This window comes from Lygodium microphyllum, chromosome 4 (genome assembly GCF_053477565.2).
Source record: "Lygodium microphyllum isolate KBCC chromosome 4, Lygodium_microphyllum_v1.1.10, whole genome shotgun sequence".
NCBI classification, from domain to species: domain Eukaryota; kingdom Viridiplantae; phylum Streptophyta; class Polypodiopsida; order Schizaeales; family Lygodiaceae; genus Lygodium; species Lygodium microphyllum.
In genome coordinates this window covers 138480906-138552994 of record NC_141138.1, presented here as the reverse complement: position 1 = coordinate 138552994, position 72089 = coordinate 138480906, and the positions used below count along the sequence as shown (strand labels likewise).

General features: G+C 39.2%; 1 protein-coding gene across 2 annotated transcripts; it reads right to left on the bottom strand.

Annotated features, from left to right (window-relative positions):
* Positions 1 to 20282: 20282 nt before the first annotated feature.
* ACS (acetyl-CoA synthetase) lies at positions 20283 to 60130 on the bottom strand. 2 transcript variants are annotated; one of them, XM_087676621.1, is made up of 18 exons: positions 59893 to 60130; positions 43373 to 43525; positions 43121 to 43276; positions 42920 to 43042; positions 42635 to 42803; positions 42339 to 42421; positions 42130 to 42231; positions 41868 to 41956; positions 39993 to 40083; positions 39721 to 39834; positions 39525 to 39601; positions 39320 to 39398; positions 21825 to 21893; positions 21564 to 21739; positions 21420 to 21476; positions 21131 to 21221; positions 20739 to 20837; positions 20283 to 20602 (listed from the first exon to the last, which is right to left on the bottom strand). In XM_087676621.1, exons 1-18 carry the CDS (start codon positions 60046 to 60048, stop codon positions 20417 to 20419), a joined length of 2070 nt encoding a protein of 689 aa, XP_087532747.1. In that variant the 5' UTR covers positions 60049 to 60130; the 3' UTR covers positions 20283 to 20416. The 2 variants fall into 2 exon arrangements, with proteins under 2 accessions (XP_087532747.1, XP_087532748.1); XM_087676622.1 differs by lacking the exon at positions 59893 to 60130 and adding an exon at positions 53390 to 53997.
* Positions 60131 to 72089: the final 11959 nt, after the last annotated feature.

Below are 72089 nucleotides of genomic sequence, written 5' to 3'. Positions count from 1 at the left end.
TGAAGCTTAAAGACACATTCCATAAACTGATCAACCACTTGCTTTGTTGTAAATTGAGCCTTGGTTGGGATAAAATGGGCTGATTTAGTGAATCAATCCACCACCACATAAATGATATTCCACTTGTGTTTTGTTATAGGAAATCCTGTTATGAAATCCATGCTAATATTAATCCACTTTCCATAAGGAATAGGTAGTGGTTGAAGCAATCCACTGGGTAGAAGAGCGAGGAATTCTTATTTTGTTGACATGGAAGACCTCTCTTGATATAGTCTTTACAAATGCCCTTCCAATAAAAGCTCTTATGGATATTATCAAATGTTTTGAACAAACCATGATGTCCTGCTAAAGGTGAAGAGTGCATCTCTCGCAAAATTCAATGTTTGAAAGATGATTGAGGATCCAGAAGACATGTCCTTGATAACATAAAAGAACATTGTGCCACTTATAAATTGGATACTCTTCTCCTTTGCCTTGCTGCAATTTCTTTATCATTTGGAGGCTTGCTCATCTAGCAAATACTTATCTTGAATGCCATGGATCCAATCCTTATGCAAGGTTGAAATGGTAGAAATGCAACATGCCCACATTCTTGATAAGGCATCTGCTACCACATTATTATTTTCAACCATATAGGATATCTCAAAGTCATATCCTTGAAGAGTAGCTAACCATATTTCTTGCTTAGGAGACAAATTTGGTTGTGAAAGGAAGTATTTCAGTATATGACGGTCACTTTTGACCTTGAAATGGTTGCCATAGATATGGTAATGCCACCTTTTGATAGAGTGCAATATTGCCAACATCTCTTGCTTATAAACATGTAGTTGACACTCCTTGTCATCAAGCTTTTGGCTTTCATAAGCTATGACTCCATGATCTTGACACAAAATAGCTCCAACTCCTCTTCCTCTAGCATTCATATATATGATAAACTCTTTAGAGAAATCTGGGTATACAAGGATGGGTGTTGGAATTAAAAGAGATTTTAGCTCATTGAAACATTTTTTGGCTATGAAGTCCCAAAAGAAAGCTTTTTTTTTAAGCCTATCAGTCAATGGAGCCACCACATGACCATAATTCTTGATGAACCTCCTATAGAAATATGATAATCCAAGGAAACCTTTCAAAGATGTCACATTTGTAGGAGTAGGCCTTTTTTTGACACATTTCACCTTGTTGGGATCCACTCTAATGCCTTGCTCTCCCACAATATGACCTAAGTATTTTACTTCATCTTCCATGAATGAACACTTTGTCATCTTGGAAAAGAGTGTGCATCTTCTTAATGTGTCACCACAGACCTCTTGTACTAGCTTCAAATGCTCATCCTTGGATTTGCTATAGATAAGGATATCATCAAAGAAAACAATGACTATTTTGAATAAGAAGGGCTGTAATATTTTATTCATAAGAGATTGAAAAGTAGTAGGTGCATTGGAAAGCCCAAATGGCATAACCAAGAATGTATAATCCCCTTTTAGTCCTAAATGCTATTTTGAACTCATCTTCTTTCTTCATTCGAATTTGATAGTAACCCGCATGAACATCTATTTTGGTAAAGACCTTTGTATCTTTAAGTTCGTCCATAAGATTTTCAATTCAAAGAATAGGATACCTATTCTTGACTGTTGACTTTTTCATATGCCTATAATCAATGTACATGCTAAAAGATCCATCCTTCTTCTTAACTAAGAGCATGGCAGAGGCAAATTGTAATTGACTTGGCTGAATTAATCCCATTTACAGCAACTCTTTAAGTCATTGCTTTACCTCTTTCCTCTCAAACTTGGGCAAGCAATAGGGAGGTTCATTGATGGGCTTTGTGTTGGGCAACAAGTCGACAGGATGGTCAACCTCTTGCTTTGGATGTAAGGATGATGGTGACTGAAACAAATCCTTGTATTCCCCCAATAGCTCTTGTAATTTTGAATCTCTTTTCTTTGGAGGAGAAGATGGCTGATTTGATGGCTTCTTTTCATATACTTTCGCAAGTAAAAGAGTTAAGATACATGATTTGAAAGTCACACGATTTCAACTCTTGTACTTATTCCCAAGTCCATCTAAACATGTTTTCACATCATCATCAATTGCTATACTAATAGATCCAAGAGCTTCCATAATACTATTGATGCATTAATGCATAGTTAACTTGATTTAGCTCTCTAACTTGAGCTGCAGCTTTCTAACCTTTATGTTTGCTGCAAACAACCTTGCCAAATTCTTTCAAGCAATAGCAAGGATTTCAGATTCCTACAAATATCCCATCATACTATGTGTGACACTCACAGATAGCCAATATATCACTTTTCATTGTGTCTATCCCCAATCTTTCTTAGCCTTTATTTGCTCTACAATAGCATTTTGCTAAGAGACTTTAGGTGTCACTACCATGTCTCCTTCAATGTAATTCCAAACACCTTTTTCTTTCACGAAATTTGTTATACTAGGCTTCCATGAAGGATAATTATTCTCATAAATCTTCTCACACTAACAATCTGGTTAAAATTGTCTAATATTTTGACAAGACATGTGACCTTACAAAACATGCAATCTATAACTAAACCAATACTAGGTGCACTACAACCAAAACATGCATCCTTTTTCATTGAGTACATAATAATAATTGCAATTTTCACGTAGATACATTCTATGTCTGTAACCTAGCCAACACTTGAAACCTTACAAAGCAAAAATCTACACCTATAAATGGTAGTTGAATTTGTAACATGACTATAATCCACTTTCAACCAACTTGCGAGACCACAATAGAGACCAAAAGGACCTTGGATGGCAAAAATCACTGTGGGAAAGCCCTAAAGTTCTCATTTGTAGTATACGCACTACTCTTTGTGCTCACCATGTTTTAATGTAATCGGAGACTACAACATTGCCAGTCTCAAGATCCTCCAACGGCTATATTCTAAGGCAAATCAAACAAGATGAAAGAGCTTCTTACCCATTGCTTTCTTTTTTACTTTTGTGCTCCTTCTCCTTTACCTCAACCTTTGATCGACCTCTACATAGCTAGGGACTGCTATGATACCATGTACGTAGAAAAGATGAGAGAGAGAGAGAGAGAGAGAGAGAGAGAGAGAGAGAGAGAGAGAGAGAGAGAGAGAGAGAGAGAGAGAGAGGGGAGGGGGGGGGGGGAAGAGAAGTGAAGCAACCAAGAGCATATAGACATGATGAAGACTTGAACACATAGAGAAGTAGGGTTGAAAACTTCTTCTTTTTATTTCTTCATATAGACATGATGGATATTTCTTCTTCCTCACAAAAAAACTTAGTCGACCACATGATAAAAGACTAATATGAAAGTACTAGAACATATATACATGTAGTTAGTAAGTGTGAACCCACTAAGGATAGATGAGGTGGCATAATAAATGTTCCATAACCAAGGGTGAACAATGTGGGTGTAGTCCACTAGCTGTAGAATCACCGGTATATCCTCCATGTTGGTCACCTACGGCACCAGTGGGTAAAGTCCTACCACATCACCAAGCATGTAGTGGATGCAACTTATGTGGAGCTCGAAATATCAAAAAAATGAATATATTTTGTGTGTGTGTGTGTGTGTGTGTGGAGAGAGAGAGAGAGAGGCACTTTAAAGACAAAGATGACCCACAATAAAAAGAGAGAGAGAAGTGGCTCTATCACCACTTTTTACATTCAAAATTATAACTAATATAGGATTTTATTTTCTTTTTTTAATTAAAATCTAATTTTCTATCCTAAGAGGAAAATAAAAAGCCACTACTAAGGACTTGTGAGCTGGACCAAAAAACAAGGTCAAATTGCATATGTTTAATCAAACACACTTACAACCAAAATGCATTTAGAGAAGTACTGCATTGTTTGTTTTATTGATGAGTCAATTCATTTCTTGAGTTTCCAATAAATCTACATAAAACCATGCATCTACTTCTTTTTTGTCATGAATTATTTCAAATATTTTAGGTTTCAAGAGATAGACATGAGCCCAATCATTTAATGTGTTGAGTTTCTCCAATTGAAATGGCAAAGTGCAAGGTATTCAAACTCTTAGATATCCCCATCATATAGGTAGATGGACTACAAGGAATCTCCTACTACCTAAAGAAGAGTGGAGAATTCTACTCCATAGGGAAATTAGAGACTTTAACCCAACTTTAATTGTCACTATGATCTTCTAGTAGACCAAAATTTTCCTTGAAAAATGTAGCACTTTAGACATGGACCTTTGGAAAGCATGGGATAAATACAAGGAACATGCACCATGCCAGCAAGACTCTTATTGGTTCAATTTTCACATTCTCCCTTGGACCCCTCCTCCATCAACAATGCACACAAAATCTTCAAGAAAGGAATTAGGACTTGGGGAGATGTATGGGACTTCTAGAGAAAACACTAGCTTCCACGAATCAAATTAAAAAAATTTGGACTAAAGAATGGGGAGATTATAGTGATGAACAAGTTTAATCCATCATTTGCATCCAAAAGTAGAGTAATTTTGGACCTTTCAATCATAGATTTTTTGGATGGGGAAAAGACTAACCCTTGCTCCCTCTACTTGACCTTCCCCCCAACAAAAATGGGAATAAAAAATTAAATGATAGATGGCACCTAATTTGGAATGAAACTCAATGGAGATTTAGGTTTTAAGAAATCTAACCAACTCAATTCAAGCTAAGAACCCAGCCCTCTTATGGTTAATTATTCACAAAGCTATTTAGACTAGGAAAAGGGCTACTAAACTTGGGTTTTAAAATGATATGCATGCTAGGTGGTAAAAGAAGTGGAAATTCTACCTCGCCTATGTTTATATTGCAATGACAATGATGTGGCCCTCTATTTGCTATAGTATATCATTCGATACTTTCATCCCCAAAAAAATATTGGAAAAAAATGCTCATAGGAGAATTGGATGGCCTACCAATAACCGTGTGGAATTGGCTAAGACCCAACTTCTTATAATTTATTGGCCCAAAATGAATTCGATGACTTTTAGTAGTAATAAAACCTTTCAATTACATGATCTCATTATTTCTATGGTATCAGAGATTCAATCTATAGCATGAAAGCCCTCATCAAACATTGCATCAAAATAAGGAGGGATAAATTATTAAAGGTCCCTTAAGTTAAGGAACTGAGAAATGACTACTAAAGAAGAAGTTGATGTTGTCCTAGTGGCAAGCACTAAGAACACTTGTACCTTCACATAAATTTGATCACGTGGCCTACATTAATATATCCCCTATGAAGTCAAACCCTTTGAAATGGATTTCATCAATATGTACACAACTCCAAAGTTTGCTAGGTTGGATTTTGCAAATGTGTACATTCCCCCAAAGCTATTTGATTAAGATTCCAAGGTAAAATGCTTGTGCTTTTTACTCTAAAATTTAAAAATTCTACATATTTGGAAGGAAAAAAAACCTCAAAGGGCCATGAAAGTATTATATTGGAAAAAATACAACAGATCCTCCATTGAAGATTACAATGATATGTAATAATAGAGAATAGTTTCTCATTGTATGGGTGTTGCATTATGAACAAAAGGCCTCACAAAGCCATTTATCAATTCAACTTGAAATGATTCAATTGGATAAAGATGTTCAAGCTTCTAATAGATGTCTTTAAAGTTGTTCTACACTTATTTATAAATAGACATGTTACAAAGTGTAAAGTATTTTATAATTAATGTTGATATTCTTTGTGTTTGCTAGTATCATCATTACATAGTCATCAACTCTTCTTGTTTTGGATGGACAAGTTAGCCATACTAAGTTTTGCAATAATAAATCATGGGAAGGAGATTCAATGACTCTACTAGGGTACACATTCCATTGAACTTAGCCATTGGATAACTCCATGTTAGAGTAGTTCAATACTTTTTTAAATAGAAATAAGAGTAGCTTGGAAATTATAAAAGAATGATTGTGTATAGCAAGTTCAATAACAACCTAATGTGTGCACCTTTAACGTATCACAAATCAACTATATTAATATAGCCCTTTGATGGCATGTTCTACTCCTCTCCCTTTGAAATGAAGTTAGCCACCAATGGAGAGAATACAATATTTTCAAGATGTTATCATCACTACTTTGATTCATACAAAACTTGCTTCATCTCAATCCAACAATGATAATTTCTATATGATATACTTAATCACTACTTATTTGAACCATGTTTCTATAGCACTCCCTTTTTTATCTTTTTTGCATGTATTCTTATTTGCAAGCTACTTTAGCTCTTGGTATAAAGATCCTTTATCTTTGTTGAGTTCAAGCAAGAAATAGCATCCTAAAAAAGTCCCATACAAAATGTAAAGCAAATCATTTCGTGCCACATAGAATTTGACTGCATAAACCTTAATACCATTGGCAATTGAACGGCCGCCCTACAAAACTAACCTACTATGATAATCCCATAGACCCCTAAAGAAAATAAGCAAACAAATACAATATACCCACATTTAAATATTCATTAATTTATCTTGTACATATAGCACTATAACTAATAAGTGAATATCACTAAAATTAATATGTGATTTTCATATTATTGAGATTCATTAAGTTATCTTGTACATATAGCACTATAACTAATAAGTGAATACCACTAAAATTAATATGTGATTTTCATTTATTATTGAGATTTCTTCTTACATGCACTCGAATAAAGATATCATAATGTTGACTCCTTACAAGTTCACTTATATTTCCACATAAATGATGTTAAATATTCATCACCTAAATATCTAACTAGTTTACATAAACAATATAGCACTATAACTAATAAGTGAATACCACTAAAATTAATATGTGATTTTCATTTATTATTGAGATTTCTTCTCACATGCACTCTAATAAAGATATCATAATGTTGATTCCTTACAAGTTCACTTATATTTCCACATAAATGATATTGAACATTCATCACCTAAATATCTAACTAATTTATAGAAACAATGAAACTCACAATTATGATGAAAACCACAAAAGTATATTTAAAAAAACTTACTTTCAATAAACCCCAACAACCTTCTATTTGCACTTTTGTAGTATTTATGCTTACTTTTGGCTCATGCATATCTATTCTCAAAGTAGTTACATCTATCACAACTTTTGTCTACATAGATTATCAAAAAAAGATAACTAAGTGAGAATTTTCATTAGATTGTCTTACTTAGATATCACTAAAACTAATAAGTGAAGTATATACATCATTGAGATTAATTAAAAATGGATTTCTATATGCACCTTTTATAGTATTCAAGCTTCATAATGTTAATTCCTCATAAGATCACTTGTATTTTTACACACTTCATACATGAAGAGAAGTAGCACCTACATATCTAACCATTTTACATGAATAATAAAACTTAAAGTTATTTCCAAAACCCTAAAAATATATATGATCAAACTTACATGCAATGTTGAAAACCCTAACAACATGTCAATATTATATGTTAGCAATGGAACTATTTGAAACATAAAGATTTAGAGATGGAGGAAATAAGCTAAGAAGTTAGATATTATTTATTAAACATGTCTTGAGAAGCAAAAAGCAAGAGTTCAAATATCTTGTTGAACATAATGATACTAAAAATCAAAGTGGGAATGCAACTCGTAATGGAGGAGCACTACAAAGCTTACAACTATATTATTAAAGATCATGAAAGAAGAATGAAAGATAAGCACACAACCTTAAACAAACAACAATAGTGTGTATAATCCCAAGGAAAAAGCCACTTAAAAGAAGGAAGAAAACTTGGATAATCCTCAGAGTGTTCAAAATATGACTATAATAGTATGTGCTACAATTCTCTTTGGGAGTGATCTTGTGAACAATGCGGATCAATTTAGTAAGGGAATATGTGCTAAAAAATTTTGAAAAGCTTCAAAGTTCACACGAGAGAGGGCATGGAGATGAAGATAGTATTTTACCCGGTCCTACTTGGACTCAAGAGTTGGTTTTTTGGTTCCTACCTTTGTGAGTAGTGCCTCCATTGGCATGGAGATGAAGATAGTTTTTTATCTCCTAATATTGGGCCTTGGGCATCCTTTTTCTCTTGGCATTCATATTTCTTTCCTTTTACTTGAGGTGTGTTTATCATTTAACCATAATTTACTATACTCCTAGTTTGTTTATTATTTCAGTCAGGTGGACTACTGCTACCTTGGTGATTATGCCTTCGCATTCTTGACTAGCACAAGGAGCCATCTCTCGAGATCAAGCTTCAGGCATGCCTATAATCCTTGGTCAACATTGGACCCATCTCCCGAGATCTCGACTATGGGCACATCCTAACTGCCTTGGTGGTTGACTCTTTCCCCACTCTTCCAATTCGGGAGTGCCAAGTCTTCCTTCTCCATCCATTTGCATGGTGAACCACCACATTGGTGATTCTTGACTTGCATTTGTGCCATCCCCTGAGGTTGAGATTCGAGCTTATGAGAGCTGACTTTAAGGCAAGAATTTAAAGCGTAAAAGTAGCCCAAGATCTATAAAAGGAGCATTTTTTGTGAAAAATAGAATTATCACGGATCAAGGAGCTAGAGTTTTTTAGATGCATTTTGATGCCAAGAATCCAACACATGTCCCTTCATCGATCGAAGTCCGTTTGACCCCCCATTTAATGGCTACAAGGTTTGGCATTTTGAAGCAACTACTCGATCTGGAAGTCAGAAAGCAACTAACGGAGGCTAGGAAATATATTTCGATGCCTAAAAGTCATCTGTCCAATCGGATTGTGAATCCGAGGTCGTTTGCCCCTCCATCTGGCCCTAAACCAGTTGCGAGTTAGTATGAACATGGAGTGAACCAGTTTTTTTGGAGGTTAAGAGATAATGATAATAAAAAGAAGCCAAAACTCAAAATCATCTCTGAGGAGAGAGGGGGCACAAAAAAAATTTGCCCCATTTTTAAATGAGAAATAGAGTTTTGTAACTTTATGTACCAACCTTCCTCCTTCGCGAAATGAGATGCCACAATTCTTCACTCCCAATCACTCCAAACCAAGCGCAATTCAACGCATCGAATGAAAAGATCATATTTTGGTCTTTTTCTCTCCTCTTTCTCTCTCGCCATAAATGTGGTTCAAATGGACTGAGAGGATGAGGAGGAATGGGTGTCGATTTGTGAGGAAATGTGAGAAATAGATTAACAAACCATAAAGAAGGCATCAGCAGCTATAAAAAAAGCATCAACAATTTTTCATTTTTGAAATACTATGTGTATGTATGCAAATTATAGCATAAGCGTCTTTTATTAAATTTTTATGATGAATCTTTCGTTCTTGTGATGAAAAATGATTGAAAATGGTTGAATATGCTTGAATATGTTTGAAATCATAAAATAATCAATAATTTTTTAGTAATTCATGTAATGGAAATCAAAACTGTAAAATCCATAATGCAAAAGTTAATAGAAAAATAATAATTTCATGGATTTTTATGGTTCGAATGGTGTTTCTATGGAGTTATATTGAATACAATATTGAATCACAATCCATATAAAATTCATGAATCTAAAAATTAGAAAAAACAACATTTAATATTAAAATAGATGATTAAAAATCATAAAAATAGGTTTTTCTATGAAAATTTTTAGTTGAAATGTGAGAAAAAATATTGAAAATTAGGGAAAGGTCCGTGAGTGTATAATAGTTGTAGAGAATGAGGGTTGCCTCAATCTACATCTATTTTTGTGTTAAAGTGATTATTTAGAGGGTGTTTTTATGACAAAAATATCATGAAACATAGAAAACATTCTACATAATAAATGGACACGTAAAGAAGTTGAAATGTCAAGAATTTTAAATAGAAATATAAGTGCTTGTGCATTGAAATGGAGCATATAGGATTCATTTAATATTTTTAAAGGGGCAATAGCACAAATTAGTCATGTATTGTTTCTAAGCAATAAAGCAATACATTAGAAATAAAATCATTGAAAGATTGTATTCACACGACATGTTGGGCTAATTTGTGGTTAATTGGTTTGAGCACTATATGGCATTACACCTTGTACTTGCATTTTTATACATGGTATCAAGAAAAAGGAAGTCTCTTAGATGCATTGCAATTAGTTGTTTAAACTACTGAGCAATGATAAGACTATGAGGATCCCTGAGCTATAGGATAGAATGATTTTCTTTGGGGACTCTTATGTAAGGAAACAAAATTATCTCCTAGAACACTCTATCAAAAGAGTGGACAACGTTATGATTGTGTTTTATGTTTAGATGGCACATCTTAGGGCCAATCCTGGAGGTATAGGAGAGCCATAGGAGCCACAAATCGGCTAGGGGATGCTCTATCTGTGTGTGCAATGAGGTTTTGATCACATATATGTGTGGTATACTCCCTTTGTTAGAGCTGGGATGATGGGAAGAATCATTGGACAACAAATTGATACAAACACATGATTTATTTAGAGCAGTGTGTAGCCTCCAGACGCTCCTGGCCATGAGGCCATGAGGGTGGTTTGAAGAGCATAGCTAGAGCCCTGCTAAAGCACTAGAGCCAGTGTTAGGCCCATTTTTGGTCCAGATAGCTTTCCTTTGCCACTTGGTCAATACAAGAACCCTCTCTCAAGATCAAGTACCGACATGTTCCATATACCAGATGGTTGATTCTCCTTTGGTCATTTCAACTAAGCAATGTCAAGTCTACCTTCATCATCATACACATCCTCTTTCATGATTCTCAACACCACAGAAAGACTAACATTACGCTCCTCTTCCTTCTTCAATATCAACATCCATGGTTAAGAGGGGATTCCTTATCCTTTATTGGTATTATACAAGTTTTGGATTTGTCTTTGACATCAGTCTCCCGTCCTTGCTTTGACATCAGCCTCCCTTCCTTGTTGTACCTACCCTTTGCATTGCATCATCATCATCATCACCTTTCTAAAAGGGTGGTTAGGCAAGTAAACATTTTTCCCATGACGATAGACACTGTCCAAGCAATACTTGTTGCATGTGCATTGTCATCATGTAGCATTACTCTTTGCATCTCATCATGAAAAGCACCCATGAGTGAATCTTGAGTTGTCTACATGTGCATTCTCATTCACTTCTATCAAGAGAAGTTAGGATCTTTATTAAGTCAATCATTATCATCTTTATGGCAGTCTACATTTCTACATTTGATGTAAGCCACGAGAATATTACGATAGAGACTTTTTAATGATTTTAGATATGTTTATTTATCAAAATATAAGCTTCTTTGAAAGCCCCAAAATTTAATTTAATCTTTTTAAAATACTTTCTCTCTCTAGGATCTCTTGTAAGGCATTTTCGAGACCTCAAATCTCCCCTAATGTGCTAAAACGAGGTCAAAGAAGGAATGGATTAAAGTAGAAGCCAAAATGAGGCAATCATAAGAAGAGTATGAAAAGGCCATGAGAGCATCTATAGAAGAGTCCATGTGCAACAAGAACCAGCATACCATCGCATATCAAATATCAAATCTTATAGCTCAAAAAGGAGAAAGTAGCTCTAGTAAAGGGAAGGAGAAGGTGACAAGGAGCCAACTGCCAACCCTATGACCCTCCGAAAGCTAATGGCTCAAATAGGAACCATGTAGGTGCAAATTACTTACTTGGAAAAAGCAAGAACTACACTTGAAATCACCATAACTAATCTAGAAGAGACCCCTTGTCCAATAGATACCACAAAAAATACACAAGAATCTCCTAATGGGTAGAGTGCAGCAAGAAGGATAGGAACTCTTGAGTGACTATGTGAAGAGCTTAAAGAAGACAAAGCCAACACACTCAAGGTCAACCAAGAACTCCAAGGCAGTTTGGAATGGACACGATATGAATACAAAAACTTCTTTATAGAATTTGAAAAGTAGGTTGAGGAGCTCCAAGCTCAATTGAAGGAATGCAATATGGCACTTAAGGAACTATAAGAGAAGAAAAAGCAAGAGTTCTAGAGTCAAATGAGGAGAGTGACTCAACACTCAAGGATCTCCAAAACTAGTTGAAGGAACATGACATGAGACTCAAATATCTTCAAGGAAAACAAGTGCAAGACATCCAAGATCAAGTGAAGGACCATAACTTAGCACTAAAAAGCTCTAAGATCAGCTTATAGAATAAGAGGCTACCATAAACAAGCTTCAAGATAGACTCAAGGACCAAGACTAAGCTTACAAGGGCTATAGAGCAAAAACTTGCCAAATTAACCACGTAGCTAATCCACACTAGTCTCACCAACCCGCCCTTATTACAATTCAACAAATATAGGGCCAATGGAGTGCCTCATATGTAGGCTTGCATGAGGCCATCTCCACTAGCTTGTCAAGGACTGTAAGTATGGTAGAGGATGATGCACAAAGATTCTACAAGACAACATGAATGAAGCTCTCAAATGACCTAGGAGCAGCCTTGTAGAGTGAGAATCAACAGAAAGTCTAGTTGGAGGTCTGCAAATTGATCATGGTTAAGCAATAATAGCTATTTAGGGAACCTACAATGTCGGCTTGTATACCCCAATCTAAAGATCTAGAAGTACTTAAAGCCCAACTAGGATTGCTCTCCAATACCCTTGAAAGCATGGAAAAGATTCAAGGGATCAATTTGATGACAAAAGGATTGGCCAAAGATCTAATCTGACAGCTAAGGTAGAAAGGCTATGTCAATCATGAACTCAAGGTAGTAGTTCTAATATAATGTGAAGTACATTAACCAACCTCTCCCATCACCTTAGAGCCACCCACGGTCATGTCACTGCCCTTAGACCTACTAGATTTTGACACAAGTGAGTGTAAAGGCAACCCAACAAATGAAGAGGAAGACCTAGAGCAAAAAGAGACATATACAACCATGATCCAAACTTTATGAGCTCAGCCCACAGAGTAATAGAGCATCATATTCCCCCTTAGCTCCTACCATAGGAAAAGGAAGAGAATCTAGAGAAGACATTACAAAAATACCAGGAGAAGTAAGAAACTAGTCCTTTTGTGAAGTTTGATTTCAAAGTCAATGAGGAGATAGGTTTAGGGAGCCACTTCCATTGTGCAATATACAGTTGCTCATACACAAACAAGTCAGAATATTGCTATGAAGTGGCTAGACCCTTTAGATATCGAAGCTTATTTAAAGTCTATAGAGTCCAAGGAAGCAAGGGGAGATACTTGGAACTAAAGCCTAGAAAAGTGTGGCCAAGACTACCAAAATGGTGTTACCCCATTCTAGAAGGCAAGAAGAGGGTCCTGGGAAGCCTTTATTTACTCTTGAAAAGAAGAGTGAGCAGATCCACTCTTGTGTCCCTATCAAAGAAGGCATGGCCAAGAGTATCAAGAAAAGGAAGCACGATAGGTACAACTTTCCAAAGATCCCCAATATCAGAGCAACCCATGCTAACAAGACCTATCTATTTCATCCCATTGATATGGTCCCTTCCTTTGCTCATTTCTTAAGATAACTTGCTACTTGCCTAGAACCGTCCTTCATCACCACCTACAACTATCTTTGCCTCCTCCTCAAGCCGCTCCAATGACCACTAACTCTTTATGAAGATGGGCTGCCTCCACTCTTTTTTGACATCAATGCTGGAATTTGTTGCAAAACATGGTTGAGTAAGAAGATCCAGCATTGTTGAAAAACATGGTTGAGTAAGAAGATAAGATGAGCTATGGGAAAAAAATAAGCACAAGTAGGGAATCATGTTGACATGAAATAAACTTGATTGATTTTAGTTTAGCACACATTTGTTTTATAGCTTTGTATCTTGAACACACTCTTCCCTCTTTGCTAATGGGATACAACTCCTTACATGTGATTATAGCATAGCCTTTAGCACCATACATTTTAACATGCTCCCTTAGTGCTAGCTCATCCTATAGACAAGTGCACCTATGAGTGTAGGTCACCCCCCTAAATGCCTATAGGGCCTCTAATCTATGTAGTGTCAAACAATAATGCATGCAAATTTACCACTTAGAATAGAGTTTTGGAACATTTTTCAAAGTTTTTTTATTTCAGTAAAGTTTCTTTATGGCTCCCACTTTGACTTTCCTTTGTTCCACCATTCTTGTTTCTTATGTCCACTTTTCTCACAAGTTATACAGATAATTCTTAAAGAAAAACCTTTACTGTAAAGTGTAGAGATTACGGGGTTCAATATAGTCTCTTGGGCCTTCTCTTTGATTTTCCTCTCTTGCTTATACAAGGCAGCTTCAATTGAGTTGAGTTTTCTATCTTACACATTCCTCAAAAAAGCTACAACCCTACTTATAACCTTTGTTAGGTTTATCTACACTATTCAGTAGCACAACAATGGCTTCATCTTCATGAATATATTTACCAATGGAAGATAGTTGCACTTTCAAGCTTTTGATTTTATTATCAGTGAGGTCAAGGAGTCATAATTGTTTAGAACTTGCCTTAAAATTTCCATTAGAAGATAAATCTTTGAGTTCTTTGCTTAGGAGCCAAAGGTTGTATCCAATTCTTCCCTGGCTTGTTTTTATTTTGTAATCCCAAATATGTGATGAAGAACACTGTCTAATAAGACCCATGCTATTATTCGGAGTGCTTTATTATTTTCCCTTTTTCAATTTAGATCATCATGCTCCTCATGTTCCTCAAATGTTTCCCAAATGTCTTTTCACATTAGGTGATACATGGTTTTCATTTTTCAAGTGTAAAAACCATTGCCATTGAATTTTTCCACTACTTTGATTTTAGAGCTTTTGTGGACAAAGAGGTTTTACTGATGATTCACAGAGTAGTTTCTAACTCCAATAATGACAATATATTTTGTGAGAGTTACAATAAGTTTTGGTAGATTTTAATTATGACTACTTACATACAATAACACTTTTGTGACCTTTTAGGGTGCTTATGAGTTTGAATTGCCTTTATGAGAAATGGATTTTTGAAATGACCTCGTGTGAATGCAAGCTGTAATGTGAATGAATTGCAGATGAACCAATTCACCAAAAGTAGTATGATTACAGCTTATTTCAACATGTGTGAACAGGCTTTAATATGAACCAATTTGAAAGAAGGGCAAGCGTGAAAGGGGGTTTTTAAACCTTACTTATAAGATTCAAAAGAAGAAAATAGGAGGAAATGGAGACATGGGAAGCCATCACTGATGAACAATGCAAACCTGGTGTGCCTTCTACGTGCTATGAGTTGATTGATCTGGAGCAGTAGCAAGTCAAGTGATTTGGCCACACAAAAGGGAAAAACTTCTTCTTCTTCTCTTCTTTGTCATTGTTTAACACAAAGAGAAGCCCCCTGCTTGAATGATAAGTAGCCCCTCAACTTGAAGCACAAGCAACCCCTCGGCTTAAGTTGGGTCTCTACTTAAGTTGCCCCCTTAACCAAACAATGCCAATCCAAAATCCCAACGGATTCAGGCTTGAAAAACCAGCCCTTAATGATTGCAAGGCTTTTCTCAAATGGCCTGTCACCTTGAGGATAACACTACATATTTTTTCACCAAATGGCTCCTCAAGTGTGGGAAAACATTCTAAGCATACTTGGAATCCAATCCATCTCCCAGTTGCACATGCATAAGCACACAACCACTACATGAGTAAGTTAGACACACCCCTTAGTAAGAACATAAGTGACGCAACAGGTACAATGGAGGTCCTTAAGACCTATCAACATCAGTGATTGATGCTCATCGTGATCCCTTCATCGTCAGCCATCACTTCTTCCTCCCTCTTTAAGCTAACCTAGCACTTCGAGTCTCTCAATCCCTCTATCTTGCCATTCACATCTCTTATGTTGCACCATACTATCCATCCTTTCCAAAACTCTCATCAAGTGTCCCAAAGCCCTTCACTAGTAGCACCACCATACATTTGGCAAAAGTGCCATGGGACTGGCACTTATCAAGAAGAGAGATGAATTTAATTGCAAGAAGGAGATTAAAAAAACAACCTACAAAATTTTAAAAATTTGTAATTTTTTTGACACTTTTATGTCGTTATTTTTATAAGAGCCGAGCTTCCTTCCTTGCCAATTGTATTTACAAGCTAGTATCTCAATTATAACTTATGTCTGGTTTATGTTTTCATTAGATCAAGGTTCGATTACATGTAAAAAGAGTCATGACTACTTGGAAGGACCACGAAAAGGACAAGATATTGAAGGGGGATGGGAAAACCAAAACCCTACTTTTTGTATATTTAAAGAATAAGAAAGAATAGAACAAGCTATTCGTATATATGCAAATTTTGTGCACTTGCCTTCTTGCTTTTCTTTTGAGAGAGAGAGAGAGAGAGAGAGAGAGAGAGAGAGAGAGAGAGAGAGAGAGAGAGAGAGAGAGAGAGAGAGAGAGAGAGAGAGAGAGAGAGAGAGAGTGTGTGTGTGTGTGTGTGTGTGTGTGTGTGTGTGTGTGGGAGCATGTGGGAGCATGTGGGTGAAGCCTCCTTTTTCTTTCTCTTGAGTACTCTCTCATGCCTACTCTGTAATCTATGATAGAGGAAAGAAATTAGAGGGTATTCAACACAAAGGGAAATATCTAATTGGCTAGGGTTTTATAAATGACTTGCTCATGTCATTGAAAGCCTAAAATGAAATTTTGGAGAGAGCCCTAGAGTTGTTGAGTTTGTATGAGCAAGAAATAGGATTTTCCACTAACTATAGGAAATCCAAGCTCATTATTATAACTAAAGAGAACTTATACAACATTCAATGGAAAGGGAGCTTGTGAATAGAATAACTCTATTCAAGTATTTGGGTCTACCCATAGAAGTTAGCACTCTAAAATGAAGCGATACCTCTTGTGTGCTAAATAAAATAAGAGAAAATAGAAACTACTAGTCCTTGACAAGCTAGCTATACATGTAAAACTAAAAATCTTGGATTTGTTCATTTTTTCCGTGCTCCTTTTTTACTTGCCATTTATTAGGTGGAGCAAGGGAGATAGAAAGAAATGGGATTAACTGTCGAAAAGTTTGTATTGGGAAAGTTTGGAAGTAGCAGACTTGCAGCACCTATTGTTATTTTACGTGGAATTTTTATTTTCTGTCAGTTTACCACATAACTATGACTTCTTGCACGCAAGATCGTATAGCATAATCGCATTGATTAGGAGGATTAATGTGTTTTGTGCTAATGACAAATATTTAGATCAAAGATTTGGAGAAAGACATGAAGCACTAGATGAGGCGATAATAATTAATCTTATTGTTTACGTATTGGAAGAGTCAAATATTTTATTGTATGCTTCCAAGTATTAGACATTCTATTATATGCTTGTAAGGTTGGGCAACATAAGTATTTTTTAGCCCAAGATATTCAAGATATTGTATAAACTTTTTGAATATTGATTAGATGTTAGAAAGAAGGGAGCAATTCACAAAAAGAGAGTAGGAATGCAAATTGTCATGTTGGATACAAGAGTAATGAAAAATCTATAAATACATGCATTGGGGAGAGCTCTCTCAGCGCATGGGGGAATGACTGCACCCAATTTGTGGTGTGCTCCTCTCTCTATTCTTCTTGTGTTTTATTCCAATTTTGTTTCGTCTATGAAATTGTGGATTAAGGTAATGCTACGAATGTTAATTTATTTATTTGACTTTTGACTTCAAGTGACCAAGATTTTTATGTGAAACTTTTATGTTCTATCAATTCACCACATAATTGTGACTTGTTACATGTAAGAACGTGTAGCACCGACCACATTGTGCAAGGTGGACATCAAGAGAATTAATTTTTTTTGTGTTAGCGATAGATATTTAGATCAAGGATTTAGAGAAAGATATGAAGCACTAGACAAAGCACTAATAATTAATTTTATTATTTATGCACTTGAAGTGCTAGATATTTTATTGTATGCTTCCAAGCTTTAAACATTTTATCATATACTTGTAAGATTGGGTAATATAATTATTTTTTGGCCCAAATATTCAAGATATTGTAAAAACTCCTTCGATATTGATTACATATTAGGGAGCCATTTTTTTTTTTAAAGCATAAATGCAATTTGTTATTTTGGGCACAAGAGTAATGAAAAATCTATAAATGCATGCATTGGAAAGAACCCTCTCATTGTATGGGAGGAATTATTACCCAATCTCTATCATACTCTTCTTGTGCTCTTATCTCTCTATTCTTCTTGTGTTCTATTCCAATTTCATTTATAGTTTATGAATTTGTGAATCAAATTGGATTATCAGCAACACCTACAACCATGGACGTACTCAAGGCTTCACTTTAAAATGGGGGTCGCAACCTCCCCAATCCCATGGAGGAAGCAACAACATTAAGAGCCAAGTTGCTTTAGAGGTACTGTCTGGAGGATATTGGGCCCATGGGATTGTATGTGTGTAGATTTATTGGCTTTGAATAACAAGAATTTTTGTGGTTTGGGGACTCTTTGGTTATGACCTGATACAAGCACATGCTACTACCAAGATTCAAATTCATAGATCCCTTGCTCAACTAATGACTTCACGGGCAAAAATCTTGGATCATTCTAGAAGCAATGACTCTTCATTGGCAATTTATGGCAAGGAGAATATTATTTGGTCAAAAACTTTGACCCCACAAATGCTTTGGCAATACAATCTATTAGATTAGCTATGCCCCAAGCTCTACAAGAAAATAGAAACAATATTGTCTTGTCAAGTTTTAGGAATCAAGTCGCTTGGAAAGAGAGGCTATAAGGATGTAAGACTATGGGAAAATAGAAATAATATTTACTTTTCTAGTTTTAGTAATCAAAGTCACTTGAAAAGAGAGCCTATAAGGCTCTAAGACTATTGGAACTTTATCCTATATTGGGATAATTGATGTGGCTAAAATTTCCTTTTTGTTAGGCCGTAATCTTTTCACATCTAGAGGTATATTTGATTAGTGTGATTTGAAAACATTTCAATTACTTTCCCTATCTTCTTACCTTATTGCCATGAGCTTCAATGATAAAGGAGTTGCTAAAGAAATGAGTAAGGCATTAGAAATCAATTGCTTGTATTGGAATGGTATTGTGAACCCCATTGTTGAGTGTGATTTCAAAGGAAGAAAAATATACTCTTAATGAAATTCCAAGGGAACATGTGTTAGTTTAAGTTTTGCACCACTCACCTAGTTCACCATCTACCTTCTTGGGTAGTAGTAGCTTACACATCCCCATCTTTGCAAGTACAAATGCACTTCCCCACTGTCGTACCCACTCAATGAGTTTCCTAACCCATTCATTAGAGTGGCTCAAAAAACATGTGTAAGTGAGTTTTGCAGGACTTACCTAGTTTGCCATCCACCTTCTTGGGTACTAACTTACACATCCCCATCTTTGCATGTACAAATCCACTTCTCCATAGCTGTACCCGCTCAAAAAGTTTCCTATACCATTGGTTAGGGTGGCTCAAAATTCTTTTAACCTTCTCGCTAGATACTCTAACGGTTAGGAGTCTTAACATGACGTGTATTTCAGTGGCAGTATTGCATATGTTGGTTGGGCTCAACACCAAGCTCCTCCCAAAGAAACTGCTTTGGCTACCATGCGATATTCCACTAGGCTTGCTCCCTAAGATGGGCAAATCAGTGTTAAAACATTTGTTAGTACTAAGATAATTCTACATTGCTCAACTTCCAGTCCCATGTTTACACGTGCTACAAGTTCTGTAGGTACTAGTCCACAAGCCCAACATGTGCATTCCCTTGTTCCATACAGAGTATTCTTGAAAAGCCCCGAGAGATGGTAGGTATTGGTTGCACAACCCTTGCTCAAAGGCAACAGAATATCAAACCTATGGAGACACATTGACAGGCACCTACTCCCAGGAAAGCGGCAACTAGTGCCAGTGTTGGCTCTTCAAACAAAACAGCCTCCTCTGCGCGTGTCAAATCGATAACTGTCCATGACAATATATGTGGCTATTTCGCTGCCGTTCACTGATCATATTGAAACCGTATCTAGTATTCTGTCCGCTTGGAAATAATGTTCTAGTAGTGTTATGGATGGAAAACCTGACATAAGCAGGTTAGCTGGCTGGCTCGCTGTTTTTAAAGGCAACTTTCAGTAATTCCTTGCTCCCATGGCCATGCACCTCCGCATTCATCCTATACATGTCTTGCTGTTTGCTTGCACTGGATTGCCAGTGAATCTAATCATAAACAGCCAAGTTTACTTGCCTTGATTCAAATGATCTTTAAGCCGGTACCCTTGTTGGTTCCGTTTCGTTAGTGGTAAGCAGTTATTCGATTCAATCCCTACGCATCTGGTGCCATGGCATGCATTCCAGCTTCTCAGGACTGAGTATAACTTTCAGATTTAGCACAAATAGAAAACATATCATACAAGAAAGAATAGGTACAACATTTCATCGCATCAATACTTCAAAGAGAATACAAATTGGATGATTGGAATGTGCCCCAACTGCCCTTGAGGGATTTAAATTTGATCTGTAAACCCCCAAAATACTGCATCCAGGCTTCAGTTTTTCACACATCAGTGAGATCAATAAGTTCTTGAACGACTCCAGGTTCAGCCAAAGTGCTGATATCACCGAGCTCGTCAAGTTGTTTTGAGGCAATCTTGCGGAGTATTCTTCGCATAATTTTTCCACTTCTTGTCTTTGGAAGAGATGGTGCCCAGTGAATCTTGTCAGGTGCTGCAAATCCTCCTATCTGTAGAAGTGCACGGTATGAAGTAAGTATCTTTTCACTACTGGACAAACTTGTGCACATGTGTCTCTGCACGCACACGTGCAAGCACACACACGGACGGGGAGAGAGAGAGAGAGAGAGAGAGAGAGAGAGAGACCTGTGTGCGCACTGCATGCTTGAGACTTGAACGGAGTTGCTCACTGTAACGAATGCCCTCTCTTAAAGTCACGAAGGCATAGATGGCCTGTCCTTTGACCTGCCATGTTCAAGACCAGAACACAGGTAAAGATCAGAATTCAAGTGATGACAGTCTCGTTCACACCCTTACAGCAAGGGCATGATTTGCAAACAACTTGAACATCATTTCATAACACACCATATTGATGCAGGTGACTCATTGCAGAGAGTAAACAGAGGATTTAGTGATCTCAAGAACACGTTAGACACTCTAGCAGCATATACATCTATGCACCCTTGTTCACTCCAGGCAAAGGCCCTGCAGAAATAGAAGCGGGGCAAGGGCAGAAAGAAATAAGGTAGTCAATTTACCTCATGTTCAACCCCCACAACTGCTGCTTCAGAGCAGTCTGGATGGGATACAAGAGCTGATTCAACTTCCGCAGTCCCAATACGATGTCCACTATTATTGAGAAAGAGACAATGGATGAGAGCAAATGTTGACTCACTCAAAAGAGTGATAAAAGACGGTATGCCACAACACACACTAATATTGGAAAAATTTAATCCAGTCATTATAATACTCAATACCTATCTATTTAGATTTAGCTAGTTTTATCGCATGTCAAGAACGAGCTGAACTCAAATGGACTATGCATACCTCACATTAATGACATCATCCACTCGGCCAGTTAGCCAATAATAACCATCCGCATCCCTTGTCAACATAAAAGCAATAAAGGTTATTAAAAGATGCTGACTACAATATTGATGTTACCCATCAAGCCATTGGAGAGTCAAGTACCTATGGCATCCATCTCCAGTAAAATAGTAGCCTTTAAAAGGTGCAAAGTATGTTGTCTCATATCTAGAATGATCTCCATAAAGTGTCCTAAATGTACTAGGCCAAGAGCTCTTTATGCAAAGGTAACCGTTGCATACACCAGAAAGCTCCTTGCCATTCTCATCGACAAGGACAGGCTGCCAAACAGAAGCTAGCAGCGGTCATCTCATTTAACAGAACGCCTGCAACAGCAATTGTTTGCTCAGAGTGTAGGGTTCATACCTGGACCCCAAAAAAGGGGAATGTGGCTGAACCAGGTTTGAGAGGCCATGCACCAGGCAGAGGAGTTATCTGTCCACCTAATCACGATTAGTCCTATGACCAGAATCAAGTCAAGCAACTAGAATATTTCACACACAAAAACATTGCACAATTTTTCCATTCAACACAACAATCTTCTGTGATGTAGTCATGTGCACCACAAGAAGTTTGAGCGAGTCAGTTTGTCTTTAGCAGAATCATACACGCTAATATGGCAATTAGAGACAGATGGACATGGAGACGGAGACCAGAGACATATGCACAAGTTTCAGGTATGAGCAATTTAGTTTAGGCATGAGGATACGGATCCATCACATCTTAAATGGGGAGGTTAACAACACAGATTGTGCATAAAAGAGGATACGGGTCCATCACATCTTAAATGGGGAGGTTAACAACACAAATTGTGCATAAAAGAGGGCATGATGTCACTCACTTGAGAAATTGAGAGAACATATGACAAATATGTTTCTAGCTAGCACATTTACAAATGATGTATGTTCAAAATTTAGCCATTGATAGACACCTTGCAGTTGGGGATACGCACAGAGAGACATGCTCACACACAAGTGTGAGCAGGCACGTGTGCACATATTCATTTTCTGCTAGTAGTCGGTGGCTGTTTTTGTTTTCTTTTTAGTTTTCCATATGGCTTTTTCATGCTGGCAAAACAGCCTCTTGTGCATCTGATATACATTAATTCATGAACCTTTGTTTAAAAAAATTGTTAGCTCTTAGTCTTGGCCCTTGACATGTTCAGAGCAGCAACAGCAAATATAGGAAACCTTCTAATGAAGAGGTGGGTGCTTTCCATCGCATTACATAGATCCAAGTCTCTTGGTGGAATTTTCTAGATGCTACTCACAGACTTAAAAAGTCAGCATTGATTTTCATTATCACACTTAACAACTACCTGAGGGCCTTATTGTTTGCATATTCATTGGCATCCATTGGGCCCTTGGATCCAAAAAATGATAATTATTTCTGAGCTCGAGTGTTGGCTAGCTCTAGAGTGATGCATTGGCCAGATAAACCTTGTCAAGAAAGAAACTAAGTAGAATGGCACATTGGCAAGGTTGGCTCTAAAGATGATGTAAGTTGAACCATTCCTTGACAAACAACAGTTACCCCTTCGGTCGTATTAACTTCCATATACAAAAATTACAACTTCTTCTGGTCTAGGCTAAAAGAGAAAATTACACTCCTTGATTTAAGAAATGAGCATCTTGGCAAGGCTGTCAATCCTGATGATTTTCTGCAGCTTTCATCAAATGAGATGTGTATCATAAGGTGGTTGAGGAAAAAAAATAGGTTTCAAAATGGCCAAACACATGTGCTCATGAGTGGTGTGTAGATGGCCATACAAAATTGCAGGATTGATTCTTATAGTATTGGGAATCTGAAATCCCACATTCGAGTGAGGTTTTTGTCCAGAATTGTTTTGTAGGAAATATCCCTACTAGTGATATGGTGTGGCTACATAAGATTACTCATAGCCATTGTCTCTTCAACTTTGGCTAGGAAAGTATGACATTTCATATCTAGAGTATGGAAATATACGACACTACAGGACTACTTGTCATGCTTGGGTTTGAAGAGTGCTTCAGGTTGACACACTTTAGCTGCAACATTCTTACTTATATCTTTCATTGGATTGGGCTTTGCCACATGTTAGTGTACTAGAGATGCCTTTTTATTAAATTTGGCCACTTGAATTCGTGGTAATATTAGTTGCATAACAGGCTTATTATCATGGTAGGCAACTTTTGTAATGTTTGCAATTGTTGTTATCTATTATGTGGCTACTCCATGACTTACACTCATTCAAAAAACATTTGTTACTGCTTGGTTTAATGCAGGACCATAGTCATTACATGATACACTTGTTTTATTTCCCTCTCTTCCTTGTCTTTCTATCTCCTCTCTCTTTTTTCCTTTCTTCCTTGCTTTTGATACCATGGAAGAAATCCTCGAACAGACATGCCACATGGCCACGGATACCCGAGGCTGAATCAAAGATCTCTCTCTCTCTCTCTCTCTCTCTCTCTCTCTCTCTCTCTCTCTCTCTCGTGGCTACCCTCGTTGTAAGCCACTTAATTTACTTACCCATTGACGTGGATTTAAATCTCCCTTTTTTCTACATCTATCCTAAATGGCCATGTTGAATGTAGGAGTTGAACCCAAGACCTTTTGGTCAACATGTGTTCAACTTAACCAACTAAGGTACACGCATTTGGTCTCTCTCTCTCTCTCCTTTTTTTGTGAAAAAGTGTAAATTGATGTATGGGAATATTTACATCAGGCCTTCCCGTCAACCAAGCTGAATGGCAACAACTCACATGCAGCCTATCAGAAGAACATACTACAGGAACAAAAACTCTATAAAAAGCTATCAAGCTTGCTCTCTCTCTCTCTCTCTCTCTCTCTCTCTCTCTCTCTCATAGGTACACAAGGTGAGCACTTCATTTATGCAATGGACATTTGGCTCCTCTCCTTGTTTTTATGTTCAACAAGGTTCTAGTGGAAGGCTTCCTAGACAAGTGGACCATGCATACCATCGTACCCATCCATAAGTTTGCAGATATCCTAGATCTTGGTAAATACATGACCATCATGGTGGGCCACACATTGGCTAAGATATATGGGGCAATGATGGAGGTAGAGCCCAATGCATATGCAAAGAGAGAGTGTGTGAGGGTAGCAAGTCAAGCTAGTTTCAAACGGGGATTCTCTACACTTGACCACATCTTCGCCCTCAGAGGCAAGATTGAGCACACGAAAGTAAGAAAGAAGAGAGGCTATTGCTGCTTTGTGGATTTCCAAAAAGCTTTTGATATAGTTCCACGACATAGACTACTAGAGAGGCTACAGGCACTAGGGATCCCATCGAGCATGATTTTGGGCATCTATACATTGTAGGAGAGGGTGGTAGGCCAAAAGAGCGAGGCGCCTAGGAGAACTTTCATGCATTGTCTCTACTAGCACCATTGGAGTGAAGCAAGAATATCCCCCTCTCCCCTACAATTTTGGACTCACATCGACAAGATAGAAGACCACATCACACAAAGAGGAGGTGATGGGGTGGAGATAGCAAGTATATTGGTCTCTATTATGCTTTATGTTGACCATATTATTCTCGTCTATAAGATGCCCTTCATGACTTCTCCACACACCGTAAATTGATGGTTAATCTAGGGAAAACAATAATCTTGATCTTTCACACATTGGTAAGAACGAATCAGTCTTCACCCTAGGACTTGTGGAGGTTGTGGACCCATGTGTGTACTTAGGGGTCACATTCACTACATCTACTTGGAGATTCATTGTGGCACGAGCAACCAAAGATCGACTCACACGAGGATAAGCAGCATTGGCGATGATGGAGAGACTATGCCACCAAGCACACTTCCAGGGCCTCACACACGGAAGTGCCTATTTGACACATTGGTCACACAAGCCAAGATATATAGCACCCCTATTTGGACCCCTAGCTTGGTTACATACCTATGGACACAGATTGAGAGACCACATATCATTGTGCTCTTGTGGATGATCTGCAACAGACCATCAATACCACATAAGATCATTAAAGCTAGGTTTGTTGCACCCTCATAATGATGGAGGCCCTTTTTCAGACCATTAGCTTCATACACAGAGTACATGACATGCACCTGGATAGACTACCTATGAGAGCTACGGAGGCCTCTAGGCAGCTAGCTCAAGCAAAACATGAGACTTCATGGTATGCATACTTTGACCAATGGCTCATACGATACGAGATCGACATAGACCACATCCCCTCCTTTTAGTATGACCCAAACTCTCACTTCATACACCTCTCCCACAATGAGAGGAACTGGGCACGCAACAAGACCTTTTCCACCTACACATACCGCATTTGTGGAGTTCATCCCGGCAGCCCCTTCCTACAAAGACATAATACTATAGGTGAAACCAGCCTTCCTCCTCAAGAAGGGTAGTAATTACTTGATTAATCAATAATTACAGGAAGCAATTAGAGCATATAAACTGAAATGCACAATTTACCACTTAATCTTGGGCAATGGACAATGTGTTGACCCCAAAACAAGCGCCCTTCGTGGTATTTATTTACCTTTTATTACAAATGGATGGAGTATACAGATTCTTCAATCTCCTTTGCTAATCCAAGTGCCTCTAGCTATCATAAATGACCAGCAAGTTCTCAAACCAATTTGCCCCTTGGCTTGCTCACGGATCAACTGTCAATTGTATTCCTTGAGTGACAAATTCAATGTCAAATGTTTGCTAGCTGAATGGCCACTTGAATCTCTTAAAATTGCCCCAATTTCAATGACTAAAATTCAAGACTTTAGGCCTTTAATTTCTAAACATACTTCTTGAGGTGGCTATCAAACCCTAATTTCTACTGTGTAAATTAGGGTTGACAAGAGAGATTCACCAAAATCTCCACCTTCAATGGCTGAATTTAATGAAAATTGCTAAGAAAATCTGAGATTGTGTTGGGCGATGAGAGAGAATGCTAAGGAGAGAGAAGATTCTAAGTTTTGTCAAAAGAACTAAGCAAAATTCAGTTTCTGCCTTGCAGGCTGCTGTACCAGCCCAAATAGCAATTGCCTACAGCCAAGGACCCTCTACATGCAGTCGCTTGCCATCATACCATCATTGCCTGGCTGCTGTTGCTTGGTTCCTAGCAGCTTCATATGGCTAAGAACTACTCCCTCAAGGTGGCTGGTGCCTACTACCACAACCTCCCACCCAATCCAGCTCAGAATGCCCTTCCTCTCTTTTATTTATCATGAGTAATTATATTGCAACAAAAGACTGAAAAAGTATGAAAGTCTCACAAGACAAGCACACAAAGGAGTATAAAAATTAGGGCAAGGTCATTGAAGAGACTGCCCGACACCAAAGTACTAAATCCTCTACAAACTAAGTATCAGCATGTTGATTAAGATCAAGCTGCCCCACTGAAGAAGTCCTTTAAGCTTCGCAACATGTCTCTCTCTCTCTCTCTCTCTCTCCAAACAACCTTTCCTCACTTGCATGGGCAAGTTTTGCCAAGTGGCACACTTCCAAATTCAATCTCCAACATTATTAAATTGAAGAATATTAATTCTAAAAAATAATTTAATAATTATTGTCAAGGCATTCTGAGTTGGATCGAGCTAGAAGGAAGCTGTAGCAACAAGCACCAGCCATCATGGAGCAGTTCTCAGCCATTTAGAGCTGCCATGAACCACACGACAACAGCTAGAGGGCTCCAACAACCAAGCGACAACAATAGACAGCAAGCAACAGTATCTTGAGGGTCCTCTGTAGGTGACTACTGTTTGGGTTGGTACAACAACTGAATTTTTGTTCTATCCTTGCAATAAAACTCAGAATCCTCTTTCTCCTCAACAGTTTCTCATCCCCAAACACAATCTTAGATTTTCTTAGCAATTTCCAACAGATTTGGTCATTGGAGGTGGACATTTCGGTTAATCTTTGCTGCAAACCCTAATTTAAACTAGAAATTAGGGTTTGACAACCACCTCGAGAAGTGTGCAATTTTAGGAGATTCAAGTGTCCATTCAGTAAAGTAAACATTTGGGACTAAATTTGTCACCCAAGGAGCACAATTGATGGCCAATCCCTGAGCAAACCAAGGGGCAAATTAGCTTGAGGGCTTCCTGGCCATTTTTGACAACAAGAGGCACTTGGATCAACAGAGGAGATTGGAGAAACTCAGTGTAGTCCATCCATTTGCAAGAAAAGATAAAGAAACATCGAGAGGGGCACCAATTTTAGGACCAACAAACCCATTGTCCAAGATTAAGTGGTAAATTGCACATTTCAATTTATGTGCTTTAATTGCTTGCTGCAATTATTAATTACTCAAATAATTACCACCCTTTCCAAGGAGGAAGGCTGGTTTCTTGGTTCCACTGCGAGAATACCATCAATTCCCTTGGACTTATTGGGTCCAAGACACTTGATTGAAGATCAAAAGCTTTACTTTAGTGCTGAAGTTGTGTTCAATCGAGCATTTACAGCAAGAATGTCTTCTTACAATAAGATGGGATCAACTAGTGATGATGCATCTCATTTTGAAACTACAGAAGATAATGAAGAAGAAAATGCAATGCCTAATCTTGAAACAGGCCTACATTATGGACAACAAAAAGAAAATGTGGTTATTGACCAAGAAGCACGTCCTTCTAGGCCACATGATATGGGTGACCAGTAAGGAAGTGAAGAATGTGATGACCAATTTAAGGTTTGGTTTTCACAAAGGATAAGGTTAATAATGAAAATGTTGGAAACATGTCTAAGTTAGAAAAGGATCACATGTCATTTCTGAAAGTGTACGTTGATTTCTTTTCTTAGTCACTTTCGAGGCAGCTACCACCTGAAACACCAGAAGATCATACCATAGATCTTATCCCTAGAAGTAGCCCTCCTAATAAGCCACCCTACAAGATAAGTGCAATTCAGCAAGAGGAGATAATGAGTTGGGTGAATGAGTTATCAGAAAAAGGGTTGATTTGTCCCAATTCATCTCCCTTTTTATCTCTAGTGCTTTTCATTCAGAAAAGGATGGACTGTGGCATATATGCATTGAATATTGTGCTTTGAATAAAATCATAATAAAGAATCTGTTTCTGACCCCCTCAAATCGATTATGTTATAGATAGATTGAGGAGGGCAGCTATATTCAATCGTATTGATTTAAAGCGGGTATCATCAAATTCGCATTAGACCAAAGGTTGTGTATAAGACAACTTTCAGGAAATCTTTTGGATTGTGTGAGTTTCTTGTCATGCCTTTTTGGCTTAAGAATGCTCCTGCCTTATTTAATCGGATAATGGATCGCATCTTCAAACCACATAGGGGATTTGTGGTCACTTTCTTTGATAGCATAGTTGTCTATTTAGAAAATGAGGCAAAGTATATGTAGCATTTGGACATTGTGTTCAATGAGTTACATAAGCATAGGCTAGTTATGAAAGACAAAAAGGGTGAGCTTTTCTTGCATGAGATCTACTTTTTGGGACACATTGTGTCAATTGATGGCATCCATATGGATCCTACAAAGATAAAGGCAATACGCTTATGGCCATCTTTGAAAAATGTGCATGAGATCCGCAATTCCTTGGGTCTATGCTCCTATTATAAGAGTATGTTTGCAGCTTTGCTGAAATTGCATCTCCACTATATACTTTGTAGAAGAAGAGGGGCCTTTTAAGTGGACAGTAGTTCAAAATTCCTACATTTGAGAAGTTTAAAGAAAATATGAATTTAGATATTATGCTTGCATTGCCTAATCTAAGGAAGTCATTTGTTCTTCAGTGTGATACATGTGGGAACAGTATAGAGGTTGTTTTAATGCAGGATGGCTGAGTTGTCACATTTGAGAGCCATGTTCTTCATGGCATAGAAAGGAATTTGCAGGTTTATGAGAAAGAGTTACTTGCTGTAATTTATACACTTTCAACATGGAAACACTATCTCTTAGGGGCTAATTTCACAGCACAAACAGACCACCAAATGAGGCTTTTCAATTAGAGCTGACTTTGGATCAAGCCCAATGAGGTTCAACTGAGCAAGGGTCTACATTGCCTGATGCTCAAGGGGAAGGTAGCACTTCCACTCCTCCAGTGATGGACAATTCTTGCATATAGTGGATCTCGGATGTATTCAGCATACATCCAAGGTACTGTACTGACAATATGTCTACCATAAGATCACTATTTAGTGTACGAGTCCACTCAGCTTTTGTAAGCACATTGGTATGGTTTTGACTGCAGCTTTGAAACTATATAATTACATTAATATACATCACTTTACATCAGTTTGCATCAGTGTATGATCATCAAAGATTGATTATCAATTACTAATTTTCAATGGATGATCAACAATTCTTAGATATGTATTCAACTTGTTTTGTGGACAGCAGCATGTTTAAAGAATGCCATTAATAGTTTAGCCATGATTTATGCTCAATTGATGCTTTACATTGGTTATTTGACCAAAATATTGAGACATGCTAATGAGAGATACATTCTATGGGTTTCCAACTGAAGTTTTGGAAGTGTTTAGCGTTAGCATGGATGAGTAATAGCAGTTGATATTATTTTGACTATGATACCTCTTGGAAAATTCCAACACAATACTCATTGCTTTGACACATTGCAATGCAATCAAAGACGATTGCAAAGATTCAAGGGGGAGGTCTGTTCTCACGAGGATGTGAAATTTTGATGCTTTGCTTAGCATTTGATTAAAGAGTTAATCAAATGTATAAACGTGTGTGAGATGCAAGTTAGTTATTTCACAATGTGAGACCAAGGACCCCAAGATATCACTTGGTGTCAAAGGCAAAAGGTGTACCTTGACAAATATTAGGTGGTACCTAGTGTCAAAATTTGGCCTAGAATAATTAATTAGTCATAAGTATCAGTGATGATACTAGGGAATTGGCATTAACCAATTAATTAATGTCAGTTTTGAGGCTATTGAGTACTCAGCATTACTTGGGTGATAAATTGGCCTAGCCAATTTAATTATTGACTCATTAGGTTATTTTTCTAAGCCATAAATAACTATTAAATTAATTTTTAAAAAATTATTGGATGATGGATACCATGGCATTGCTGCCAAAAATACCTATATATAGGGAGTAGTGGTCACTGAAGCCCCACTTAGGATGTGCTTCTAGATGTTACATGTAATTCCTTAGGCTCAGTGGTAAATCCTCATATGTGTAGCGTCATGAGGGTGTAGTCCTAAGATGTACCTCAATGTTATATCTTTCTATATCATGAATACAAAGGATTCCTTATTGATATATCTTGCGTGCCTTTCCACTAGGCCATTTCTATGTCTCGTGACAAGTTACGACTCAAAGTCCCGTGAAGGTTTGTTACACTTGATATTAGAGCAACTCTAACAAGGAGCATACTAGCTCGAGAGGGAAGCAAGCTCACAAATGTGAAGGAAATCCTACCATAACACGTCACGCAACACAACGTGATGAAAAATGGCACGATGCCCCACATCGCAAAACCCGCTCCCCCTCCCCCTCCCCCCCCCCTCCCCCGGGAACATATTACCTACTGAAAATTAGAAGAGAACCTATTGTGCCAACAAAGTTGAGAGGGAGTTGTGGCGTGATAGGGACACATGGCATACCATTCAAAAATGTCTTGGACAGAGCCGAAGCTATGGAAGGACACTTTCTCTGAAGAGGAGGAAAAGCTATGTCACTGGCTCAAAATCACATACAAAAAGAAAGAGTCGTGGCTCAAATTGATCGCGTAGACAAAGAAGACTAACAAAGCACTGGAGAAGACCCACAAAGAAACAGATATGCTGCGCAATCTCAAAGAGAAGGCTGAAGACTTGGATAAAGACCAGGAGAAGATCGACTACCAATTGATCATGGTACGAGAGAGCGCCAAGTTATGGCAAGTGAAGATGGCCCAAGACCTCGACATGGAGCTACAAGAAGAATCATCCCGAGGTGGGACTGGAAGACTGCCTCTGGATCTGAAGAAACCAAAGAGCAGGCCGAACCATACTTGAAGCAGATGAGAGCCAAAAGAGTCCAAGAGCTAAAGAATGGAGAGAAGCCAACCAAACAAAAACAAAAGAGCCAAAGAAAAGAAGAAACGAGTAATAGAAAAAGAAGAGTTTAGGGGCAGCCCACATCCCCAAAGCTAAGCAAATTTACAAACTATGCTAAGAGGAGGTAGAGAGTGAGAAGCGCTACATCTACAAATGCAAAGCCTACTCAATATTGCACAGTCATACCCCACCTTATCATTACTGCTTTGGCCAATTCCTAATCAAGATTCAAAGGCTCTGCACATCATTACTATAGATAGGCACTATACAGAGAGGGAGACATCAATCACAACTTACCAATTTCTTCTAGATAGTGGCCACACACACAACACCTACACAAAAAGGGGGAGACAATCAAGAGAACTAAGGAGATCATAACAACACACCGACCACAAATACATGGGTACCATATGTAGATGCTACACCAAAGAAAAATGGGGGAGATCCACCAACAACACATGTAGCACCTAACAAAGATAAGGGATTAGTCCAAATGCTACCCCCCTACTACCTCATCAAGGATGAATAACATACTCTACTTATCGACACAAATTGGGTTGAACTAGATATCTAAGTATTATTAAACCACACAACTAGACATGTACTGCTTCATCCTCCTACTGCATCCCTACATGGATACGATTTTTGTCTTGTACATCACCTTTGCTTATTTTCATAGCATATCACTAATTATCCTTTAGCACATCACACTTGGATATTTATGTTGGGTGTAAAGCCCCTTCGGGTATAAACTCCCGCGTGTATAAACTTACGGGTGTAAACACACCCTTTACTTGTATCCTAACATATGAATACATTTTTATTCTTTTTGTACCGTGCAACACACTAGTACACTTAAACACGATTCTCTAAGCTCTTTGCTCTATCGCTACTCACTCCGAGCTCGCATTCTTATCAGCACTCAAGTGCAACACACTGGTATCAGAGTTGACGGTGCAAAGCTGTAGCCACTACAAACAGCGCTCTCTCTTCATCATTGGGATCAATAGTCAACAACTGAGGTAACGCCTACTGTAGGCATAACAATATAACGGGCTGTTGAAGCGCAAGCGAGACGACTGCAGGTCAATCGATGCTTGCACGATAGGACAAGCACATGGGACTGGGTGACGAGCAGGTCAACAGCCCAATACCTTTTTTTTTTTAATCAGAAATTTTCAGTCTGATTTATTTCCCCTCATGCAAGTGTTCATGCGAGTAAGAACAAAGCACAGATTTGTGCCAATTTGCTCCATAAAATTTGGGGCTTTTTCCAGATTTGGTGCCTGACACATATATCAGTGATTCCTGACCCACAAATTGCAAACATTGAGTGCATGGGCCTTGGAAATTTTGATATTTTCAGATGCAAGTGAAATTTTTGCTTGACTGATCCAATTTCTTGAAAATTTGTGCACTCCTAGACCCCAAAATTTGGGGCTTTTGCAGAATTCGAGAAATTTCTGCAACATTTGCCCACAGTTGATGCTCGGGATGATATACTAATGCAATTGGTTCAGATTTGTCAGTAAATTTTTGGGGGTTTAGCTGAAATTTTAGAATTTTGGCAAAAATGACATCTGAAATGTACATTGGAAACACTGTTGACGCAATCTTGGTGTTGTAAGAAGTGAGATTCATTCCCACTTATGAAACATTGAAGAAATTGCAGAGCATATTGCAAAGAATCTTGGTTTCTTTTGTGTATCAGAAGTACTTGGTTACATATGTATGCAGTACATACATTGGGCAGCTTCCATTGAGCTGATGTATTGCTGAACAGTCATTTTGCAGCAGTCTTAGTGATCATTTGCAGATCTGGGATTATTGCAGATATACTTTTGGTGATACTGCTGAAGTGGGAGTCACCTCGCAGTGGTGTATGCTTTGAGCATGTGCTGAAATTTCAGTTATACTGCTGAAAGTCATCATTCCTACTGTTGTACATGTACTTGGACTAAACCTTGCACTCATTTTCTGAAAATTTGGGCTGAAATTAGATGAATGTTCAGCTCATGGTTTGCTGTCATAAATTGCAGTATTGATTTTTGGTGCATTGCTGAAAAATGGCTGCAAATGCTTCTAGCAGCAATGACACTAAATCCCTCTTTGAAATCAAGAGGTTTGATGGCATTGGCTTTGATTTGTGGAAGGACAGGACGCAGGGTATTTTGTTTCTCAAGGACTGTGAAGATGCTCTCTTGGAAACAAAGCTTGCAACTATGACAGATGTGGATTGGGCTAGACTCAACAAGAAGGCCATTGCATACATTAAGATGGCCGTGTCCGATGATGTACTTACAGACATTAAGCTTCTTGATACAGGTTATGCTATATGGAAAAAGTTAGAGGACACTTATGAAAATACAACTCCAGTGAATCAAGTGCATCTTATGCACAAGCTTACAAGACTCTGGTTTGCCAACCTTCGATGATAACTTAAAGGCTATTTTCTTGTTGATGACTTTGCCTGATAGCTAGGAGTCTTTGGTTGTTTCACTTAGCAACAACCCTGCTTTAACCTTTGATGGTGTTAGAGGCTCCATTCGCAATGAGGAGATCAGAAGAAAATCCAGTGGTGAAAGCAGTGGCTCAGTCTATCACCTTAGAGGCAGGCCAGAAAAGAGGGATAATGCAACAAATAAAGGCAAAAGTAGGAGTAAAAGCAAGGACAAACAGCAGGATGTTACTTGCTATCAGTGTGGGCGTAAAAGGCATAAAAAGCTTGATGAAACAACAGGGTAAGAAAAAGAAGGATGACAAGAAAGATGATGACAGCTCTTCCTCAAAAGAAGTAGCAAAGGCAAATGTTGTGTGAAGTGTGGTCATTGAAGAGCTTCCTAACACTAAAGAGATACTTGTTGTAGCCTCATGTAATGATGCAAATATTATGGCAGCAGCACGTGATATGGACATCACCAAAAAGAAGGTAATTGATACCTTACTTTCAACTCATGATGGGCTGTCACAATCATGGATAGTGAACAACAGTGCCTCTTTTCATATTACTCCCTCTTTGGAGTCATTTTCTGAATACACTATAGGTTGCCTATGCAAGGTTTACTTAAGCAGCAACTATGCGTGTAAGATAAGAGGTGTAGGTACCATTCACTTGGCTCTTGAAAATAGCCAAGAGCTGATTTTACATGACGTCAGATATATACCTGGTATAAAGAAAAGTCTACTGTTAGTTGGGCAACTTGATGCAAGAGGGTATTTTACTACCTTTGATGGTGGATCTTGGAAGGTTCACAAAGGCTCTATGCTGATTGTTAAAGGCAATAAAAGGGAGACTTTGTATTATTTGCATTGTAAAGCATTACTTGGCAAGTTCTTGGCTATGGCTGAAGTCCACTCACATATGAAACTTTGGCACAAAAGACTTGACCAGATGAGCCAAAAAGGCCTTCAGATTCTCTCCTCTTTAGGGAGATTTGATGTAAAAGGCTTTGGTCTCGAATTTTGTAATGCTTGCATATATGGAAAACATGTGAAGTCTCATTATTACTCAGGTGTCGTTAAGAAGTCCAATGCTCTTGATTTAGTACACTTTGAGCAATATGCCTATTAATTCATATGGGGATGCACGGTACTTTAATACTTTTATTGATGATTTTAGTAAAAAGTCATGGGTGTATGTGTTAAAGAGCAAAAAGGAAGTGTTGGATGCTTTTAAAAGGTTTCATGCTTTTGTTACCACACAAAAAGGGTTTAAGTTGAAAGCTATAAGAACGCATAATGGGGGTGAGTATGTCTCTAATGAGTTCAAAAAGTTTTGTGAGATGCATGGTATTAAGAGGGAGTTAACAACACATTATAATCCTGCATCAAATGGCGTGGCTGAAAGACTTAATCGCACACTTTGTGTAAGAGTTACATGCATGTTGTGGACAGCTAATCTTTCACAGCAGTTCTAGGGAGAGTCTCTTAAAACTGCAGTTCATGTATGCAATCGCTCTCCCAATCGTGCATTGGAAAATGGCATTCCTGAAGAGGTTTGGTCTGGAAAATCTACTTCATATGACCATTTGCGTGTCTTTGGTTGTGATGCCTTTGTGCATGTACCTATAGATCAAAGTACCAAACTAGACGTGAAATCCATTAAGATCATCTTCATGGGATATGGAGATGAGGGAGAGATGGGTTATAGAGTTTGGCTTCCTCAGGACAGGAAGATAGTACGCAGCCGAGACGTAGTATTTAATGAGGCAAAGTTGCTGAAAAATGCTACACATGGTGATCTTGACAAAAAGAAGGTCAAATTTCAGCATGAACAGTCAACCATTCAGCATCCATTAGCTGAAGATTCTGTTCCTTTTGATGTTGAAAATGGGCAACAACCTATTGTGCTACAGCCAAAAGATAATGAACAGCAAATAGATGCACAGAATGGAATAGGACAGCAAGCTTATATGGGCTGAAACAAGCCCCTAGCCAATTAATTTCTGGATGGGCAAGGTCAATTTTCTGGGCATGGATTAAGGGCTGAATTAATTTTCAGAATTAATTAATTCTGAAAATTAATTAAATGGGTGGAAATTGCTGAAAATGGATTAAGAAAGCTGCCACTTGGCAAAACTTTTCCATGCAAGTGGGGGAAAGGCTAAATAGGGCTGAAGGGAGAGAGAAATCTCGTTTTTTCATTTTGGAGCTGTTGGATAGAGATGTTGGACTATTGCTGCCAGCTTTTGGGGCCATTTCTCAGTCATTGGAGACCATTTTGGTGATGGAGATTGCATATTCTTGACCTTGGGAAGCTGGCAATTGCTGCTGATGCACTTTCTCCTGAAGATCACAGTCTTTGAGGCTCCTACTGTTGTTGGTGCATCCATTTGGGGCTGGTACAGCAGGGCAGCTGCTGATTTGATCAGTTCTTCGCAACAAATCTCAGAATTTTCTCTCTCTACAGCATTCTCTCATCTCCTTCAGCCTATGCTCAACCATTCTCAACAATTCGCAACCATTCGGAGGAGATCTCAGCCATTTTTGGTGGGCTGATCTGTAATTTCTGCAGTAAACCCTAATTTACAGCAGAAATTAGGGTTTAGCAGCCACCTTGGGATCCGTGCCAGAGATTGAAGGCTCAAGGGATTGGAATCAGCAACTGATAATTGAAGATTATCAAAGGATTTGAGGAGCCAACCCATCCCGAATTGATTTGGGGCAGCATTTGGCCAGCCAAGGGTCAAATTCAAAAAGAAGTCCTAGTTGAATCAAGGGGCAAATGACCCAAAAGGCTTGTTGGTCATTTATGACAGCAAGAGCAATTGGTTAGCAGGAGGAGATTGAAGAATCTCAAGTTGTACTCCTTCCAATTGAATGAAAGCTAAAGAAATACCGCCAGGGGCACCAATTTTGGGGCCAATAGGGAGTCTACTGTCCAAGAATGTTATGGTAAAGTGTGTATTTCATTTTATGTACATTTATTTATTGCTGTAATTAACTCTTAAATCAGGTTATCACCACTCATTCCAAGAAGGAAGGCTGGTTTCATTTACCACCATATACAAAGCTTAGCAAAGCTGATTGCCCAAAAGATGATGCAGCTGCTATTGCGATGAAAGGCATACCTTATGCATTAGCTTATGGTTCTTTGATGTATGCTATAGTTGCGACTCGTCTAGACATTGCCCATGCAGTGGGAGTTTTTAGTAGATTCATGTCTAACCCTGGCAAACCACATTGGAAAGCAGTGAAATGTATCTTTAGATACTTAAAAGGTACACAAGATAAATGTATATACTATGGAAAGGGTACACTAGAGCTACAAGGGTTTTGTGATTCCGACATAGCAAGAGATCTTGACACTAGAAAGTCTACCAGTGGGTATATATTTACTTTGGCTGGTGGAGCTATTTCTTGGTATTCAAGGTTGCAAAAAATTGTAGCACTGACTACTACAAAGGTTGAATATATTTCAGCCTTAGAAGCTTCTAAGGAAGTTATTTGGCTTGGCTGTTTGGTCAAGGATTTTGGTCTTTCTTCCCGTGCTCCAGTGCTTGGTTTTGATAGCTAGAGTGCAGTATGTCTGGCTAAAAATGCCATGTTTCATGCTCGTACCAACCACATAGATGTTTGGTATAATTTCATTCGACAAGTCTTGGATGATGGCCTTGTCACACTGACTAAGGTCAAAACCCAAGATAACCCTGCAGATATTCTCACTAAAAGTCTTTCAAAGGAACAGGATAAGCGTTGCATTCGACTAGTGGGAGTTTGGATAGTTTACCGACACCACTTTGGGCCTTTAAGTGGGAGGTTGTTGGGTGTAAAGCCCCTTCAAGTGTAAACTACCACATGTATAAACTTACGGGTGTGAACACACCCTTTACTTGTACCCTAACATATAAATACATTTTTATTCTTTATGTACCGTGCAACACACTGGTACACTCAAACACGATTCTCTAAGCTCTCTACTCACTCCGAGCTCGCATTCTTGTCAGCACTCAAGTGCAACAATTTAGTGACGATCAACATTGTACATGGTTTTGTCTCATGGGCTAATTTCTGCCTCAAAAAACATCACTCTGTCTCTCTCTTTTTTTAGTTTATATATAAGATGCAAGGAAGGAGAAGTGTTTTCCTTGAAGCCATAGCTATCCAAAAAGGGAGTCCACAAGCACATGGAACACAAAGCATAATGCACAAGGGACTTCAAGAGCGTCAAGCTTAAACATATATTGACGATACGTACAATGTGCGCTCCAAAAGAAGGCATTTGGAATGGGTATCTTTGAATCCAATGACATCTCCTGAAAGCATAGCTTGAGCCCAACAAAAGATAAGCTCCTGTTTTGCAGAAACAGCAGCCTGCCATGCAGACTTGTCATCCCCAACTACATCCTGTTCCAATGTGGCAGGAAAAGGAGACTCCAGTTACAGAGGGAAGCAGCTGCCATTAGCCAAAAGGCTGCATTTTGATCAGCAGCAGCAGCATGGACACTTTGGGCGGTAAAGTCTACCCCTTAGAGTGGCCAGAACGCTGAAAACACCTGTGTTTGGGGCAGATGATGCAGTGTGCAGCTGCAAGAAGGATCATTTAGGCAGTAACAACAATGCTCCACCTCAAGAAGGTTTGTGGATGATGAAAACAGGGTGTGACACCAAGGTGGCAGCTGAAGGCTGGTAAGGGAGGCCAGGCAACTGGTGATGGAAGTTAGGAAAAGTGGGATGACCTTTGTCCCTTTTTTATGGACCTTTCTGCGACAATTGTCCTACCAAAACTTATTGAGTTTAGGTTAAATTAAAATAAACTGAATCACCTTTTTGGGGCTGTCCAAGAGCCAAATAAAGTGGACAATAATTGAGGATAAATTTTGACCAAATTTTTCATAACTTAACACTCAGTATGCCTTTGTGCTTGATTTTCCTGGAGTCAAGGGCATTTTGTTTGATGGGCTGGTGTTGTGACCGTGAGCTTCAGATGAAAGGGGTGTGATTTATTAAGCCATACTCATCTCTGGCCCCTAGAGCTATTTTATCAGGGCCGCCTAGTGTTAGAGACCAGCACACAACAGCTTACTAGTTCTTTAAGAACTAGTAGCATCATTGCTGTTAGTCTGCTCATGTGTCACCTATGAGAAGACGTGTTACTGGAGTTGTTGACTATGGGCAGTAAATCTGGGAAATTTACAAGGCCTCAAGTGACTGGTGAAATAGGGCATAATACGTGCTAGAACTTTAAGATCTTTCCATTACAACTGCACAATATGTATACAAGGAGGATTCCTCAGAAAATCAATTCTGATTGTATAAGAATCCAGACAACTCTCACCTTTCAGTGTACATTCACCAACTTACTAAACTTGCAGAGTAATTCATAGAAAGAACCAGAAACACACCATAAATCCCCCAGTTTCAGTCTGCCACCACGTGTCAGCTATGGGACAGCGCTTCTCACCAACAATGTCATAGTACCACCTGCATTTATCCATTCAATGACAGTGATCACTTACATTTTGAACACTCAAAATTCTTATCAACTTTAAATGAAACAGAATAAAGAAGTTCAAGAACAGTTACTACAATAATAGAACTGGGACTTACTTCCAAGCACTTGGGTTGATTGCCTCACCGACACTACCAAGCACTCGCAAAGAATTCCGTGAATAACGTTGTACAGGCTGAAATAATTTAGAATGACTAGATGTAAAAGCTAGACAGCTGAAAGTTTTGTCTGGAATCATCTCTTCATATGGTATAAACTCAAAAACCAAAAATAAATTAAAATAAGACCATGTACCCCATTGCCAGCACGCATGAGGGAACGGATAGCTGTAGGAGCTGTATAAAAGATAGTCACATTGTATTTATCAACAATTTCCCAGCAACGTCCTTCATCAGGATAGTTTGGTACCTGTTGCCACTGACAAGTGAGAAAGGCCATCCCAGTTGTCTCCTCTGCAAGTTCTTCAACAATGACTTGTAATAAAATCCTTACACAAAGGACAGCTTTTTAAAGGACAATGCAGTCCCATGGTACCCATGTACAAAATCTAATAAGATTGAACTTACTCCCTCAAATACCACAACTTTGGCACCATTGAGCAGCGGACCATAAGTCACATAGCTGTGTCCAGTGATCCATCCACAGTCTGCTGTGCACCTGCAAGTGAAAGGCTCACATTCATGCGCCATCTTCTTGTTGCATTAAAAAAGTTACACTAGCCCTCATTTAACAACCAATATTTAGTAAAGAAACTTCAAACACAGCTTACATCATGTGCACACACAATAAGCATGTTTATGCAGAAACTGAAAAAAGATATAACAAGACATTGTAAAAGAACTTCATGTGAGCTTGCTAGGCATGCAAAAGACTTGTTAGCAATTACACAAATCAAATATCTTAAAAGATGCCCATTGCTCTCAAAAGAGCCACATGTAACTTTCTTTGTACAGCATTGAAAGAAAGTGCATGTGAAAGCATTCTGATCATGACACAATCAGACAGAATGCAAGTTGCACTGAAACACCTTCCCCTCTCCAACCCATAATCACCAGAAACGTTTATTCCTCTTTCATGTTTTGAGATTTCGAGGTTTTGTTTCATGTTTCGTTTCACTAGCTACCTTGGGGTTTCGAGGTTTCAAAAAATATTATTTACGATACTTAAACTTATTATATATTTATAATATTAGAGGAAGAAAAATCCATATATAGTATTATTAGAGGAAGAAAACATATCCATAAAATGAAAATGTTCATTCCACCTAGATTCTAGAGTCAAAAGTCGAAAGTCTAAAAGTAAAACATCCATTTCACCTACTGATTTAGAAATCATGACTCAAAAAGCAAAATGTATAGGCAACAACATACATATAATATATAAGTGATGCTCATGAGTAAAAACCTTGTGAGGAGGAATTTTCGTTTGAGGTGAGAGGCCCAAGATAGAGGGGAAGGCGGAGCAATGTATGGAAGAGGTGGACAAAGAGGAAGAGATGAGGTGCAGATGGAGGACAAGGACAAGGACAAGGAGATGCACGAGGAGGAGGTAACAGGGTGTGCAAGGAGGAGGGCATAGAAAAAATGTGGGTTGTAATAGAGAAACAGCCCGCATGTTCTTTTAATAAAAGAAACTCCTTCAAAAACTTTTTTATTTCATGACCTTGTTTTGCGAAGCAAAACAAAGTATGAAAAGATAGAGTAGGTGATTGGGCATACAAGGAGAGTGGAAAAAATGCTAATTGTAAAAAGAAAAACAACCCCCACGTTCATTTTAATAAATGAAAACATTTTTTTAAAAATCTCGTTTCGCAAAATCTTTTTAGTTTTGTGATCCTGTTTCGCAAAACGAAACGACACGTGTTTCAAGGTTTCGTGCTTTGCTAGGGCAAAACACGTTTTTTGGTTACTATGCTTCAACCCCCAACAAAAAATGAAGGATAAATCTAACAATCAATCTTCATATCAATTTGAGGGGCATATGACCCAAGGGGCAGACTTAAGTAAACTAAATCAGAATGGACTGCCCTGCTATGTCTCCTTCAGCTCTGACTTGCCAAAATGGCAATGCACAGCAAGCAGACATGATGACATGTAAAGTGTCCCAGAAGTTCCACATTATATGATCATTACAATTGGACTACTGCAACTAACATTCTAAGAATTTTCACCCATAAAATGATTTTGCTTAATGCTCTATGAGGCGATTCTGGTCCATGATTCCAGTGCTAAGAGTACTTTGCAAAATTTGGGTTTCAACCACCCAAGTGAAGAGGGTTTTGAGCCCAACAAACTGCTTTAAGTGGAGTTCTCTGGCCCAGCTTTGAACATTCCTTAATAGCATTAACCTTCTCTTTTGCCTCACAATGCAGCGTCGTTAACATGGAACATTTACATTATAAACACGCAGACTATGTAATCCACAACTCAAGTCTTACATACCAGTAGACATCTTCAGGATGATAATCAAAGGCGTATTTGAAAGTGGTTGCTGTATAAATCATGTAGCCACCTGTAGTGTGCAACACACCCTGCAGCACAATGACTCAGAAAAAAATACCCTGGAGTGTTCAACTGCATGGATATGCAATCATTCAACTTCAACTTAATTTCTATTGTCCTTCAGTGATCTGAAGGACAGTATGCCTGAGAAAAGCTTCTGAAATTTTCTATAGTGAAGCTACTTTGAGACAGAAGTCAAAACCTTGGGCTTCCCTGTGCTTCCACTCGTGTACAGTAGGAACAGAGGATCTTCAGCATCAACCCATTCAACACTACAGCTTGTGGGAAACCTTGGGACAACATCCTGGAAAATTTTTAGCAGACAATTTGTCTTCAGGCATAAGTGGCTGTTCTACATAACTGTATTCCGTGAGTAAAAAGAACCACAAATCAAGACATGTGTCAAGTTACCTGCCACCAAATATCTCTTCCCCCTTGCCAAGGTGTTTGCTCTCTTGTCAAAGCAATGTCATTTGCATAAGTCAAGCAGATATCTGAAATTTGAAGCCAAGTAGGAGTTCAAGGACCACCAAACACTAAGGAATAAAATATCAACATAATACCCTATACCAAAAAGGTCAACTGAAAAACATGGTGATAAAATACATTGCTACAACTAAATGCATGTCACTAAGTGAACAAAGAATGGAGGACAGACAGAGAATTGAAAAATACCACAAGGGAAGAACAAGGGTAAGAACACTTACCAACAGAAACTCCCTGTGTAAGAGAGCTAGACAGTGCCTCATCTACAATAGACTTAAGATGAAGAACCTTCGGCCCTCTTCGCACTGCATTGCAAGTAATTATCAGCTTTGGCTTGCAATCAAGCAGACGCTGTGCAAGAGATTCTGCTGAAAATCCTGCAAAAACCACCTTAACCGGGAAAACAAAGAGTGACTCCTTCTGCAAATTACACAAATACATGCAACACAAACGACACAAACCAAAGAGAAACTTTCTAAACCAAAGATGTAAGCAGCCTTACTTACCGAGTGAACAGCTCCTATACGAGCACAAGCTAGCATAGCTATGGGCAGCTCTACAAGCATAGGGAGATAAATAGCAACGGCATCCCCTTTTTTGACTCCAATATCAATGAGATAATTAGCAAGCTGGAAAACTAATGAATTAAAATCATTTCCATGAAATCTGACATGAAGTGTTTGCATAAATTAAGAGTTGCTTTCTACCTGGCACACACGATGAAGCACCTCCTTATAGGTCAGCTGATCATCAAGTCCTGGATCATTACCCTCCCAATAAAATGCGACCTTATCACCTTTGCCAGCTTCAACATGTCTGTCTAATGCATTGTAGCAGATATTGGTTTTACCGCCTTTGAACCACTGAACACCATGAAACCAATGTCTTTATTATGAGTCAAAATTCAGTTAAAAATATGAGGTTAAGAAAAACCAGTAGGCAAGCAAACCAGTTTCTACCTCCACTTTAACCGGTCCGTCATGGATATCAAAGTTTTCCGAATGAACTTTTCCATTTACTTCAGGCCATTTGGTTTCCCAGTGAAACTCTGAAGCAATCTCTGACCAAAAACCATCAGGATCCTCAATGGACCTTGTGTACATAGCATCATACTGCAGACACGGTAGCTTGATTTAGGCTGTGGCAAAAGTTTTATCTTCAAGAGCACAGTGCAAAACAAAGTCCATGGTATATGGAAACGCTTTCTATGATATATGTATATTCAGTTCTGTTTATCATTTCTGCAATTGAACGCTTGTGAGTCATGCAGATTAAAGAAATATGAGAGTCTAGCACCTAAAAACAGCAGAAAGATACTGAAGACGCACGCATGCTCATCCATAGCATAGTTTGAAAACATAGACCAATAAGCACTTTGCCTCTACCATTGTTCAACAAGTACAACATTATTTCAACCAGATGATTGCAACCAATCCATGAGGTGACAGCACATCTGCAATGATGGAAAGCAGGACAGCAACCTGTAGACAGCAGATGCTGATGATGATGACAGATGAGGGAAAATGTTGGCGACAGGATATGAAGCAGCAAGGAGAGGTAGGATGGCTAGTGCACCAAGGTGAGAGTGAGGGATGAAAGCAGCAATGCACAATGAGTCCCTTTTATAGATCTTTCTGAGCCAATTGTCCTGTCAAACATTCTAGATTCTTTTACTACTTGTTTTAATTCTTTTTGGGACTGTTTAAGTGCTAGAGAAATGTTTTAAAAATATGATTAAGCAACAATTTCTTGATGGTAGTGGCATGGCTCCAGCATGACATTTTCCAGGCAGTGGAGATGATTGTCAAGGCACCAGACAACGACGCCTATATCGGTGATGATTGTGGCAGTTTGGAATGGTGATAAAGGCTGGCGGTGATGAGGGGATGTTGATGGAGATGGTTGCTTGGGCAGTTTGGTGATGAAAAGGACAGAGTTGGGATGAAACAAAGGACCATGGCCACTTCCTATTTTCCCCCCAAGGCGTGACCACTTCCTTTTTTCTTTTTCTTTTTGGGGGGGGGGGGGGGGCCCAAAAAGGGTGGACATTCCATTGGGTCCATTTTATTGAAGTTTTTGAGTCAAAGGCCCGAATGCCTACCAAAACTTCGTGAGTTTTGTATTTTATTTGAATTTAATAGAATTTTGTTTTGGGCATTGAATAAGAGTAGAGTAAATTGGCAAAACTTTTGAAGATTATTTTTCGCATACCTTTGGTAGCTTAACACCTCATCTCAAGCAGGAAAGGGATACCAAGAGGGATTGACAAGTAATGCTCTCCCCCTCTTTGTGAGAGTGGCAGCAGAAGAGGATAGACGAAAGCAAAGAGAGAAACATTTAAGGCAAAGAAAGCTCAACTAAATAATGGAAAGAAGCTAATGCAAGGCTCAGCGCCTACATATGCTAGAAGGTGCAGCTGCAGTGAGGGTGCTAGGAGAGAGAAGGTATGAGACAAGAAGTCAACAACTGAAGTAATGTCAACCAATTGACATGTGAGGCCTATAAATAGGCAAGACTGACCTAAAATCCTCTAGGACAACAATCAACTCTTCTAGGGCAACATCCTAGATTCCTAAGCCAAAAAGGATAGATAAGGCCCAAATATAGGGGCAAAGGAGAAAGTGGCCAAAAAAAGTGACCCTCAACCAAACAATATTCTGAGTGGCTGCACAAGCAGCTCTGTACTCTGCCTCTGCAAAGAACAAGCAACAATGGGTTCACTGGTTGCTGGCAGCTACTCCAAAAAATGGCACCTAAACTCGAGGTAGAGTAATAACTAGGAGATTGTTGTGGATCACCAAAGGCCATCTCACCTGCCCAATTTGAATCTATTCAACCTATCAGTGAGATCCCATCTCCGTCAATGACCCAACAAAACACATCAGTGAGATCCCATCTCCGTCAATGACCCAACGAAACACATGTATCTAGTGATGTCTGTCATAGCATATGAGATGTGTTAGGACAACTTGGACCCTAGGTCCATGGGATACAGCATCAGCCTACAAGCAATCATACGAAAGAATGTCAACAACTCGGCCACATATTTGTGTTGTGAGATAAAAATGCAAATGAGTGCTTGAAACACTTCTAAGTTCTAGCCCAAGGAAAATGTGAAGCAGATGAAGATGTGTCATTTCAAACTTCGTGCTCAACATCTCTCTAGTGTGTGCAATTTGCTCACCACCACTCCTCATGATGATCAAGTCATCCACATAAACAGTGAGAAAGATCACCAACCCATCTAACAATCTGAAGTAGAGGTTGGACTCTCATAATTTGACCGCCGAAAGCCATGGTCAAGAAAGAAGCAATCAATTTGTTGATATCAAGCTCGGGGTACCTGCTTCAGGCCAAAGGCCCTTTTGGAAGGCTGGCTTCACATTCATCCAGTAAACAGGCCACCAGCAATAGGCAGCCAATACCAATACCACCCTAATGGTTGGCATGTGAGCTATCGTAGCAAAGATCTCTACACAATCCAAAGCTGGTTTTATGGGCAAAACTTTGGCAACAAGCCTAGCTTTGCTCTTGTCCAAGTCGCATCAGCCCAATACTTGGTCTTGCATCAGACCCCAATCACCTTCCTCCATAGAGATTGCAAAACCAAATACAAAGTCTAATCGTACACAACGGAATGAAGCTCATTGTGCATGGCAGCAAGTATCCTATAAGCTATGTCAAAGCCTCCTCAACTGAAGTAGGCTCCCTATCTTTCATAATCCTTTGTAGAAGGGCATTGTTCACACTATGTCAAAGACTCCTCAACTGAAGTAGGCTCTCTATCTTCCATAATCGTTTGCATAAAGACATTCCCTACAAATGTTGTATCCATTAATAATCCACTACAGAAAACATTGTTACTAATGCTCTTTCTATCAACTGAATCAGCTATATGATTGGAGTCAAAAAATCTGTGTGGACTCAACTTATCACCTGCATATAAGATACCCCAATGTGGAGCATCTTTTGAGTACATTGGAACTCTTTTGGCTGCCAGCCAATAAGACATTTAGGACTCTACATAAATCAAATAAGTGAATTGACAACAAAACAAATATCATGCCTTGTAATAGTCAAATAAATGAGAGAACCCTTTGCTCCTAGAGAAGAGTCGTCTAGTAGACCCAAATAAAAGTTTTGCATTCCAAGTCATGGATCGTTATAGAACAATACAGAGACTCGACATCAACAAAATCTTGTTGAGTTGTGCCAAGTCTTGGACATTGATTTCCTAGTTGACGCTTCTCCAAGTGCTCCAAGAGATATGGCATCATGTCCTAAATGTCTGGAATGTTGAGAATAGGCTCCATTGCTGCCTAATTGTGGCTTCTGCTGATGCATTCAATGTGATCTGATCAGAGGATCAGAGTCTACTAATGGCCATACATGGAGCATTGGATGGGGCAGCCATGAAGATAGATGGCAGGACAATTGGGGGCATAATTGGCTTCCACAAATACCCATCTTGGAGAGCTGATGGCCTGTGTACCGCTTGGAATGAGCCTCAAATGCTCATCAATGGTGCATCAGCAAATAATTGCAACCATAGCAGCCAAAATTGCACCAATTTCCCCAAAATCTGGTTGTGCGTCTTTGGGGAAGGTAGGGAAAAGAGAAACTCAATTGGAACATTTGGAAGGTCCTTCTATTAGTTAAGAGAATAGGTTTTATGATCAGACACTACAAAGAGGTCAGTTCAGGTTTTCTCAAAATGCACGTCTAACAATATTTAGATTACACTGTAAAACTTGTCGTTTTCAAGCCATGGGTTTAAATATCACATGAACAAGCTTTCAAATATGCAAAATTCAGAAAATTGGTGGAAACAAATCTTGCAAGAGAAACAAGCAGCTTTATAAATGAAAGGTTTTCTTTTATGTATGTTTTGTTGGGTGCACTGTCTATTGAAGGCAACCTAGCTAAACAAAAGATAGCTTGACTCTCTCCTCGATACTCTTCATCTAATGAAAGAACATTGGAGTTCCAATAAGGCTGTTTACATACAAAGAAGTTTTCTTGAGACTCTAAACACAATTAGCTGTGAGATTTCCTGGATTTCATTTCTACAGAAGTTTGTCCCTTAGTGGGAGCATATTATAAAACCATGCCTCTGAAAGAAGGGTTTTTTTTAATAAAGTTTTCTTTCTACAATGCTACCTGTTGAAGAGAAACTAGCTATAAGAAGGATGACTTCAACTCAATGCAGAATGCTCCTTTTTTGGCATGGCATTCTCAACTAGGCTCTCTTGACATGCCATCTCATTCCCTCTACACCTGTGTTTTGATTTCCAGCTCTCCATGTATGCTGCATTTAGATTCCGGCCCACTATTTCTGCTGTAAAAACTGTCACTAGGCTGCATGTAGCTGTGTTTTGCCATCTCTACCCCATCATAATCCATCTGTATTGACTTTCCAGCCTGCTATTTTATCATCATCAGCCCTCTATCATCCTCCATCCTCTCCAAAACTGCTGAGTGGGACAATCCTCTTCATCTATGCTACTTCCCAAGATGGTCTACATCAAATTTCAATGTCAAGGAACATTGGTTTGCTGCATCAAGATCCGTTAATCGAGGATGATACTCCCCCTCAGCCCACTCTCATAAGAGACTGGCCCTGAACAGCCTCAGCCCTGTGAGCACAAAGTTACATCTCTTTCCCACTCATTCATTCTTCATTTTAGAATCCATTATCTATTCATCTTCTTCTCCATTTGCATTTTGTCCGAGTCATTTTGTTGGTCATGCTCATATTGTTAGCAAAGTACATATCCTAGGTGTCAGAGTGTTCATTGTGCGTACTATGACCCACACCATAGTTGCCTAGAACAGGACCCCCTAGAACGGGGGGAACGTCCAAGGTCAGCGAACAAGGCATGTCTTAAGTGGCCCAAATATGCCTTGCATGGCCCAAATTGCCCCGATAGCCCCCCAAGGTTACAAATCGCCCAAATCGCCTCAAATGCCCCAAAATTACCCCATTTGCTCCCAATGCCCCAAAAATGGCACAAATTCCCAAATGCCCCAAATGTCCCTCTAATTTCCCCAATACCCCTCAATGCTCCAAATTGATCCAAATGTCCCAAAATTGACTGGATTACCCCCTTAGCTCCAAATTTCCCTCAATTGCCCCAAATGCACCAATTACCCCAATTTCGCTTGAAATTGGACAATATAAATGGGTGATTACCTTGGAATTGAGGATAGGGCTAAAATTTGATTGTGATTTGCAAGAGTTGATAATGCATCAAATTTGAAGTTGGCATGCACTCATGATTGGCTTGTGGCTTGTCTTGACACTTTGAATCTTCAACCACAGAGAGAGAGAGAGAGAGAGAGAGAGAGAGAGAGAGAGAGATTAGTGCATGCACATTAGGCAATGGAGATGGATGAACATGTGGTAGGAGTGTGACACAACTGGTCAGCAATCCTGGAACGGCCGGTCCAAATAGGGAACCGCAAGGAATGGTAGGGAATAGACTTGGGAACGGCAGGAAACATTCCTTGGCTGTTTCATCTCCTCAAAGGGTTTGGAACGTGTTAGCCCATCCCTACATGCCGGAACATCTGTTCCCTGTTTCTATGACCCATGCTCAACTTGCATTTAATTTTCGTGATTGCTTATTATTTGCTGGCCAACTACATTTATGGCACGCACTTACACTGGCCAACTGGTCATATTTGTTGCAATTATTTTGCCCCATTTATACATTGCTCCCTCCTCTCATTCAGTTGTCAAATAGTCATCCTGTAGCACGCCTGTTGTCTAGTGGACAAAGGGAGACTGCTGCACTCTACAGGCTGCACACTCATCCTATAGCACACTTGTTGTCTAGTGGACAAAGGGAGACCACTGCACTCTACTGGCCCAATGTACTGTTCTTGAGCCTTGGCATATGGATTCCATTTCTTGAATCTATTCTTTTTGAGTTCTTGTGTTCGTGATGTTCTTTTCTATTAATTGTATTCATTGTGGTGTATAACAGCAGTGCCTCTTTGCTTCCATTGCTCCACACTTTTCTGACATGGTATTAGAGCCTATGTCTCTTGGTTCTGGTGCTGCCTGCTGTGATTTTCAGGTTTGTTTGCATGTTGACTGCTCAAGAAGCTTGTGTTTGCTGCTGATCTCATCTGGGCAGGTCTAGGCAACAGTGTGGACAGCTGGACAGCAGTTCTCCTGCCCCATGCAGCCTGTTACAGCCTGCATGTTTGCTCCAGCCCTGTGTTTCATTGATCAGCCTGCAGTTTTTGCCAAATCAGCTGCTGTTTTGGTTCCAATCTGATGGCATTTTGACTGATTTGCTACCTTTTTTTCCCTTTCAGCTGATATTTTGCTATTCTACAGTCGGTTTAAACTTCTTTTTCCCAAGTCTACTCTCCAACAATCTGCGTTTTCAGCAAGCTTGCATTTTCAAACTGATCCAAATACAGTCAAAGGAAGGATCACACATGTCAATTGCCGCCTCTATCACTACTCTCTCTTCACATCCGTTCCTCTGTGTTTTGCATGGTATTGCTTGAAATGCTGAACTTTTGGTACTGGGTTGTGCTTCAACAAGTGCCTATCTCTCTCAAACCCCTTGCCCTATTTCATCTTCTCTGCATTTCACCTAAATGGCCCTTCCATGTTGCTCTACTGATGACAAGCTTAAGGACCCTCACTACCTTACTTGGAATGTTAATATGAAAGCTTCATTTGTGAAAAAGCACTTGTGGTACATCATTTCAAGAGCTATCTTACATCCCTGGATGCCCTCTCCTATCCAGATGATTGGAACGAGAACAACTATGAGGAACCAATTCTTACTTGGGTTATAGACGATGCCCAAACATACTTTGTTCGATGCATCTCTAAAGAAGTCTTGGTGGTTACCTCCTACATGACATTTTTTTATGTGTGGGAGAAGTTACAACTTGTGTACAAGGCTCTATGACCCTCTATGGTCATCTATAGGATATCACGTTTGAACTGACTGGTAAGATTCAATCATTCCTTCTTCAGGTCACACATATACATGATCAACTTTGATACATGGAGCCTACCCTTCCCCAAGCACATCTTGTGGGGACTATTCTCTACAAGCTACCTCAAGAGTTTGATGGTGTGGCCAAAGGCTTACAAGCTCAAACATCAACAACTATTAGTTTTGCTCATATAGCCTTTATGTTCCTTAAGCATGAGGCTTCTTTGCATTTGCAAGGAAGGTCACCTTCTCGATTGGCAATAAGAAAGGTGCTTTTAGAGCTTGAGAGGCAGTTAACACACAAAAGAAGAAGAAAACTCGATGTTACTATTGTGGCAAGAAGGGGCATCTCCAAAAGGATTGTAGGGAACTAGCGGCACGATATAAGGAGAAGGAGAAGGATGAGAGGAAGAAGAAGAAGAAGGGTAAAGATTACACCGACTAGTCATCGTTGTCTTCATATTCAAACTCTGACTCAAGCCATCCAACAAAGGCAAAGGCCACAAATATCTCTTCTATGGTGAAGGCGAGATACATGAAGGCCTCCTTTTCAACTTTCTATCCATAGTGGTACTAGCATCCTTCATGACTCTCCTATAGTGGAAGTGTGAGAGAGTGGTCGTAGTGAGGCATCTTAGCCTCATCTATATGCAAGTGTAGTAGACACAGATTGCAACTTCACACACATGGACACGGTCAAGCGATTTGAAATCTTGGAGCTTGTTCGACTTCCAAGTTTATGATGGTTGTTTTCTGAAAAAGAGTGATCCTTGCTCCTAGTCTAAACTCACATGAGGGGACACTTTGGTGGACTAGTCGAAGCTAGGTAACCTATGGTCACAAATGCTTCTATTGAAAATTTGTGATAACTTACAAACATGGAGATATTGCTATTTCCACTTTCTATGGTCAAGGATTGGTATGATCAACATGGAAGTCAATGTCTTTCCGAGACTCCTTGGTGGTGGCTTGCACACTCATTGCTTGGATACCCATCACCCCATCTAATTGTCATTGTTGTGCACACTATGCCAAGCCCTTTATCATTGTATTCACACCCATGATCTAATAAAGGGTGTTAGCAAAGAACATATCTTGGGTGTTAAGAGTAATCGTTGTGGGTGCTAGGACCAATAGTTATATTACATTTCATTTACGAGACTAGTTATTATTTGCTAGCCAACTGCATTTACGGTACACATTTAGGTTGGTCACTAGTCACATTTGTTGTATTTATTTTTACCTATTTATAGGTTGTTCCCTTCTCTTGTTCAATCATCAAATACTCATCCTACAACATGCATGTTCTAGTGGAGAGAGCAAGACTATTGCACTCTGTTGGTTGCACACTTAGCCCGTGCCATTGTTTTCTACAGATTGCATCCAGAGTTTGATGGTGAGGCAAACACTTTACAAGCTCAAATATCTCACACTCCTATCTGTTTCCATCACATGACATCTATGTTACTAGAACATGACTCTGCTTTGCAATTACAAAGGAGGTTGTCATCTCATTTCAATGGCCCTCATACAAAAGCCTTGGCTACCTCAAAGAGGGACAACGCAAAGAAGAAGAAAAAGGATCAATGCTGCTTTTATGGCAAGAAGGGAGATGCCGCAAGAACCTAGTAGCATTGCAAAAACAGAAGGAAAAGAGGAAGGACTCCTACAACTCATCATCATCCACAAATTCCAATACATATTCCAGCCATGCGGCAAAGGCCACAATGAACCCAGAATCATTCTTATGGCCGTAATGACGCAATCATCCCACACGACTCTTCAATGCTAGAGAGGGTATGGGCAAGTGGTAGAGGCGGCACATGTTAGGACAGGTGTGCGCGACCCTCGGCATGGCTTTCTTCATGCACCAATGAAGTCTACCAAATTGAAATCCTTGATCTAGTTTGCCTTTCAAGTTCATGATGGAAAGTGAGATAAAGAGTAGTCTTTACCCAAAGTCTATTCCCACGAGGGGACACTTTGGCAACCTTGCCAAGGGTGGGTAACCCATGGTCATGATGCGCTTTCCACAAGGCTAGTTCAAGACAAGCATCAAGATTCAGCTATTTCTACTCGCTATGGTCAAGGATTGGTACAACAAACATTGATATCAATCTTTCTGAGGCACCTTAGTGGTGACTTGATCATCCACTACCTTCTCTAATTATCAGTGTCCTAAACACTATGGTAGATCTTTCACCATTGTATATTTCCTTGCACTTATCACCCATGATCAAAGAGAGGGTGTTAGCATAGAACATATCCTGGGTTGTGGGGGCATTTCAATGATCCAGCATTGGGTACATTAACTACTGTATGGGCAGGTCATTTCCAGCCTGCTCAACTTGTATTTATGGCCCTTTTAGTTGCGGGCCAACCTAATCAGTTTGTAGCTCCATCCAACCTATTTATAGGCTTCATCTCCTCCATCATCCATGTAATTAGTATCACCTAGCATGAGGCATCCTGCTGGAGAGACAGAGTCTGGGAGCACTCAGCTAATTGCCCACAGCCTGTACACACCCGTGTGCTTTGGTATAGGGATTCCATTTCTCAAGTTCATTTGTCCTTGTTATTTGAGAGAAAGATGCATAAGCATGCATTGAACTAATGATAAATTGATATCAAATAGCTCATTGAAGTTACTGGCTTTTAAATTTGTGATTCGGATGCTACACACATTGAAAGAAAGAGCAATGCGTAAGCATGCATTGAGCAAATGAGAAATTGAAGGTTAATGGCTTTTGATTTGGTGATAGCCTGGTCCGCATACCCTTTGAATCCAGTAACAAGGGATCGTATAAGTGTACTTCATTCCGATGCCAAGCAAGCCAAAGACTCTCAATGTTGCGAATTCAATTGACAGCTAATTACTAACCATGGCCAGTGAAGTTGCTTATCCTGGTCCAACGAAACCAGCTGCTCTGATAAAATATCTTGAAGCACAAGACTGAGCTAGTTGGATGCGGAGGGGAGGGGGGATAGCAGCGCGGTAACACAACTCACCTGTTTTGAGGAAGGCACAAGTGCGGAGAGTTTGAATTGCTGATCAACATCGAACAGGCCTTCTTGCTGATCCTCCTGGATGGAGGCGCGACTATGGACGGAGGCGTATGTGCTGGATCTTTTGGAGGAAGACACGAGTTGTTGCAGGGAAGAGGAGAGAGTCATGGCCGAGCCGAAGGCAGATGGCGACGGAGATGGAGATGGCGATGGCGATGAGGACGAAGACACTGGGGATGTCGATGGCGATTGCGCTCTGCGGCGGAAATCGAGAGCGGAGGAGGGGAGACGAGTAGGCCGAGGATGCGAAGTAGGAAGGACGGCCAACTCGGAGGAATAAATATTATGGACCGAACGGCAAACAATCTCCATGTGAAGTTTGAACTGTCCCCTTTTGTTGTCTCTCTTCTGGAGCTCATTCAATGCGGGGCCCCGCAAAGACGAGACAGAGACAGAGAGAGAGAGAGAGAGAGAGAGAGAGAGAGAGAGAGAGAGAGAGAGAGATTTACCAGAGCAGGGAACGGACTGGTCACTACAGTCTCGCACAGGCCACAGCCTGCAGAGAAAAGAGAGACAGACACAGAGTACCGAGAGAGAGAGAGAGAGAGAGAGAGAGAGAGAAGGGGGGGCCCGGGGCTTTGGTGTCGGCGCCAGCGGCTCCTCTCCATGTGGCGGTACCGGTATTTGGCCGATCGCGACTCGCCGCTAAATTAGCCGGCCAGCGCCGAATAGATATGTGGTCCCCACTCGAAACAAAATCCCTCTGGCCCTTCTCCCGTAAACCCATTGTGTTTCTTTAATGGGATTATCTGATCCAAATATTGTTTGGCCAGGCCTTGTTTAAATTTTAAATCTTAACAACGCAACCACAACACACCATTGTTGACTCGAAGATACGTCCATGCATGCATACGTTCGTTAGAGCCACGTACAATTTCAAGCATTGGGAGGAATCGTTCCTTATTTCTTAAGAAGCAATATGTATGAAGAAATCTCAACACCCGGTGGGCCAACTCTCTGCAAAATTTCAACTTACACTCGTACAAGCAACTCCCTCAATTTCAACTTACACTCATACAAGCAACTCTCTCAGACCATGCATTTTTAGGGACCACTCCATGGACTAAAAAAGAATTGGTTTGAAGTCTCAAGGGCCAAAGTGCCTTTCCACACATTGATCAAGTCAACTAAACCACAGATTGATCAAGTCGACCAACCAAAGCAAGTTCTGCAGATTAATCAGCACATGGCCTCTCTCTAATAATGTCTTCAAGTCTCTCCAGACTCCAACCTTGCATTTGCTCTCACGGATAATGCATGGATGAGAGATAATCAGCAAATGACAACGCATTTTAGTATTTTCATGTATGCTCATTAGGCTTCTAGGAGAAGTTAGTACACTTCTTTCTTTTTTCCCAGAGTTAAGACACGCACACTCGAATGCCCACAAGGAGAATGCCTCCCTTCCAAATATTAGTTGAGAGAGCGAGCAAGAGCCACATAGCATTTTCCTACGCGCAGATAGGATGGTTCACAAGTCGACAAATGAGGCCTGATCACATTGGGACCCTCCTCCTGCATCAAGGAGGGCCAAGTGCTAAACACTAGGCCATCACCTTTGGGATGAGAACCTAGTGCACTTAAGATCTAATGAGAAAGGAAGAGTAAGAGATCATTAACATGTGTCTTTCAAAGTTACGAATGATATCTTACAAGTTCTATGTAGGGCATACACATGAGCTATGAGCTAATTAACCATTGTAGAGCATAAAGGGTTACTCTTCAATCACTCTTATGCACATGACAATTTCATCATCTATGTCAAAATATCAAATTTTGGTGGGGGGGAAAAAGGATTAGTTGAAGCCTTAGGGAATTGTAAGACAAGCCTTCTCCATGTAATTTGTCATCCAATCTAGTGCCCTTAGGAAGATAATGAAATAAAGTTATTTTAGGAGGAACGTCAAATTTAAAAGGGAGGTGAGCAAAATGCTAAAGAAGACTTCTTCACAAAAGTTGAAAAATGATGGGACAAAAATAGTCCACATTGCAAGGTGGTGGGAACAATCTCCTTCACACTTGGGCACATACAAGAAGTGAAAAGAAACGACTTCCATGTTTAGAAGTTACATGAGAAACATATACGTCCTTCAACAATCACAAAGATGTCAACGTAGAACAAAAGAGGTGTTGAAAATTGGGAAGTCTCGTGACTTTTAATTAAGTGAAATCAAAGATACAAAGACTTTCAATCACATACTCATACTTTTACCATTATTGAGCCAAAGGAATACTTGTTGAAAGTCGACATGAGCTATCCACTTAACTTTTCCTTAAGTCATCATAATCTAGAGCTCCACAATCACCAAATATGGACATGCCAAGTCAATGAATATACAAACTAAAAATGATTACAACCAACCATTCCACAAATGAGACTTAATATCTTAGGCTACATCATGCATCAAGGAGTTATGGCTCCTTAGTTTATATAAGAAGACAAGTGCAAAAAAGTCTACTCTAAAAGTATAGTTTTTAGGAAACTTTCCATTAAGATATAGAGATATGCCTCATAATCTTCTCTCATGCTAAGGCTAGGACTTTTAGGGGAATTTAATATAAACTAGAAGGCTCCGCATATGTTTTTGTTTTTGGCGCTCTTTTATGTTGTGATTGACAATGCACTAAAAATGAGGAGTAACAAATGGGCTTTGAGACACCCCTTTAATAGTGCAATCTATTAGAATGTAAAGATAGCTTGAACCAAAATAAGTAAAGAAGCTTTGCAATGGATCATATTCAAAGTGACCTCATTATGTCAAAAAGAAATTGAAGGACTAAAATGGTATCTCAAAGTCCAATTGCCGTATTCCTTGTTTGGCTTGGCCCTAGCCCCCCATGTGCTAAGTGAAGGGGCTTCCAAGCATAGGTCTATCTCTTATTTTTAAATGTATACACATCTTACTTTTGTAAATATACAAATTAATGAGCCTTAATTAACTCACCATGTCGCAAAATGAAGATGGTCTAAGAAAGTACTTTTTTAAAGTAAGACTAAAATATCTATTAGGTAAAAATTACAACCTTATAAAAAGTGACTCTGGCTCTAATTGAGCCTATTAGCTTTGATACAACCACAAACGAATTTATACTTGTCCCCATTACACTTGATTGACAAAAGGCTAAACCCAAGAAGATAACTTCTCAAAATGGTCAACTAGATCAAACATAATCCAAGAAATGCCTTGAACGTAACCCAATTTCTACATTCCTAAACCTTGATATTGTTGCTCTTATGATATGCCACATGTCAAATAGGACTAGAGACATCATTCCTTTCTAACTTTAAAAAGCATGTTTCCAAGTAATGTAGTCATGAAGTTGAGCTCTATCCAATCATTCTTGGAACTTTCTCTAAAGATGTCTAACCTTAGGGAGTTCACTACATATAAACCATCTGTTTCACTTGTGTTCAAGGCCTTTAAGAACACCCTTCAAGATCTGTGAATGTTTGCTAAATAAAACACACCCCTTTTCTATTTAATCTATGAGTAATCCCTTTACATGACACTCTTCGATGTGTAAAAATGTATAAAAGAGGTATTTTAAAAGTTCCTTCTTTTGAACCCACGTGATACATATTTTTTAGTGACCCCTCCCAAGTGTCTAACCAGTTTACACACCAAGAATGTATGAAAAAACATATTCTTCAAAAATCTTGCAAAGTGGACAATGGGTGATCGTCATTCACTTAACCAACGTGTCCCTTGTTGGAAATTTAACCATAATGAGTCTCTAAAGGCAATGGTCAAATTTAGCAAAGGGGATCGCCTACCATGTTCCAACACCGAGCATTTTAAATTCTTGAAGGTAGCAATCGAATCCAACCCAAAAAAGAAAAAGGCCTTGGGCATCCAATCATTACTCCTTTTAAAAAAAAACATTCTTTAACTAAGAAATCACAATACCATTAATAGAGACATGCTAAATGAGAATTCTAGAACCCGTCAAAGAGAAAAATGCCAACGATCCTTGATTCTAGCGAAGTTTGGAACAAGCCAAATTTCATCCTCCATGGGAGAACCTTCAAAGAGTGCATTTTGAATGAGTCAAGGCTATCAAAGTCCCAAAGATCCTCCCAATTTATCAAACCTTTGCCATGAAACTTAAGGATAACTTTAAGCAAACTAGAGATTGATTGCCAATAGTTGCAAAAGGAGATAGCTAGATCGAAAGCCTCAAAGAGGAATCTTCTTCATTAACAATGGGATGCCACTATGCTAGGCCAATGAAGGTATTTCAAGCCGAAACTAATAGCCTAGGAGTTTCAGACCATGCCAAGGTTTAATCTTAACAACAGTAAAATAAATCCAAAATCTAAGAAGAACTACCCAAGGTTGTGCATATTGTAGACTCTGATTTCGAAAGCCATCTAAGACTGAATTCAATGGCTCTCTCATAGAAGCTAATATCCCAAAGGTGGCAATGCTTCCAAGAGTGATCTGGTCCCATGTGATAGCATGGAAAGCCTACTTGTCATCTTTATACCAAAGGGAATTTTCAAAGAGTCTCTTTACCCTTTCCCACTATGAAGTCTTGGTACAAGAGTAAATAATGGTCATAGACACAATAAAAGACTACAAAATATGCTTCAAGTCTACCAATTTGCCAAAGAGTGAAAGACACATCTACCTCTAGAATTCCAACCTACCCTCAATGTTAAAAGAAGCCACTCAAAGCATTGCTTTAAGATAATGCCTACATGCACATGACACCCAAGATATCTAAGGCCTCGAGAAACTAGCAAAGGCATCACAAAGATCAAAAAGTGATTTAGTGCTCTTGAGATCTTCTTCAAAAAATGTTAGCATTATCATCTACAAACATTTGCCTAGCAATGTGGGAACTATTAGGAAGGGGTAGAGCTTCAATAGTCCTTGTACACACCATTCAATCCATATTCCTTGACAAGGAATCAAAAGCAATTTTTGAAAAAAGGCGAGGCCAATAGGCACCCCTATGTAATAGACCAGCGCAACTTGAATAAATTCCTCAAATAACCATTGATGCATATTTTAGCAAGTGGCATTAGAAGAAATGAATCTTGACATATTGTGAAATACCTAACCAAAGCCCATCTTCATCAAGGTAATTAGGATAAAATCACGTATCATTGTATCACAGGCTTTACTAATATATAAAGCATGCTCTATTAAATAGATCAAACTCAATATGATCTTATTGATGTTTCTCTTATGAACAAATCCAAGCTGCATTTTGTGAATGCCCTCAACCAGCACATATTTAGTATCCATAGCCAAAACTTTTTCCAAGATTTTATATGATGTGTTAAGGAGAGTAACAAGCCTCCAATCCTTGCAAACCTACTTCTCTAGACTCTTTTAAATTAGCTTAATCACCCTTGCATTGACAAAAGGTGAAAATGCCTCATGCTTTCTCGTTTCATTGAAGAGATTAAAAATATCTATATTGCAGCAATCTCACATGATCTAGAAAATTTCAATTAGAAGTTGATCCCCTCCTAGACTCTTCCATGTCCTCATTGCAAAAACAATGTCATGGTTTCTTCCAAGGAAAAATGTTTATACAACAAAAGAGCCTTTTGGTACATCTTTGATACAGGAACTAAGAAGGCATCAAGCCTTTAGGCATAATCCTAAGAAACCATCGACTCAACACCCACATTTCCAACAAGATAACTTCCAAAAGCTCGAGCAATGCCTTAATCCAAGGCATACTTAGCCCCATTATTGTTAGTAACTTCCATAATCAAAGCTTATTGTTACTTGATTTTGACCAATTTGAAGAAGAAGGATGAGGGACAATCTCATTTCAGTTGCAACCAACAAATTCCAAATTGAATTCAAGCTCCTTCCACCTTAGATCCTTGCAAACAACCTTTAATTGCAAATAGAACTAGCCTAGCAGTTGCATCCTTTGGATTGGTAAGCATTGAGCAAAACATAGCACCCTTAGCAACAGCGATAGGATGAGAGTCATCGACTCTATTCTGACCAACCTACTATTGGCCATAATCTTTGGAAACCACCAAGGACTACTACAGAGTGATCTTAAACTAGCTTGGCTATTCTAAGGTAATATCTATAAACAATTGACATTGGGGAGATTTTGGACATCCATAGGCACTTTCAAACCTGCCTAACTCCCCAAACCTAAGTGTAAAAAGCACTCCCTAGTCTTTTCATTATACTCTCTCTCAACCCAGCATGATTGAAAGGATTATATCACATTCAAGCTTTTGAACTTGGTAGATTGAAGCTTCGAAATTGGCAAGCGCATGCACAAAGTGAAAAGATTAATGCAAAAAGAATGGTGTTTACTTGCTGTAGGAGGGAGTAGACTAGGCCTCATTAAAGTGTTAGAACAAATGCTAAAGATGCACATTTTGCCGAGTGAATTGAGAGCAGGGACTAAAAATGGGGAAAGGCGATGAGAGAGAGAGAGAGAGAGAGAGAGGCTCTTACTTGTTGCTGGGAGGTGAGAGTGGCGGAGCGCTTGAAATCGGGGGAGGCGTGGAAGAGGTCCGTCTCCTCCGACTGCAGAGACTCTCCCAGTACCCTGTTCTCGCCGGGCCGCACCTCCGAGAGATCCTCCTGACCTCCATCAGCACCCCCAGCCATCTCTCTCTCGATCAAAGCCAAACAACCCACCGCCCCGACTCGATCTGCGAGAGACTACACGGTCCTATCGCAACAATCGCATCGCCCTGACACCACATCATAGATCTCGAGAGTGACCCCTCCATATTATATATACACGAACTTACGAAGACTTCGTCCTAACTTTTTCTATTTATTAACGCAAAATTAAGTATTGCTCCAGGCTTTTCCATTTAAGTCGTCGTAAGTGCTCGAATCCCTCCACATGGGGGACTATTTATTTATTCGACACGTTAAAAACGTTGCTAATGGCCTGTCGTCTCGCTTTTTTTTTTTGTCTCGATTTTTCTATGGAGACAGCGAAATAGGCCTCAATATTGCGTCCAATAAATAAATAAATAAATAAATCGTGTGTAGACACTCTCGAGGGTGGGATGCAGTCTCGACGAATAATCTAAGGGTCGTGCCACACGACGTGACTCGTATTAGCAGGAGCTGCAACAATCGTGGGAGCTACCCGCCGCCCCCGACTTTCCCTAAAAGACCGGTCAAGAGCTCCCGTACAGCTGGATGTACTGTCCACATTGGCATTGGCGAATCGCGATCACGAAGTGCCATCGATTTCCACTTGGCGAGTGAGGAAACCGGCACGCGTCCATGCCCTAATCGACTTGGACAATCAATAGTGAAAAGTCCAGACGATGTGCCACACGAGTTGACAATCGACCACCTTCTTGGTCGACTTGTTGAAGGTGTAGCGAGTCCGCTCATTTTGTTTGATTCAGCACCAACACTAGGGTAATAAGGTCTAGCGGTTAATATCTATAAATGTGCCACACTGCACCAACACTACGGTAATAAGGGGGCCAACTAAAAATGACAGCCCTCTCCGCTCTACCACCAAACCCACAACTTCACTTCACTTATAATAATCTCTCCTTCAAAGCTAAAATTGGAACACTAATCAATTAATGTCATTACTCAAGCTCAAACGAATTTATTAAACAATTAATATCATCGATACATTAAGTGCACAATGTCACACAAATACACAAATACATTAAGAAAGCCCTACCTAGAACACAACATGTTTCACTCATTTCAAGCAATATTCCACGAGCACCAATCTAACCATTTTAGCCCATTTACCATGGTGCTATATGATGCATGCATCTTTGGCCATTTGTAATGTAGTAACCCCATGTTGTTATCTTATGGAGCTCCTTTAACTACCTTTTAGGGGATTTATAGCAATTATAAAAGTGAGGATGAATGTTTATAATTTAAAAAGTCAAAGGAGCTAGAGAAAAGTCAAAGGTGTATATCTAATGGTCAAAGAGCAAGGTAGGAGTCACATAGCAATCAAATGGACCCAACTACTAAAATTCACCACAGTCTAAAAATAGTAACTATGGAAAATAAAATATCTAAAAAGAGCATGGTGTTACATTTGATTGTCCACCATCGAAAAGATGCAATAAAGTATTATATATGTCCTACAAGTAGACATTTATCTCCTTGGTATATGAAAGTAAAGTTTGCAGGTTGTCTTTCACAAAGACATCATCATCTCCAAAATATGCTTGGTTTGGGGATGATATAACATGTAACATTGCTTTCAGAACTATAACCAACAAAGGTATAGTTCACACCCTTTCCATCAAAAGTATTAATCCATAAGCTAGGCAACCAAACATAGAAGTGAGCATGGATGACTTTTTGTCATGCCAACCCTCAAATGGAGTGACATACTACAATGCTTTGGTGGGACACATGTTTGGCACATAAGCTACATAAAATAGCCTCAAGATAGAAATCATGTTGCAAATCTTAACTTCTAATTATATATCATGTCATCTTCGTACAAAATATATTCTCTCTCTTGACTATACCATTTTATTAAGGTGTATACAATATGCACATCAATGTTTTATCCCATGTTTAACAAAAAATGCAACCAAATCTAAGTAAGAAGTAAAATTGATAGCAAAGTCTTTTTTATCTTTGGCAGATACAAAGTATATGAAAGTGTGAAAGTGTTGCCATTAACAATATTCAATACAAAACTTTTAACTCCTTCAATAAGATAAGAGGAGTTAGTGGGGCATGTGATAGTACTACTCTTAGGGGTAAAAACTATGTTGCAAAAGTAATGTACTTAGTGTCACTACTATATCAAAAGTACCACACATTTCGATCAACAAATAGACATACAAGAATCATGTAGCAAATAACTACATGATTGTGCACTAAGTGCCCATTTTGTATCTTGGATAATATTTGCAATTTCTAAATTAGAAGGAGAAACATTTGTAACCACCATACTAGCCTCATTCTTCTCAACCTCCTTCATGATCTAGTGTAGGGCAGTCCTTAATGACACGATCTCTTGCTTTTATAATATTTACAAAAGCTTTTCCTCTCATCCATATCATATTTCTTTGTTTGAATAGTATTTATAGATTTTTCCTAACTAGTAGAAATGGTAGCTTTTCCTTTACCTTTCGAACTAGCCACAAAAGCTTGATTTGTAACACACATAATGGACTTGTTTTACTAAGATTGGTCTTCTTGTAGCAATATAGAAACTGATTCCTCAAATGACAAAGCATTGGGATTTCCTTCCATCATTATCCAAAGAGTAGACACAACTTTGATAAGAATTAAGAAGATAATTGAGAATAGTTTGCATAAGCGTATGGCAAAATATCAGTCGTAGCAATAATGTGCACCTTATGATCTTTGATTCTTGAATTTTATCCAAAAACTATCCATAAAGTCACCTTCATCCATGTTGGGAATAAAGGGCCATCATGCCCGCACCCACACTTGGTGTGAATATCCCTTCTTTAAGGGACATTACACTATATACCTATCTGAATGAATTAGGGGTACACAATTGAAGTACCCACAATATGACTATGTCAATCTCTCTCTCTCTCTCTCTCTCTCTCTCTCTCTCTCTCTCTCTCTCTCTCTCTCTCTCTCTCTCTCTCTCTCTCTCTCTCTCTCTCTCTCTCTCTCTCTCTCTCTCTCTCTCTCTCTCTCTCTCTCTCAACTTGCATCTCCATTGACACACCAAGAAGCTCCATCGTTGCTGGATAGTTTGGAAGAGTATTTGATATACTTTGTGGCTTGCATTGACTTGATTTTGCTTAGTTTTCAGTCATTCTTTTCTTGTTGGTTATTGTGGGCTGAAGTTACTTATTAAGAGAAAAGCTTTATGCATACGGATGAAATACGAGTATGCCACATGGTGGCACTAATGCTCAACATTCAAGTTTGCATTTGGATATGATTTGATAGAGTTGTGAGCTTGGCTTTGGAGCTTGAAAACATTGACTTGACTATAAAAATTTGTAGATTGCAAGTATCATACTTGTAAGAGATTTTGGTTGAGTTGTATGCTTCCGGTGAAGCTCTGTAGTACTAATTTGGTACTGACATAATAGCATATGCTTGAATAGTGATTGCACATGTTTTGTGCCTCATATCTAGGCTAAAACAAATCAGTTTATGTAAACATTTTGATGTTGTACATTGTGAATAGTAGGTACCATATGCAAATAGTTTATGCCTAGAGCTATCATATGCTATTAGGGATGCACTTATGTGTGCTATTGATCTAAAATGCCTTGGCTATGCTGGAATATGATTAATAATTAGCAATGAACAGCATAATTTGGAAATATCTTGCCGGTTGGATTTTGTATCTCCTCTTGGTCAATTGTGTGGCTGTTTGGGCTTGTCTTTGGTGACACTTCATGTCATTTCGGGCTACAATTATGGTTGTAATAGTGATAGCAACAACCTACTGCATATCAAGAAGCTTGAGTGTGCACATAACTTTGCCATATGATGGCATAAGCAGTGCTACAATGTCTTGGTGCAGAAGAAACACGTGAAGCCTATCAAGATAAAGGGGGTACGACCGACATACATTGAGGAAGAGAATTGGGATGAGCTCTACTATTGAACTGTTAGTTTGGCAGATTCATTGTTGTTCAATATAGAGAAGCTGGACTCTGCCAATGATATGTGGACTAGACTTGAGGAGTTGTATGCTCAACAGAATGTTGCTAGCAAGGTATACTAGTTGAAGAAGTTGATGAACCTTTGCATGAAGGAAAGTACAACCATGTTTGTACATCTAAATGAGTTCAACTCGATTTTTAGCCATCTGGTTGCTTTGAAGTTTAATACTAAAACTTCTAATTGGTGTTTTGGGTTGGCAAGCTTGGCACTTCCCTTTTCCACTGTCTTAGGAGTTTTGGGTTTTCATTTAGGACAATCAGTGTGTACAAATGTGTAACTCTACACTCTAGACATCTCAAGTCAGTCTTGTCCTTGTTTGCTTGCTCCTTTTTAGGGCAACAAGATGAAATGTGTCCTAGATGTCCACAAGTTTAAGATGCTAGTGGCTCTTGGTTTGAGCCCCCTCCTAGACCTCTACCTCTTCCCCTGCCTAAAGCCATAATCGGTAGCATTGGTCTAAAGTCCATCAATATAGAATTACCCTCCTTGTCATAGGAGACATAGGGATTCACATAAGTGTATTGGAGCATTGCTCCATGGATGGGTCACTATGGATCCAGGCGCCTAGGGATTTGTGTGGGGTTGATTTTAATCCTAGGGGCAGCTGGCTTCGAGTCATTGGGCGCATTAATAGAGCTAATGGAGCTTCTCTTCCAAAGTTGGGCTGCCTATTCCATGGATAGTAGGATTGAGTATAGGGTTCTGGGTATGGGAGCCTTCTTGGCAATTGGTAGTGCATCGCATTATATCCAAATCTACCACAATTAGCACAAGGCCATGATCTAGGGTCAGGACATTCAGTTGGAAGATGGTTTCCACCACAATGCACACACTGCATGTGGGGTCACACTAGCCTTCTCAACATCTCTTATAGCTTGGCCAACTCTATCTTCAAGTCAGCTATCTCTTGGTTTTGGTCTATGTTTTTTCCCTTATCTTGTGTACTATGGCTTGATCGCTCATCACTAAGGATCATGGTTCTCTCGATGTTCCTAGAGGTGGTGTTCTCTTGCGGTGTGGCTCTTGAGCTTCGCTCCCTTAACAAGTCATTTATGTGTATTGCCTCTTCAAAGACCCTAGCTAACATGTCCCTTTGTAGGTTTGAGTTACTAGCTAAGGCCTTATAGAGTTCTTTGTTTCGAATTCTGTTGATAAACACAATGGAGATTGCTCTCTCATTGGGTCACTCTATCGTTGGAATCCTCTTATAGAGACTTCTCATGTGAGTGACATGGTCTCAAATTTCCTCCTTATCTCTTTGGTTGACATTCATCAAACCTGACAATGAGATTGTCTAAGTATCCAACTTCAAAAAATCTCTTAATTAAAAGATCATTTAGTATTGAAGTTGTTGTGCTTAGCGTTGTCTAGGCTAGTAAACCAAGTTCATCCCCTTGTCTCCTAGGCAAAGTATAAAAGCTTGTGCATGTTGAGCAGGGTCCATGAGGCTATTTGCCTCACACACCTACTCAAACTACTCAACAAAGCTATAAGTATTGTTGCCTACTTGATATTTCTCAAGTTTCTTTGCAACTATACATATCTTGGTCTCGCTTTTAGCATTTGGGGTGATTCCTAGTCCAACTAGCAACAAAGTTGCTAGGGCTGCTTCACTTTGCTTTGCAGTAATGTTATCTAATAGTCACTTCGTGAGAAGCTCACTCAATGTAATATCCACTTCTAACACTCTCTCCCTATCGACATTTCCTCTTGCTCTATTTCTGCTTGTGATGGCTAGGACTCATTGGATCTTGTTGAGCTATATCTCCTGGCATAGTCTCTGAGCATGCTGCTCCTAGTTGTATTTGGTTATGCATTGTAGGGTAACTCTTCCTAGCCTCCTCTCCTCCTTGAGATCATCTATGATCTCATTTGCGGATCTCTCATGGTGTACTATTTTCATTTAAAAATCATATCATGATATGAATTGCTATATGTTGATTGGAAAATCTCCTAGGTCAAGGTCTCAGTTGCATGTGTTCATGCTAGCACTTGCTATGTTGGTAGTCTCTTGAACCACTAAGGTGTCAATGAGGGTGATTAGGTTAGCTAAGGATGCATCTCTAGTTGTGGTTTATTCCTTTCTTCACTTGGTTATTAGGTAGTTTGAGGCTATTTACTTCTCAATGTTGGGTTTCTTGGTTTATTTCCGTGGTTCCAAGGGTTTTGCAAGTCCTATTGGTGGGTTCGTTTCTTAGCTTAATTCCCCTTTAGTGTATTCCTTGTTAATTAAATCACTTCACAAGTCTACACTTACTCACACACTTGGATGGTGCAATGCAAGGTGAGTTGTGCACAATTGGGCTTTCAACTTTTCTCATGCACTTAAGTGCCTACAATGTAATGTGCAACCTTCAATGAAATCGTTCACACACACACACACACACACACCTTGCCAGTCAGTTCAATACGCTTGCGGCTCTTTTACGTGAGTTATGATCACACATGGCAATCAATTTTGATCCTCTATGGGGTCCTGATGGATAATATACCTAGGCAGTCAAATAGTGTCTCTATTGAGAAGTAAATTGCAAGTGACCAGCTCTTGGGCTTGTTAGGGTAAATTCCAGTGCCAGTCAGCTCTATGGTCACACTTGTAAGTCTGGGATCGAGCTAGGGTTTCTCGATAATTAACTCACTACCTTTGGTATGTTTTGGGGGGTCTGGATGGTCCCTAAAAATATCTTCTAGGTCAAGTTGTTTGCAAATTCAGACATCCAAGTTGTAGGTTTTGTCCATTTGAGTCCCAAACTTGGTTGTCCAAGTGGTCGATTTGGACTGTCTAAGTGGTAGGGTTTACCGACTTGAACAAGGGTGCATGTCCGAGTCTAAGAGGGTGTATTTGAGTGGACAACTCGATCATTCGAGGCCATGTGAGTGAGAGTTGTTTGTCCCGAGGGACTTTTAAATGTTCAAGTGGACCGACTCGATCATTTGAGTGGGACTATCTGAGTCCGAGGCAAAAGTTGTCCAAGAGGGGACAAAGGTGATTCGGGCATCCAAGGGGCCAGCTAGGGCTTGGGCATCTGAAGCCTCTAGGGAACCATCCAATCGATGAGAAAACACACAAAATGACAAAAAATGATGAAAAATGACTCAATAAATCACAAATGCACCCAGTGATGATCCTGTCTTTATTCTTCAATCAACAAGGAAGGTTTTGAGTACACTTGCAATCACCGAGAGTGATGATACAACATATTTCTACTATTATGGCTCTCTTGACTTGCTGTTCTCTCTTGACCTTTTGCTCTCTCTCTCAATCTCTCACATGTTAAAATGAGCTCTTCACCGCCTTTCTCTTCTTCAATCTCTCACATGCTAAAATGAGCTCTTCACCGCCTTTCTCTTCTTCAATCTCTCACATGCTAAAATGAGCTCTTCCCCCCTTTCTCTTCTTTTAATGCTCTCTCTTTCTTCCCTTACTCTCTGTTTTCCTTCTAAGGTATTCACTTTATTTTCTTTCCCTACTTCTTAGTTGTTATAGAAACTTATATTTTCTTACTTTTTTCTTTCTCAACTTTAATGCATCCTACTAATGAAAAACACCATACCATTGATCTAACTAACGTTCCTAAATCTTCCAAAACCTAAACTATCCGGCAAAGGAGATCAAATACCTTCAAAGTCACTCACTTCCTACCTACACCAAGCACTATTTCAGAGACAAACTCCTACTCTATCACTTGATTTGGAGAACACAAGCACTCAAGCTTGAATTTGTTCTTGGAATGTCTTGGAACATAAGCAAAATATCGTCACTATCACTAGCAACCACCGAAACCCTACGGACTGCTTATCAAGTCAAGCGTTTCAGGTGAATGGCACTACCTACCTCTCACATAGCCATGCACGCTCTCACATAAGGATGTAGTGAGCTTACCATTGAATCCAATCATTGTACTCCTCTTCCTCGAATCCTTCAATGACTCCATGATTCAAGGTGCTAGCTCAAGCAAGAAAGGAGAAGAGAAGAAGGAGAAAATGAGAAGAGGAGAAGAAGAGCTTCTCCATTGCCCCTCACTCTCACACACTCACACTCTCCCTCTCTCACACTCACTCTCTCCCTCTCTCATGCAGAAGCTGAAAGCAAGAACAAGAACAAGAAGAGAGCTAGTTTGCACACACACCAAGAATGAGCTTATCCCATTAACATTTGACTTTTATATATGCCCTTCTTCCCTTGGGCACCCAACCCATTTCCATGACCGACCGTCTAGCCTTGGACCTCTTTTCCACTCCTTTCCTATTTTTTCCTATTCTCATGGCTCCTCTACATGTGCCTTTTCATTTACAACTTGCACAAGAGGGAACATGGTGCTCTTTTATAAAGGACTAAAATGTGCTTTATTCTTGTGTACACTATTCTTGATTTTAAATTTTTTTCCATGCTTCTTAGTCTTCTTTTTCCATCAGATTGTCTTCTTATGCTCCTTGTTAAGTCTTCTATGCGCCTTGTGTCGTAACACTTACTTATGAGGAGGCTATGTGCAAAGGTGATAGTCACTCTTCGGATTTCTACCAACATACAAGGCTTGTTTGGTTGCAAAGGGTTTTAAACAAGAAAAGAGAGTTGAATTTGATGAAATATTTTCCCCTGTGATCAAGATGACTACCGTGTGCTTGGTTTTGGCCTTGGTTGCACACTTAGATTTAGGGATTTATCAAATGGATGTGAAAATGGCTTTCTTACATGGGGAGTTACATGAGGACATTTATATATAGCAACCTAAGGGCATTGTGGAAAAGGGGGTAAGAAATACCTAGAAGTTAAGAAAGAGTCTCTTTGGACTTAAGCAGGCACCTAGGGAATGTACCACAAGTTTGATGCCTGTATACATTCGCAGGGTTATTCCCACATCACTATGGATCTATGTCTTTACAAAAGAAGGCCCATGATTGTAGCTTTATCGTTTTGGTACTAATTGTTGATGATACATTGACTCTTGGGAGTGCTCATATTGAGTTGGATGCTTTGAAGACTTAGCTCAAGAAGAGCTTTGAGATGGAGGACATAGAGCATGCCTCTCACATCCTTGGTATGTGCATTATACACAATTACTTTAAGAAAGTTCTCTTCTTGTCCCAAAACGAGTACATCCACAAAGTACTTGAGTTATTTCATATGCAGGGTGGTAAGCCTATTGGTTTTCCATCTTCTCATGTGAAGGTTAGTAGGATTGTCTCTAGCTCAACAATGAAAAGGCTGAGATGGCCAAGTTTTCCTATGCATTTGCAATGGGCTACTTAATGTATGCCATGATTGCTACCAAACCTAATATAACCTTTGTAGTGGGAGTTGTAGCTCATTATATGGTGACATTTGGCTGGCACTACTACAACACCATGAAGGATATCATGAGACATCTTAAGGGCATTGTAGATATGTGCATTTGTTATGGTGGCCATGATACTAGAGTCATGAGCTACATAGACTTTGATTGTGCAAGACATATAGACAATAGGAAGTCTATCTCTAGTTATGCCTTTACCTTTGTTGGAGGTGTTGTTTCTTAGATGCCCATGGTGTAGAAATGCACGACCTTGACTACCTTTGAGGCCAAGTACATTCCAGTGATTGAGGCTTGCAAGGAGGCCCTATGGTTAGGTCATTTGGTTTGCAAATTGTGGAATGACTATGACTCCTACATTGCATTTTAACTCTATGAGTGCCATCCAATTGACACAATGTTAAGGGGTAATAAGTCAAAGGCTTTAACTGCACGGGTTTAAGAGAAAAGGGTGCAAAGACTACGATTCAAAAAAAAAAAAGATTGAATAAATTTGAGAACCAAGAAACTCTGATTAAAGTTGTCACAAAGCCCTTTGATTCATACAATGCATAACAAAGCAAAATTAAGACATGCACTTACTATATGAGTGCCCTGTGTTAGGATGATTGCCCAAAAGCTTTGAGATGAACTTAGAGATAACCCTATTGTAGAACAATAGCTTGCTATATAAAGGCTTTATGCAACCACCAAAGCTTCAAATATGATCTTTAATTCAAGAAACCATGTAGCATATATGGTAGCTACCATCAACGATGGGCGCTTCTATATAATAGCAACTACCATCAATGATGGTAGTTGCTATATAAGCTTCAAATCTTATCTTTAATTCAAGAAAACATGTACAATATATAGTAGCTACCATCAACGATGGTAGTTGCTATATAAAGGCTTTATGCAACCACAAAAGCTTCAAATCTTATCTTTAATTCAAGAAAACATGTACAATATATAGTAGTTACCATCAACGATGGGCATAATACTAAGCAATAATGAGCTTCGAATCTTATAAAAAATCCATGTATGGGCCTAACTACACGAATCTAAGTTAGATTCTTGAAGCTTCTATCTATTGTAGGCAAGCATATGCAACAAGATTTGAACCTAGAGATCAAAGATACATGCTAAAATTTCAGGACAACAATATGCAATCTAAATATCCTATTTTTCTCTATTTTTCGTAACTCATATGAGCCATAAACTCACTTCTTTGCTGCCCCAAACCATACCTTAAATGTCCAAGAGTGTTCAATCATGTTCCCCTTCAGTAAATCCCCCAACTTGTATGAGTTTTCAGCCCCCTTATTCTCCACATTTTTTCCACGCTTGGTTTGCCCTATTTTTTCCACAAAAAAAAAATGCTACACTCCATTTAGCCCTCCTTTCTCTTACTTTTCTTCACTTTACTCTTTTACATCTAAGTCCCCTAAGTTCCACTTATTTCTTACATGAAGTCACACACAAACATTTCTTAATCAATGATTGAGTTAACCTCCCCTTCTCCTCTTGAGTCTAACCTTATTACCTGTAACTAAACTATGGTTAAACGATTGAATCCAAACTTGGCAATGTCTCTAGATCTCCTACAACCTATCTTGTCATTTCTTACGTATAGACTCCTGAATGCACGAAGTTACAAGTTCTTATCTAGCTTCATAGTGTGGACATAAAATCATATGACAACGTAATCCATTCTTCCATGTGAAAACCAAGCACATTGAGATTTGTTATCACTTCATTAGAGAAATGATTGAGGGCAAGCAAATAGAACTTGTCAAGATCTTGAGTGACAAGAATCCTGCAGATATGCTCATTAAAGGTCTCCTAATGGAACGTTATGCCTTCCTTAGGAAGTTGATGGGCATAGGATGAGATGATGTCTATTCCTCATCTTCTTGTACTTATATGTACACGTTGTACTTCGTCAAATTTTCTCTTGATTTTTCCACCCTCAGGCACATTCAATTTTAAGTGGAAGGTTGGTAGGGGTTAAAGGAGGCTGCTTGTGCCTAGCCACCTAGATCTACTTTGAACATAGTGGTTGCACATGTATACATTGTAGGTGGTGGCCGCCCATCATTGTCACTTTATTCTTTATTCTTTCTATGACAATAGAATAAGAGAAGATAAGTCACACATTGTGACAGTTGAAGTTTCCACATATTTTCTTGCTCTCTCTCTTGCTTGAGCCTCAATAGCTCTTGCTTCTTCTTGCACTCTTGCTCCACCTTTTTAGCATGATAAGATCATGATAAGAAAGGGTTGGCTATTGAGAATCTCTTCCAGTATGATGATAAAATGTTGGCTGTCGAGAATATCTTTCGATTTCTTTGTTGCATGATTATCCAAATTTCCTTTTCTATGGTCAAGGGAAACCACTTGTCTTGCTCATTGAGTGTATTGTAATAAATGATTATGTACTCAATGGAAGCATAGGTCTTCTAGATCAAGAAGATGCCTTCATGGCATAAGAAGATGGTGAGCAAAAATGTGTAGTGGAATGAAGGGAAAACCCAGAGGAACTCTAAGGGAATTACTCTATCCATTTCAAAAAGTAACAATTTACTATATTTGACTGAGCCCTCCCCCACCACACATCCCTAATCAATATCGCCATCTCTTTCCTCATCAGTGTCCAGATGTTGCTTGCCACTGCCGCTACATACACTCTCACTTCCTTTATCATCATCACCCTCCATAGCCATCACCTTCCTCATCTTCCTCGATAGCATTCTT

Excerpts from the sequence above, each read along its gene's own strand:
- ACS (XM_087676622.1), bottom strand. The coding sequence starts at position 53,758 with ATGGAGATTGTTTGCCGTTCGGTCCATAATATTTATTCCTCCGAGTTG. Across the intron at positions 40,084-41,867 it reads CATCCTGAAGATGTCTACTG|GTGCACAGCAGACTGTGGAT; the intron begins GTATGTAAGACT and ends TTTCACTTGCAG. Across the intron at positions 21,477-21,563 it reads ACTGGAGATGGATGCCATAG|GGATGCGGATGGTTATTATT; the intron begins GTACTTGACTCT and ends TATGTTGACAAG.